The sequence below is a fragment of the Triticum urartu genome, chromosome 1A, assembly GCF_056163025.1.
Source record: "Triticum urartu cultivar PI428250 chromosome 1A, HENAU_Tu73, whole genome shotgun sequence".
Lineage (NCBI taxonomy): Eukaryota > Viridiplantae > Streptophyta > Magnoliopsida > Poales > Poaceae > Triticum > Triticum urartu.
The window spans coordinates 182,790,953-182,863,041 of record NC_141873.1 but is presented as its reverse complement, the minus strand read 5'-3'; positions in this window follow the sequence as shown (position 1 = coordinate 182,863,041).

Below are 72,089 nucleotides of genomic sequence, written 5' to 3'. Positions count from 1 at the left end.
TTTCATCAGCACGACGGCGTGGTGACGGTGATGGTGATGTGATCTCCGCAGGTCTTCGCCTAAGCACTACGATGCTATGACCAGAGGAGTAAACTATGGAGGGGGGCGCCGCACACGGCTAAGAGAACTATTGTTGTGCTTTGGGGTGCCCCTGCCCCTGTATATAAAGGAGGGGAGGAGGCGGTCGGCCTAGAGGGGCGCGCCATAGGGGAGTCCTACTAGGACTCCTAGTCCTGGTAGGATTCCCTCTTCCTTTTCCAGAGTGGAAAAAGGGGGAAAGGGAGAGGGAGTAGGAGAGGGAAAGGGGGGTGTTGTCCCCTCCCCTAGTCCAGTTCGGACTCCCATGGGGGCGGGGGGCGCGACCACCCCTTGTGGGCTGCCCCCTCTCTCCCGTGGCCCATGAGGCCCATGACTTCCCCCGGGGGGTTCTAGTAACCCCTCGGTACTCCGGAAAACCTCAACCACTCGAAACCATTCCGGTGTCAGAATACCATCTTCCAATATATGATCTTTACCCCTCGACCATTTCGAGACTCCTCATCATGTCCGTGATCTCATCCGGGACTCTGACCTATCTTCGTCACCAAAACACATAACTCATAATACAAATCGTCATCAAACGTTAAGCGTGCGGACCCTGCGGGTTCGAGAACTATGTAGACATGACCGAGATACATCTCTGATCAATAACCAACAGCGGAACCTGGATGCTCATATTGGTTCCTACATATTCTACGAAGATCTTTATCGGTCAAACCGCAATAACAACATACGTTATTCACCTTGTCATCGGTATGTTACTTGCCCGAGATTCGATCGCCGGTATCATCATACCTAGTTCAATCTCGTTACCGGCAAGTCTCTTTACTCGTTGCGTAATGCATCATCCCATAACTAACTCATTAGTCACATTGCTTGCAAGGCTTATAGTGATGTGCATTACCGAGAGGGCCCAGAGATACCTCTCCGATACTCGGAGTGACAAATCCTAATCTTGATCTATGCCAACCAAACAAACACCTTCTGAGACACCTATAGAGCATCTTTATAATCACCCAGTTATGTTGTGATGTTTGATAGCACACAAGGTGTTCCTCCGGTATTCGGGAGTTGCATAATCTCATAGTCAGAGGAATATGTATAAGTCATGAAGAAAGCAATAGCAATAAAACTTAACGATCATTATGCTAAGCTAACAGATGGGTCTTGTCCATCACATCATTCTCTAATGATGTGACCCCGTTCATCAAATGACAACACATGTCTATGGTCAGGAAACTATAACCATCTTTGATTAATGAGCTAGTAAAGTAGAGGCATACTAGGGACACTCTGTTTTGTCTATGTATTCACACATGTACTAAGTTTTCGGTTAATACAATTCTAGCATGAATAATAATCATTTATCATGATATAAGGAAATATAAATAACAACTTTTATTGCCTCTAGGGCATATTTCCTTCATTTTGGGCCGAACTAATTTTTTTCTGTCATGCTTATGACACTTCTATGATGATAATTATGACAAAACCCGGTATCATCATAGATGTGGTGGACTCCTACGTCTATGACAAAAAATCATGATAGAAAACTGGTTTTTCGTCTTGGGCGGGCCGGAGACGCACCTACATGACATTCTTTGGGCCGTCCATGATGGAAAAAAATGTGGTAGAAGCGAGGGTGAGGAAAATTTTGGGAAGTTCCCGATTACGGTTGGTGGTCGGGGCCGAACGATGCACTGAGGTTTTACACGTTTCTCTCGTACACGTATGCGTGTGTGTGCAAGGCGTTGGGCTCTAACTGAACCCAAGCGAGGTGTTCGCTTACTGAACCCGAGCGATTGCACTAGCTACGTTACTGAACCCGGGTGATTGCACTAGCTATGTTACTGAACCCGAGCGATCGATCTTCTTAACTGAACCCGAGCGACTCCTTCTCTACTGCTGCTAACTGAAGCCGATCGAACCTACTGCCTCTTGATTAGATAGTGAACATGGGGGGGGGGTGGTTGAACGAGTCGAGACGTACGTGGTTGGGGTTGGATGAATAGTTCCCGGCGGGGGTTGGATGAACAGGACCCCGTGATAGTAGTAGTAGGCCATTGTCGCTGGATGAACAAGATCCCGAGAGGAGGCCGCCACAGCCGAGCCAGTGGAGGGGTGGATGAACAGTAGCTAGTGGAGGGATGGATGAATGGTAGCTGGTGGACGCAGGAGGAAGACGCGGTGGATGAACAGTGTAGGTGGAGGCTGAAGGAAGTCGACGGTGGGTGAATAGTAGCCCGTGGAGTCCCCTTTTACGGTATGCCACTACACCCCTCCGATGAACAGGACCCCCATTTCGACCGTAGCGCTCCAACACAAGTATGTTTCCTCCGTCTTCGATGAACACGACCCCCATTTTGATCGTAGCGCTCCAACACAAGTCTGTTTCCTCCGTTTTGCGGTACGCCACACCCCTCCCGATGAACAGGACCGCCTTTTCGACCGTAGCGCTCCAACATAAGTCCGTTTCCTCCGTTTTGCGGTACGCCACACCCCTCCCGATGAACAGGACCGCCTTTTCGACCGTAGCGCTCCAACATAAGTCCGTTTCCTCCGTTTTGTGGTACGCCACACCCCTCCCGATGAATAGGACCGCCTTTTCGACCGTAGCGCTCCAACATAAGTCCGTTTCCTCCGTTTTGCGGTACGCCAGACCCTGTTTCGGCTGTTCTGACCCAGTCTGTTCAGACCCAAGCCGGTTGGCTCCCATTGAATAGGAGGCATTCTGACCCAGTCTGTTGCCTCCCGATGAACAGGACGATGTTTCTCAATTCTGACCCAACCGGTTGGCTGCCCGATGAATAGGACGCCGTTGCTGCCGTCCATTGCCTCTCCATGTACAGGAGCCCTAGTCGTACGTATGCGTGAGTAGGCATTCGAGACCCCACCCGTATGTACGTACGTGGCCATATTTTTTGGCATTTGGCTGTACGTACGTGTACACAGTTTAGAAGGGATTGCCTGAATTGCTACATCGGGGGCTCTACTACTACACATGCTGGTGCTTGCTCGGCCATGGTTCATTGTTGCAGAGAGACCGATCGACCAGTATGTATGTACACGTTCGCAACAAGACAGAAAATGCTACATACACTTCGACCGGGTGGGTCCCAACTGTCAGGGAGGATAAGGGCACACTTCCTTGTGTGCGAAGATATAGCTGGTGGGTCCCAAATGTTAGGGTGTAGAATCATTTTTTGCCCTTAATATGGACGCACTTCCTTGCGTGTGAATATATAGCTGGTGGGTCCCAGCTGTCAGCGGGAAGAATAATTTTTTTGCCCATAATATGGACGCACTTCCTTGCGTGCGAAGATATAGCTGGTGGGTCCCAGCTGTCAGCGGGAAGAATCATTTTTTTGCCCGTAATATGGACACACTTCCTTGCATGCAAAGATGTAGCTGGTGGGTCCATATGTCAGCTTCACTGCATAGAGTCCTCTTCTGATGGCTGTCGTTCGTTGACCATGTTGACCACGCCGCGCGGACAGCACCCAGGCGATGGACAACGACGAGGCCTAGGAAGGGAACGACGTGGAGCCAGGGAAGACGAGGCAGATGGATGCCCACGCGGAGGGGAGTACGAGGGTTCACTGGTTCAGCTGTGGTGTGAGGCTGTCATCGCCAGAGAATAACAGGAGGTGTTGGTGAGAAGAGGAATGGCCTGGACGACAATGGGAGTAGGGTGGTCCGGTGAGTCCCGCGGCAGCACAGTCGGCCATGGGAGGCGTTAGCAGGCGGTGTTGGGGAATGTAGTAATTCAAAAAATTTCCTACGATCATGCAAGATCTAACTAGGAGATGCATAGCAAAGAGAGGGGAGAGTGCGTCCACGTACCCTCATAGATCGAAAGTAGAAGCGTTTAGTAACGTGGTTGATGTAGTCGAATGTCTTCACGATCCAGCCGATCCAAGTACCGAATGTACGACACCTCCATGTTCAACACACGTTCAGCATGATTACGTCCCTCGAACTCTTGATCCAGTTGTGGACGAGGGAGAGTTCCGTCATCATGACGGCGTGGAGACGGTGATGATGAAGTTACCGATGCAGGGCTTCGCCTAAGCACTACGATGATATGACCGAGGTGTTAAAATATGGAGGGGGCACCGCACACAGCTAAGAGAATACTTGTTGTGTTATTGGGGTGCCCCCTGGCCACGTATATAAAGGAGGGAGAGAAGAGGCCGGCGGCCAGGAGGGGTGCGCCAAAGGGGTGGAGTCCTACTTGGACTCCCAGTCCAAGTAGGATTCGCCCCCCTTTTCCCTTTCTTCCACCAGAGGGAAAGGAAGGAGGGGGCCGTGCCCCCACCCCTTGTCCAATTCGGTTTGGGCAGGGGGGAGGCGCGCGCCACCTCGTGGCCCGTCTTCCCTCTCTCCACTAAAGCCCACTAAGGCCCATTAACTTTCCTGGGGGTTCCGGTAACCCCTCGGTACTCCAGAAAAAAAAATACCTGAATCACTTGGAACCATTCCGATGTCCGAATATAACCTTCCAATATATGAATCTTTACCTCTTGACTATTTCAAGACTCCTCGTCATGTCCATGATCTCATCCGGGACTCCGAACAAACTTCGGTCATCAAATCACATAACTCATAATACAAATCATCATCGAACGTTAAGCATGCGGACCCTATGGCACGACAAAAAAATACACTTCCGTGATGATACGTGTTTGACATAGTAGGTCACGTTTTCTGTCATGCATGTACATCCATGACAAATTTATGACAGAATCAAGATAGTCATACCTGTGCTATCATAGAAGTGTTCCATGACATTACCAAAATTATCATCACGGAAGTGTCCACTTCCATGACGATAAATCGCGCGTCATGGAAGTGCTTTCGTCAAGGGTGACTGACACGTGGCATCCACCGTAACGGGTCACCGTTAAGCTATCGGGTCCGGTTTTGGATCCGATAACCCTCTAACAGCCCAGACCAATGAGGATTTTCCATGTGTAAAATTCTCATTGGCCGGAGGAAACACATGTTAGCTCACCGTTGGGACAGATGTCATCCATTCATTGGACAGGAGGCGCCTATGATACGTTGATACGTGGCACGGCCCAACAGAGGCCCATTCGGTGAAAAGGCAGGCCAATTTTACTTGGTCAAAAGGTCACGGGCCGGCCCATGGAAAGCCCGTTAACGGCCTGTTCCTATATAGCCCATTTACGGCCCGCTAACTCACGGCCCGTTACGGCCTATTGTAATTAAGCCCAGTAGCTTCATATGGGCCATCCAATATGATTCCAGCCTGTTATAACTTCCGGCCCATGTATGGCCCATGATGTCTTTCGGCCCATACGAGGTCATTTGTAACTCTTGGCCCATTAACGACCCGTGGTGAATCTTGCCCGCGATGAACAGTGTACCCCTTTATACCCATTAATGTCCCATTATTCCATTGGGCCATTTCCAGCCCGTGTTATCTTTCGGCCTTCTCAGGGCCCATTTATTCTTGGGCTCATTGAGGGAGTCCTTGATTAAGGGGTCCTCAGGCGTCCGACCTGTTGGACATGGGCCGGACTGATGGGCCGTGAAGATACAAGACAAAAGACTCTCTCCCATGTCCGGATGGGACACTCCTTGGCGTGGTTGGCAAGCCTGGCGTTCAGATATGATGATTCCTTTCTCTGTAATCGACTTTGGACAACCCTAGCCCCCGTGTCTATATAAACTGGAGGGTTTAGTCCGTAGAGGCAATCATAATCTTACAGGCTAAGCTTCTAGGGTTTTGAGCCATTACGATCTCGTGGTAGATCAACTCTTGTAACCCTCATACTTATCAATATCAATCAAGCAGGACGTTGGGTATTACCTCCATCAAGAGGGCCCGAACCTGGGTAAAACTTCGTGTCCCCTGTCTCCTGTTACCATCAACCTTAGACGCATAGTTCGGGACCCCCTACCCGAGATCCACTGGTTTTGACATTGACATTGGTGCTTTCATTGAGAGTTCCACTATGTCGTCACCAGAAGGTTCGATGGCTCCATCGATCATCTACAACGATGCTGCCCTATGGGAGGTTTTTCTCCCCGACCAGATCTTCATATTTGGCGGCTTCGCACTACGGGCCAACCCGCTTGGCCATCTAGAGCCACTACTAGGGAAAAGCTTATAGGCTGACACTTACTAGTAGAGAGGGTTTATAACCCTCGCTACTGCTACTTACTAGTAGCGCAGGTTTTTTACCCCTCGCTACTACTAAGTTGATAGTAGTAGCGCGGGTTTGTAACCCTCGCTACTACTAAGTGGTCTCTGTCGTGCGCCCCCGGAACATGCCATAGTAGTAGCGAGGGGTATAAACCCGCGCTACTACTAAGTTGATAGTAGTAGCGCGGGTTTATAACCCTCGCTACTACTAAGTGGTCTCTACCGTGCCCACCCAGGACATGCCATAGTAGTAGCGAGGGGTATAAACCCGCGCTACTACTATCAACCCACCAAGACATATGTACACATAGCGTGTCGAGGCCCAAATCCAAACCCACACTCTTCTGATTCCCCTTCTCCTCCCACTCGCCATTCCCTTCCTCACCCACCGCCACTGCCGGCCTCGCACCTCGGTGGCACTCACAAATCCGGCGGCCTCCTCTCCCCCTCCCCCTCCATCCTCCATCCTCGACGGCACTGCAGACCCCTCCCCTCCCCCTCCATGCTCCTTCTTCTCCGCTGGTGGAAGGAGACGGAAACTAGCAGAGCGTCATCCATGGCGGCGGCCAGATCCGCCATGGACGCAGCCACTTGCACCTCCTCGCCGGTTCAAGGGTCCCATGACAAGCAGCAGCAGGTCACCGAGCTTCATCTAGGGTTTCGGGCATCGGCTCCAACTCCGGCGGCCACCGGTGAGTTCCTCCTCCTACTTCTCTCTATCTCTCTATTCCTCTTTCTAATAATTTTCTCTTCTCTTGTAGCAGCAGTAGACGAGAGGTGCGGGCACAAGTTGGGTGGGGAAACACCATCACCACGAACAACTTCATCCCCTCCAGGACCAGTAGCAGCCATGGATGGAGAGGACGATGCCCAGCAAAAGCAGCCGCCATGGATGGAATTTTTTTAATTCTCAATTAGTTAGTAGTAGCGCGGGGCCTTGACACACGCTACAACTAAGTAGTAGTAGCGCGGGTGGCAACCGCGCTACTACTACTAGAAGTAGAAGTAGCGCGGGTACCACCCGCGCTACTGCTAAAAGTTAGCTGTAGCGCCCTAGCAGTAGCGCAGGCCCCCGCGCTACTGCTAGGCAATTACCCGCGCTACTACTAGGGTTTTCCCTAGTAGTGAGCAGATTGACAGGTACGCCCTAGGTCACCAGATTAGTTTTGGAAACTTGGATTATATCACGGATATCCGAGGAGACTTGATCTTCCAAGGATTCGCGCCCTCAATCCCCGCTCTGGCCTTAGATCCGGAGCGTATCGCCAGGTCCGAAGACGGGCTTCCTAAGCTTGCCGGACTATCTGTGGCCACTGAGCCCATTGTGGGAGAGCCAGGGGAAGTTGTGTCGCTGGCAGCCATCATGGAGCCAGGCCCTTCTCCAGACACGGGCTCCGAATCCTCGGAGTCAGCATCGTGTGAGTTCGGCCCAGGAGTCTCCCTCTCGCCACACTCCACATGCTCTCTTCTCTCGGGCCAAACCTCGCCTTTAAGCGAGGCCCTGGACTTAATGCGATCCCTTGTCATTACAGTGAAGCAACATCCGAACTATGCCCAGCCCGGACTAGGGGCTGAGAGCAGGGAATTTTACGTCCCACCCACCACCCACTTTATAGCCAGTCTCGAGGACTTAACAGACATGCTTGAGTACGACTCGGAAGACATCGATGGTATGGACGACGATGCCGGAGAAGAGGAGGCCCAAAACCCGCCATTTACCGGATGCTGGATGGCCACCTCTTCATATGACATGTACATGGTGGATACACCCAAGGAGGGTGACAGTGATAATGAGAAAAATCCAGTAGAGGATAAACCTCCCTAGATACAACCAAAGCGCCGATGGCGCCGCTCTAAATCACGCTGTAGCAAAGACAACAATACCGGCATGAGAGACAACAACACTCCGGATGATGTCGAAGACCAAGAAAACCCAGTCGAGCAAAACTCTGAACAAGACGATCGGGAGGATGGGCAAGTTAGCCCTGATGAACATGCTGCAAACGAAGACTCAGAGGACACTAATTACCTTCCACCCTCCGAGGATGAGGTGAGCCTTAGCGATGAAGACTTTATCGTGCCTGAGGAACCTCTCGAGCAAGAGCGCTTTAAGCAACGGCTAATAGCCAGTGCAAGGAGCCTGCAAAAGAAATAGCAGCAGCTTCAAGCTGATCAAGATCTACTCAACGACAGATGGACTAATGTCCTGGTAGCCGAGGAATACGACCTCGTGCGCCCAACCAAAAGTTACCCGAAGCGCAAATTGCTACCTCAATTAGATGATGAGGCATGGGAGCCCATACCATCAGCGCATAATGCGGCTGATCGACCACCACATGGCCGGGACAAAGCGACAACTCAAGCCGAACACCAGCCCGTCCTACCTCACCATAAAGGCAGAGACACAACAGCTCAGGGATACACATATGACCTGCGGCAGGACCTGAAGAATAAAGCAGGTCCGGCCAGATCGATCTACAGATTGCGGGGGCGTGCCCCGACGCGCGACAATGGCCATCAAGCCGAACATGACAAACACAATCACGTCCGGGCTGAAAACCACAGATGGACTCCATCCGAACTACGTCGCGATCTGGCCCGATATAGAGGCGCCACACACCCCCTCTGCTTCACTAATGATGTAATGAAACATGAATTCCCAGAAGGGTTCAAACCCGTGAATATCAAATCATCTGATGGAACAATAGATCCCGCGGTATGGATTGAAGACTTTATTCTCCACATTCATATGGCCCGCAGTGATGATCTTCACGCCATCAAGTACCTCCCATTAAAACTAAAGGGACCAGCGCGGCACTGGCTAAACAGCCTCCCAGAGAACTCCATTGGCAGCTGTGAAGACTTGGAAGATGCCTTCTGTGATAAATTCCAAGGTACATATGTCCGGCCTCCGGATGCCGATGACCTAAGTCACATTATCCAGTAGCCCAGGGAATCAGCCAGGAAGCTCTGGACCAGGTTCTTAATTAAAAAGAACCAAATTGTCGATTGCCCGGACGCCGAAGCCCTAGCGGCCTTTAGACATAGTGTCTGAGACGAGTGGCTCGCCCGCCACCTCGGCCAAGAAAAACCAAAATCCATGGCAGCCCTTACCTCTCTGAGAAGACAGCTGGCTCACTCGTAGAAGCAACAACACTAGTGATCTGGGCACTTCTGAAGTTCGAGATGGCAACGGCAAGCCGCGACGCAATAAACACAAGCGTCGGAATAATAATGAAGGAACACAAGACATGGCAGTCAACGCCGGATTCAGCGGCTCCAAGCCCGATCAACGGAAAAAGCCATTCAAGGCAAACAGAGACGGACCATCCAATTTAGACAAGATACTGGATCGGCACTACCAAATTCATGGCTCCCCCGATAAACCAGCCTATCATACCAATAGAAGCTGTTGGGTCTTTAAACAAGCCGGCAAGCTTAATACCGGACATCAGGGGAAGGGGCCGCCCAGTGACAGCGACGACAGAGAGACTTGCCAATCGAACACCGCAGGTCAGAAGCAATTTCCCCCCAAAGTAAAAACAGTAAACATGGTATACGTGACGCACATCCCTATAGGGTAGCGCAAGCACGCACTACGGGACACCAACGCCATGGAGCCGGTCGCCCCAAAATTTAACCAATGGACGGCCTGCCCGATCAGTTTTGATCGCAAAGACCACCCAGCCAGTATCCGTCATGAAGGTTCGGCAGCTCTGATCCTCGACCCAATTATCGATGGGTTTCACCTCACGAAAGTTCTTATGGATGGAGGTAGTAGCCTTAATCTACTCTACCAAGACACTGTCCGCAAAATGGGCATTGATCCCTCAAGAATCAAGCCCACAACAACTACCTTCAAGGGAGCAGTACCCGACATAGAAGCTCACTACATGGGCTCAATTACATTGGAAGTCGTTTTCGGCTCGCCAAACAACTTTCGAAGCGAAGGCTTGACCTTCGATATTGTCCCGTTCCGTAGTAGTTACCACACACTGCTCAAGCGTACCGCTTTTGCTCATTTTAATGCGGCCCCACACTACGTCTATCTAAAGGTTAAGATGCCCGGTCCATGCGGCGTCACCACGATAAACAGAAATACGGAACGCTCCCTCCATACAGAGGAGCATACTATGGCTACTTCAGCCAAAGTGCAAAGCGGCCTCATCAAGCCGTGTATCTCATTAGCCATCAAGCTGCCGGTCTCTATTAAACAGGACCGATCAATCTCAGAGCTGGATTAGCAGTTCGACCTCCGTCGTTCGCCTCATATAGCCACGAAGTTTGTACCGCGCATACATAATTATGCACTTAAAATACCCTAGTCATCGGCGGAGACACAATACGGATAGGCCTACAATGCGGTCCACACCCCATAGCCTTTTCCCCCTTTTCTAACTATTTTTATCTTTTACATAGCTAACTTAAAGCCTGGTCATCGTACCGACTCTTTCTGAGTTTGGCTTCATAGGGATAACCAAAGGCTACTCCTGCCAAGGAGTCCTTTCACCAAGACAAGGCAATGCAGACATGCGACAGGAGGTCCAAATGATTTTTTGTAGACCGCACTCTTTATTTCAAACCAGTAAAGTGCTTTTTTCCTCAGCCTTTGACCCCTGGCATGTTAAATAGCCCAGGTAGTGGTGCTATAATCTGCAAGATTGCGGTTGACGTGTCAATCAGATTCCAGTGAACATAGTCTATATTCAGTATTTGCTTTTTCTAAAGAACTGAATTTTGCTTCTTCGGTTGTTTCACGTACGTGCCTCAGCACAAATCGCTGGGGGCTCGATATGGCAACATATGAGTTGCCGACAAGTTTGAACAACTTTATAGCACACTTCGGTGTCACGAGTTTGGCCTTATATGCATGAGCTCCGAATCATGTCTTTGGTCAATAGTTGGGTTGCCCGACTCCTGTGCTTGCTACCTTACGTTCCGTCCTGTCGGCTAAGGTAGTAAAGGGAGAACTACTGCGATTGTGTTTCTGGTTCATCTGGTCAAGCGCCTTAGTAGAGAAAGCCGAAAACTGACTGTCATGATGCGGCGAGATCTGGTTAACCACTCGATGACTTATCAGAATCTTTCGCGATTCCTTCCGTATTACACGAAGGACCATTTTTCTGGTCACCTATGTAGCGCACCGTACTCGGATAAACGCGTACATACCAGGGGCTATATCGTAGACCCACCTTCAAACTCCTATGACCAAGTGAAAGTGTTAAAGCCCTATAGTCCGATTACCTAGTTTGCCGCATTGACACCTCCTTCATGGACCAAGACGTTGGGTCAAGAGTGATCAAGCGCTTTTTCAAACACCCCCGTATTATATGCGAGGGGGCCGAAGCCGACGACTGGTAAACTTTCAGATTATACAAAAAACGGCCGCACAGGAGGAACCAAAACTTTCTGGCAAAAAGCATAGCCTATAATATATCATAATATTGTTTTTACAATTTCAGTACAATCACTCGAATATCATATCCTTCGAGCACTGACCCTCTATCAAACGGGCGCCCTCAAGGACATCCTCAAAATAATGCTCCGATGTGTGATAGTCCTTGCCCCCGGGTGGACTATTTGCTGCAATATTGGTGGCCTTCATCTTCGCCCAGTACGTCTTGATGCGGTCAAGGGCCATCTGTGCGCCTTCAATGCACGTTGACCGCTTAACGACGTCGATACGCGGCACCACATCAACAAGTCGCTGTACCAAACCAAAATAACTATTCAGAACTGCCTCAGTCGGCCACAAGCGGACCATGACGTCCTTCATGGTAGATCCAGATATTTTGTGGAGCTCGGCCCACTGGGCCATCTATTCATTCAACAACAACGGACGCTTTGGCATGCTGAATTGCGACCAGAAAAGCTTCTCCGGTGCATGCCCTTCTTGCGCTTGGTAAAACTACGCCGCATCGGAGACACTCTTTGGCAAGTCCAAGAATATGTCTGGAGAACTCCACATTTGATTAAGCGGGGCATACTTCCGATCACCGAATTTAGTCTGTAATAAGAAGGGCTTACCGGCCGCAATCTCCCGAGCTTGCCGGATCTCCTCCCGAGCCGCTCTGGACTCGGACCGTGCTTCTCTCGCCTTTTGTAAGGCCTTGTCGAGATCATCCATTTTTTACTTTGTTATCCTTTTCGAGGAATTCACATTGGACAGTGGCATCCTTTAGCTCGCACGCCATGGTAGATATTCTCTCCTTGCACTGGCGCCGAGCATCCTGTTCGGCTTTTAACTCAGCAGCTGCCTTCTGGGCAACCGCATTACTCATCCTGGCTTGCTCCTTGGCCCGGACGAGCTCAGCCCAGAGGGTCTCAACCGTGGCAGCACCATCTGCAGTTATGCATATCTCAGCTTCATGCTCATATTATTATACATACATATACTGACTGAAAGGATCGAGAAGAGGTGTCTAGAGGGGGGGGGGTGATTAGACACTAAGTGCTAAAAGTTGCACTTTTTATATTTCTTTAAGTTGAAGTGGAGTTTTGGCACAAGTTTAACAATCACAATACATATCAAGCAAGCATGCAAAGAGTATGTGAGCAGCGGAAAGTAAAGCATGCAACTTGTAAGAATGTAAAGAGATGAGATTGGAGTGTGCAAACGCAATTTGGAGACACGGAGATTTTTGAGACGTGGTTCTGACAGGTGGTGCTATCGTACATCCACGTTGATGGAGACTTGAACCCACGAAGGGTAACGGTTGCGCGAGTCCATAGAGGGCTCCACCCACGAAGGGTCCACGAAGAAGCAACCTTGTCTATCCCACCATGGTCGTCGCCCATGAAGGACTTGCCTCACTAGCGGTAGATCTTCACGAAGTAGGCGATCTCCTTGCCCTTACAAACTCCTTGGTTCAACTCCACAATCTTGTCAGAGGCTCCCAAGTGACACCTAGCCAATCTAGGAGACACCACTCTCCAAGAAGTAACAAATGGTGTGTTGATGATGAACTCCTTGCTCTTGTGCTTCAAATGATAGTCTCCCCAACACTCAAGTCTCTCTCACAGGATATGGATTTGGTGGAAAGAAGATTTGAGTGGAAAGCAACTTGGGGAAGGCTAGAGATCAAGATTCATATGGTAAGAATGGAATATCTTGGCCTCAACACATGTGTAGGTAGTCCTCTCTCAGAAAAAGAAAGTTGGAAGTGTAGGTTTGTTCTGATGGCTCTCTCCACGAATGAAGAGGTGGTGGAGGGGTATATATAGCCTCCACACAAATTCTAACCGTTACACAACTTGCCAATCTTGGTGGGCCCGAATGGATAAACTCGGTCGGACCAATTCAGCAAAGCTAGTGACCGTTAGGAGTTTTGGTGGGACCGACTGGATCAACTCGGTGGGACCGATGTGCTAGGGTTAGGGTAAATCCAAAACTCGGTTTGACCGATTACTCAAACTTGGTGGGACCGATTTGGGTAATAAGCGAAACAGAGAGTTGGCCAAGCAAACTCGGTGGGGCCGATTGCATATCTCGGTGGGACCGAAAATATTGCAATGGGTAACAGAGAGTTTGCAAGCCCATCTCGGTGAGACCGAGATCCCATCGATGAGACCGAACTGATTAGGATTTCTGGCAGTGGCTATGTCAACTGAACTCGGTGGCTCCGGATAAAAAGAATCGGTGGGGCCGAGTTTGACTATTTGGTGTGGGACATATTTGGAAGTGAGAAAGTGGTTGAGGGCTTTGGAGCATATCACTAAGCAATTTGAGCAAGCAAGCCATTAAGCAACACCTCATCCCTTCTTAATAGTATTGGCTTTTCCTACAGACTCAATGTGATCTTGGATCACTAAAATAGAAAATGTAGAGTCTTGAGCTTGGAGCTTGAGCCAATCCTTTGTCCTTAGCATTTTGAAGGGGTTCCACATCCTCTAGTCCATGCCACTTCATTGTTCAACTTACCCGAAACATACTAGGTAAAAGTGTTAGTCCAACAGGAGATATGTTGACATTTATTACCAAAACCACCTAGGGAGCACTTGTGCTTTCAATGACTGCCCCAAAACATACATTGTGCCTCGTCGAGCCGCCTATTAATAAGCGTGATCTCGTCATCCGCCACATCAAGTTTCTGCTTCAGACCTACAACCTCTGTAGCATGGGCAGCCGCCACAGATGCAATAGCCTATGTTCCAATTAATTACATTATTTCCTAAGCATATCTTTTTGTTCCTCTGATCGCCCCCCTTTGGATGACAACCAGAGTCTCAGGGGATACTACTTATACACAGGTGCATTTGGCACGTAGAAGTGCAATTGAAGATATTACACTGCATACCTCGAAGCCTCTTAGCAGGCCCGTGAAGGCTTCACTCAATCCGCTTCTCGCGGACAGAATCCTCTCAACTACCGTACCCATTAAGGTACGATGTTGCTCTGAAATGGACGCATGTTGCAACATGTCCATCAATGTATCCGGCGCCTCCCGATTCCGGGAAGCCGATGCGGGAGTACGGACTTCCTTCGAAGGAATATGTTTACTCGACCCTAGAGTCGTCTCCGGCTGTAAACCGGATAGTCCGGGGCCTTTATTATTGGTCCCCGAAGGGGCCGCACACCTCGGACCCTGGACTATCGAAGTATCACCTTCGAGTGTGGTCTTCATTGTCCCTGGCACCACTTGTTAATCGGGAGAGATCCTCCGGGACGACACCTCGAAGTCCTCTGCCCTATTGGGTGAGAAGGCCTGTGGAGGCGTCTCGCTTTCCACCATCTCCGGAAGAAGATCCCTCGAGGAGGAGGACCATTGAGGAAGATTGCGTGCCGGACTACAAACATGTATTTAAAAAATGTTATCCTTGTAAGCAGAAAGGAACGAGATATGTTCATGACACCCTTGTTCACTTATGATTCGGCTAAGGGCTTGTCCTTACAGAGGAACTACGCGACGATGTTGTCTTCCAAACCCGAACCGCATGAAAGGGACATCTTCCCTCGCTTGGAAGCCTTTACCTCCAAATCTTCGGAGGTGGTCCTTTTCCTCCCATCAGGGGAAGAGTTGTCAGCCTCTCCTTCTCTTTTGTCTTCGGAAGAGGGAGTTCCAATCTCCCCGGACATGGTGTCCGGTGTACCTTTAGAATGGAGGCCACATTTGGCCTTCTTGCTCTCCTCCTCGTCCTCCTTCGCCGGCACTTGGTATGGCGCCGGAGTCAGCATCCTTGTTAACACATGATCGGCTGAGTCTTCAGGAAGAGGGGCCGAACACCTAATTCGTTCCGCCTTCCTTACCCAGCCCTGTTCGAAGATGGTTTTCTCAGTACTGCGGGATATTTAACTAAGCTATTCGGGAGTCGAGTGCTTACCGAGGTATCCGGATGGTTGCAATCGAGGCCGATGTCTTTGGTGGTATCCGGCCACTACTTTTGTGTCCCGAAGAATAACTTCCACATTCCTCTGTGCGTCGTGCCGAAGAAGTACTGAAGGTTCCATGGTCCTTCCGGATTGAACTCCCACATGCGGAGGGGCCCTCGCTGGCACGATAAGACTCGATGGACTAGAATTACCTGGATTACATTGATGAGGCTGGTGTCCTTTTCGAGGAGGCTCCGGATGTGGCTTTGTAGCATCTGCACTTCGTCAATTGATCCCCAGTCCAGCCCCTTATTAATCCATGATGAGAGCTATAATGGAGGGCCAGATCGGAACGTAGATGTAGCTGCCCACTTGGTACCACAGGGTTTAGTGATGTAAAAACACTCCCGCTGCCATAGGTTGGAAGCTTCCGTGAAAGAGCCTTTGGGCCAAAAAGCATTGGTGAGCTTGTTCATCGTGGCACCACCACACTCTATTTGCTTCCCCTCGATTACCTTCGGCTTCACATTAAAAGTCTTGAGCCATAAAACGAAGTGTGGGTGAATGCGGAGAAAGGCCTCGCACATGACAATAAACGCCGAGATATGAAGGAAGGAGTCCGGAGCTAGATCGTGAAAATCTAGCCCGTAATAGAACATGAGTCCGCGAACGAAGGGATGGAGAGCGAACCCTAGCCCATGGAGGAAGTGGGAGATGAATACGACCCTCTTGCCGGATCTGGGAGTAGGAATAACCTGTCCTTTAGCAGGGATACTATGGGGGATTTCCGCGGTCAGGTATCTTGCTGCCCGGAGCTTCGCGATAACCTCCTCTGTGACAAAGGAGGCCACCCACTGGCCTTGAGGGCTGGGTCCGGACATGACTGGGAGGCTCAGAGCAATTAAGTTGAACCTGGGTGCTGGAACTCGAGGTTGAAAGGTTGAGGAAGAGGTAGGCGCGGAAGAGAAAGACAGGTCTGTTCCCCTTTATAAAGGCGATGGATATCAAACGCCTCCTCATAGGCCTTAAAGCCTGCCTATTCCCAAGGGATCATGCCAACAGAACATTTGGGTTATCCACTCCCATATTTATGAGAATACCGTAATAAGGGGACACGATCTCTGCTTCGACAAGACGTGCCAATAAAACCGCATCTTAAAACATGGAGCGGGAGGCTAAAAAACGGTTCGAAATAATGACCGGGATGTGATGTGATGTCACGCTACAAAAGTTTTCAGTGGAGTGGACTCATAAAATACTATACCACTGGTGCGCCTCGGTCCTAATCAAACGGTTTTTACCCCTTTCCGCGACGGCCTTTGGAACCGTCACCAAGTGAGTGTGTGCGTTAGGGGGTCCTTCCCACACGACCTAGAAACCGTCGGGGATATGGAACAGTGATCCAGAGGCCTTCCAAAATGTAATCGTGTGCGATGCAACACACACTAAATTCTTTCGCACGTGTGGTATCAGTGATTAAGCATTTCTAATGACGCAATGAAACCATACGGTTTGTCATAACGAACCGTTTGGGAAACAACATGTAAGGCACACGGGCCAACATATGAACTGTGTGTGATTTGTGCCCTATCGCACACGAGTTTTCTGCGTAACCCATCTACCATGCTAGACTCCATCGCACACGTTTTCCAACAATTGCCGTCTGCGATAATGTTCTATCACAAACGGTTCAGGATCCCCTTCACACACATACAAGTGCTACAGACCGTTTGTTATTTGTTAGGTATCACCAACAGTTGCCGCAAGAGTGACGTGTGCTTTTAGTTTGGGATCCCACACGTTTCCTAAAAAAATACGACCGGGATTGTACTTTGCATTGGGAACGGTTTACTCCCAGTTCTCGTGTGCGATAATGCAATATCACAAACGGTTTCGGAGAATCTACGCACACGTAGTAGCATGCTACCTCTTGAGCACTGCGTTGGATTTCCTTGAAGAAGAAAGGATGATGCAACAAAGTAGCATAAGTATTTCCCTCAGTTTTTGAGAACCAAGGTATCAATCCAGTAGGAGGCTCCATGCGAGTCCCTCGTACCTGCACAAAACAAATAACTCCTCGCAACCAACGCGATAAGGGGTTGTCAATCCCTTCACGATCACTTACGAGAGTGAGATCTGATAGATACGATAGGATAATATTTTTGGTATTTTTGTGATAAAGATGCAAAGTAAAATAAAAGCAAAGTAAAAAGCAAAGGAAATAACTAAGTATTGGAAGATTAATATGATGAAGATAGACCCAGGGGCCATAGGTTTCACTAGTGGTTTCTCTCAAGAGCATAAGTATTTTATGGTGGGTGAACGAATTACTGTTGAGTAATTGTGTAATGCCCCGTATGTAACTTGCCATATTTGTATTCCAACTCTTGCCATTTTCGGCACTAAGTTATGATATTCCTCGTGGTTGGGTTTTGTCTTTGTTTTGCTTTTGTCCTTGTCATGCATCTCATATCATGTCATCATGTGCATCACTTTTGCATATGTGTTCGTCTCATGCATCCGAGCCTTTTCCCCGTTGTCTGTTTTGGTTTTCGGCACTCCTATGCCCTCCGGCGTCTCCTTTTACCTCTTTTCATGAGCGGGTGTTAAACTTTCCCGGATTGGACCGAGACTTGCCAAGCGGCCTTGGTATACTACCGGTAGACCGCCTGTCAAGTTTCGTGCCATTTGGACTTCGTTTGATACTCCAACGGTTAACCGAGGAACCGTAAAGGCCTCGTGTGTGTTGCAGCTCAACACCCCTCCAAAGTGGCCCAAAACCCACCTAAACCCCCTCCATCCTCTCGGTCATTCGATCACGATCGCGTGGCCGAAAACCGCACCTCATTTGGACTCTCCTAGCTCCCTCAACCTATAAATATGTGCACTCCTCCAAAAATTCGGGCGAAACCCTAGTCTCCCCCTTCCTCCGCGTGCCGCACACGTCCGCCCGGCACCGGACACGTCCGCCGCCATCCCCTCATCCAATCACTGCACGCCATGTCACCAGGCCACACCCCACTTCACCGCCGCCGCCGAAGCCCGCAGGGCCCGCGGGAGGCCCTCGCGGCCCGGATCGGGCGCCGCCACCCCGCGAGGGACCCCGCCGCCCAGCCCGCCGGACCCCGCCGCCTTGCTCGTCTCCTCTGCCGCCCAGTTCACCGGACTCCTCCGCCCAGCTCACCAACCGCCGCCCCGTTGTCCCCGGCCTCGCCCCGCGCCCGCCGGCGACCTCTTCCGCCTCCCCGCGCCGGGATCTGGCCGGATCCGGCGAGATCCGGTCCGGATCTGCCATCTCCGGCGAGTCTCGCCTCTTTCCCCGCCATCTCCGGCGAGTCCCGTGCCGGCGAACCACGGTTTCCGTGCCCGTTGACTTTTACCTCGAGGTTGATTTTTTCCACTAAGTCCCCAGTTTTCAATATTTTCTAGGCATCTTCATCATGTCGTATCTCTGCATCCGTAGCTCCGTTTTGGGCGTGTGATATATCGAATTGTTCGTCTTGATGTGCTCTTTATTTCATTCCATTGCACCATGCTTGTTTGAGTCCATCTTGATGCCCTAAATGCTGTTGCAAGAGTGCTATGTAATGTTAGTTTCTGTTTCTTAACAGATTATGGACATTTGTCATTTGTGCCATGTTTAATGTGTGCCTCCTATGAACTTGAGCCCTACATGTGTTTTGGGCTATGCCATGCCATCTTTATAGGGTGTATGCCATGTATTTTTGTGATCAATGTGGTGACTAGCACAAGCATGCAAAGTAGCTCTCGTGATGTTGCTGATTTCAGGGACTTAGAATTCTTCTAAGTCATTTCCCTGATGATATTTTTATGCCATGTATTCATGTTGCTACAGAGTGATCCATGCCTCTTTTGAGCATGTTCAGTAAGGATGATTTTGAGATATTGTTATGCTCTATCTATCCGTGTCTTTTTTTGCAATTATGGAGTACCCTAGCATGACTCAATCTTGCTCTACTTTTGCTATAAAATGTTCCCGATAGATTGTTTACGTGTTATTCAATTTTGCCGAGGTTGTTGTAGTTGATCCTTGCATGCTATGAGATTGTTCTTGCCATGGTTAGCTACTTTAACATGTCTTCTTGCTGGGTGTATGCTTATTTTGTCATGCAATGTCTTGTGGTGAGTGCATCGAGCTCGCAAACATGCCTACGTAACTCTGTTTTTGCCATGTCCAGTTTTCTACTAAGTCTGAATCTGTTAACGAAACTTGCTATGTTGACATGGTTGCCATTGTATCTTCTGATCCTTTTTGCCTTATGGTCAGTAAGGGCCTTTTGTTATATGCTTTGAGTAGTTTCATGCCATGCCTTGCTTTGCCATGATATGTTCCTGTAGCACGTTGTTATCTTGCTCTAAACATTGTTTCCTGATGTTAAATCCTGACATGTTATTTTCACTAAGTCTGAGAACCTGATATCTTTTGCACTTTTGCCATGCTTGTTTGAACCTTCTATTGAGTGATTTAGCCGTAGCTCAGTGTTCATCTTTTGTCAAGCATCTTGAGTGGATTAATGCCATGTGCTTTGTTGCTATGTTAGAGTGCAGTAGCTTAGTTTCTTGATGCATTTAGATGGCATCGTGCTGTTAATCGCAGCTTTGTGCCATTATTGTTTTGCTTGCCATTTGCAAACCGTGCATCCGATTCCGGTGATCTTCATATCGATTTTGACCGAAATCAACTCATCTTTCCAGCGGCGCACTTGGTTTGCCAAGTTGAGGCCTGGTTCAATCTTTCCTTTCTGAAGCACGCATATGCATTGCATATCACATCCCGCATATCATGCTATGTTTTGCATCATGTTGCTTGCGCATTGCAACGTGGTTGATTGTGGTTCCCTTTGCTTGTGTTCTTGCTTTGGGTAGAGCCGGGAGACGAGTACGTGATCGAAGAACCCGTTGAGTACGCTTACGAGGATCAAGCTTACGTCAACTCGGAGAACTTTGTAGGCAAGATGACCATACCCTCGAAATCACTTCTATCTTTGCTTGCTAGATGCTCGCTCTATTGCTATGCCTATGCTACGATACCTACACATGCTTTATCATGCCTCCCGTATTGCCATGTCAAACCTCTAACCCACCTTGTCCTAGCAAACCGTTGTTTGGCTATGTTACCGCTTTGCTCAGCCCCTCTTATAGCGTTGTTAGTTGCAGGTGAAGATTGGAGTTTGTTCCTTGTTGGAACCTGATTATTGTTGGGATATCATTATTATATCTTGTTTACTTTAATGCACCTATATACTTGGTAAAGGGTGGAAGGCTCGGCCTTATGCCTGGTGTTTTGTTCCACTCTTGCCGCCCTAGTTTCCGTCATACCGGTGTTATGTTCCTTGATTTTGTGTTCCTTACGCGGTTGGGTTATAATGGGAACCCCTTGACAGTTCGCGTTGAATAAAACTCCTCCAGCAAGGCCCAACCTTGGTTTTACCATTTGCCACCTAGACTTTTTCCCTTGGGTTTCATGGACTCAAGGGTCATCTTTATTTTAAACCCCTGTGCCAGTGCTTCTCTAAGTGTTGGTCCAACCTAGAGCACCGTGCGGGGCCGTCCCTTGGCAACTTGGGTTACGTTGGCTCTCGTACGCTTAGCTTATCCGGTGTGCTCTGAGAACGAGATATGTGCAGTTCCTATCGGGATTTGTCGGCACAACGGGTGGTCTTGCTGGTCTTGTTTTACCATTGTCGAAATGTCTTGTAACCGGGATTCCGAGTCTGATCGGGTCGTCCTGGGAAAAGGAATATCCTTCGTTGACCGTGAGAGCTTGTGATGGGCTAAGTTGGGACACCCCTGCAGGGTTTTGAACTTTCGAAAGCCGTGCCCGCGGTTATGGGCAGATGGGAATTTGTTAATGTCCGGTTGTAGAAAACTTGAAACATAACTTAATTAAAATGGATCAACAACGTGTGTAGCCGTGATGGTCCCTTTTCGGTGGAGTCGGGAAGAGAACACGGTCTCGGGTTATGCTTGAACGTAAGTAGTTCCAGGATCACTTCTTGATCATAGTTTCTCGAACGTGCTTTGCCTTCTCTTCTCGCTCTCATTTGCGTAAGTTAGCCACCATATATGCTAGTGCTTGCTGCAGCTCCACCTCATACCTTTGACCTACCCATAAGCTTAAATAGTCTTGCTGGTGAGGGTGTGAGATTGTTGAGTCCCCATGAGTCACAGATTACTTCCAAAACCCGATGCAGGTGCCGATGATACCATTCCAGGAGATGCGACTAAGCTCAAGTGGGAGTTTGATGAGGACTCAGGATGTTACTACGTTTCTTTTCCAGACGATCAGTAGTGGAGCCTAGTTGGGGCGATCTGGGATCTTATGCATTTGGGGTTGTCTTTATTTTGGTTCCATAGTCGGACCTTGTTTGTATCTGGATGATTGTAATGCTATATTTATGTTTTGTGTGAAGTGGCGATTGTAAGCCAACTCTGTACCTCTTCCTTATTCAGTATATGGGATGTGTAAAGATTACCCCTCTTGCGACATTGCCTACAATGCGGTTATGCCTCTAAGTCGTGCTCCGACACGTGGGAGATATAGCCGCATCGTGGGTGTTACAAGTTGGTAATCAGAGCCTTCCCCGACTTAGGAGCCCCCTGCTTAATCGAATCGTTGGCGTTGTTGAGTCTAGAAAAAATGTTTTGAGTCTTTTAGGATTATATATATCGGAGAGTAGGATTCTCTTTACTCCTCAGTCCCTTCGTCGCTCTGGTGAGGCATCCTGACGTAGAGTTTTGACTCTTCTCTTCTCAAATTTCACTAAATTTTTTTAGGATCACGCGGGTATCTTGGAATCGTTCCGATGGTTTTGTGACAAGAACATTGTTCTTGGTGCCTCCTGACATTTAGGGGTTGTGGCAGTGTCCCGGGGAGTTGAGCTCCGAGGTGTCGTCGTCACAATTTTATCGTTGCAGTTCTGGAATACCAGAGTTTCGCCGACATCGAAAATCTCTTTTATGCAGTTGTTGGTGAGATAACCTCGACGCCACCCAGTACTGGGGCAGGAGTTCGGGAGTATTGCCATAACTCGTATAACGGATGCTTTTTGAAGGTTGAGGTAAATGATTTCCGAAGGTTTCTTGGTTATGTGTTGAAGGATGGATACAGCTGGATGTAGGATTTGCTAGTTTTGGGTGAGATATTATGCTTCCCCTGTATCCCCAACACCTGATTGCATAACCGGAAAGTTTTGAGTGTTTCATAGGTGGGAATTCATGTAGCTCTAGTATTTCTTCCGCAGATATTTGGTTTGTAATTGGGTAATCCTTACCAAGTATTTGTTCATGTTCGTACCTTGTTGTTTTATTCATCTACCTCTATCTAAGTGGCTTCTCAATTTATGGAAGTGTGATCATTTAATTTGGAATTCATTCGTCATTCTTTTTCGAATGTTAAGGCTATTTGTTGCAATTTTGATCCATTGATTGTAACGCCCTCGACGCGGCTATATATCCTATGTGTCGAAGCACGACTTAGAGGCATAACCGCATTGAAAGCAATGTCGCAAGTAAGGCAATCTTCACAACATCCCATGTAAATAGATAATAAAAGGGAAGGTACATAGTTGGCTTACACTCGCCACATCAAACAAAGTACATAAATAGCATTACATCATCCAATCACTCATGGTCCGACTACGGTACCAAAATAAAAGATCAACCCAACATGCGACACGGTCCCGATCGCCCCAACTGGCACCACTATTGATCGTCAGGGAAAGACACATAGTAACGGCGTGAGTCTTTGTCGAACTCCTACTTGAGCTCAAGCGCATCATCTGGAATGGAGTCATCGGTCCCTGCATCTGGTTTGGAAGTAATCTGTGTGCCACGGGGACTCAGCAATCTCGCACCCTCGCGATCAAGACTATTTAAGCTTATAGGTAAGGCAAAGGTAATATGTGGAGCTGCAGCAAGTGACTAGCATATATGGTGGCTAACCTGTTCGCAAAAGAGAGCGAGAAGAGGAGGCAAAGCACGAACGAAGAACTATAGAACAACCTACGGCAATCATTACTCCAACACCGTGTTCACTTCCCGGACTTCGCCGAGAAGAGACCATCACGGTAACACACTCAGTTGAATCATTTTAATTAAGTTAAAGGTTCAAGTTATCTACAACCGGACATTAACAAATTCCCATCTGCCCATAACCGCGGGACGGCTTTCGAAAGTTCAAATCCCTGCAGGGGAGTCCCAACTTAGCCCATCACAAGCTCTCACGGTCAATGAAGGATAAACTTTCTCCCGAGACATTCCGATCAGACTCGGTATCCCGGTTCTACAAGACAACCTCGACCAAGACAAAACAAGTCCAGCAACACCGCCCGAATGTGCCGACAATTCCCGATAGGAGCTGCACATATCTCGTTCTCAAGGCACACTCAGATGAACACTACGTACAACTAAAACCAAACCTCAAGTTGCCCCGAGGTGGCGCTGCAAGTGGCTCTGTTTTGGACCAACACTTAGAGGAGCACTGGCCCGGGGGGGTTTAAAAGATGACCCTCGGGCTCCGGAAACCCAAGGGAAAAAGAGGCTAGGTGGCAAATGGTAAAACCAAGGTTGGGCATTGCTGGAGGAGTTTTATTCAAGGCGAACTATTAAGGGGTTCCCATTATCACCCAATCGCGTAAGGAACGCAAAATCCGGGAACATAACACCGATATGACGGAAACTAGGGCGGCAAGAGTGGAAAAAAACACTAGGCAAAAGGCCGAGCCTTCCACCCTTTACCAAGTATATAGATGCATTAAGATAACAAGATAATATAATGATATCCCAACAAGAAAATAATGTTCCAACAAGGAACGATCTCCAATCTTCACCTGCAACTAGCAACGCTATAAGAGGGGCTGAGCAAAGCGCTAACATAGCCAATCAACGGTTTGCTAGGACATGGTGGGTTAGAGGTTTGACATGGCAATTTGGGAGGCATGATAAGCAAGTGGTAGGCATCGTAGCATAGGCATAGCAAAAGAGCGAGCATCTAGCAAAGCAAAGATAGAAGTGATTTCGAGGGTATGATCATCTTGCCTGCAAAGTTGTCAGAGTTGACTGGATCCTTGAAAGCAAACTCAACGGGCTCCTCGTTAGCGAACTCGTCTCCCGGCTCTACCCAAACAAGACAAACAAGCAAAAGGAACACAATCAACCACGTGCAACTGCTCGAACAACATGATGCAAACATGGTATGCTATGGGATGCGATATGTGATGCATATGCAAGATTTGACAAGGAATGATTGAACCTGGCCTCAACATGGAAATCCAAGTGTTCCACTGGAAAGGTGAGGTGATTTCGGTTGAAATCGATATAAAGATCGCCGGAATCGGATGCACGGTTTGGAAATGGCAAGTAAAACAAATATGGCACCGGTCTGCGATAGACAGCAAGTAGCCATCTAGATGCATCGAGAACAATATGCTACAACACTCAAACATGACAACAAAATACATGGCAGGGATCCACTCTTGAAGCTTAACAAAATATGAACACTGAGCTATGGCCAATTCATCCATTAACAGGTTCAAACAAGCATGGCAAAAGTGCAATTGGTAAACAGGTTTCAGACTTGGTGAAATTAACACAAGCCTGGAATTTCAGATCAGGTAGCACACGTTGGAGCATGAAAACTATATGCTACATGAACTTAACATGGCAAATCAAGGCATGGCATGGAGCTACTCAAAGAGCTTAACAAAAGTCCCTTAGTGACCTTGAGCCAAAAAGGATCAGAAAATACAATTGCAAGAATGTGAACATGGCAAAAACATAATCAGCTCTCAGACTTAGAGAAAAACTGGAGCATGCAAATATGATAACAAGTAGTCATGTTTACGAGGTCGATGCACTCACTACAGAGCAAGGCATGACAATCTAAGCATACACCCATCAATAATACACATTATATAAGCTAGACATGGCAAGAACAACAAGATAGCATGCATGGATCGACAACAACATCCTCGGCAAAATCGCCAACAAGTAGACAATCTGCCCAGATTCACGAAATAGCAAAAGTAGAGCTCGATTGACTCAAGCTAGGGTGCTCCATAAATGCAAACAAAGACATGGATGGGTAGAGCACTACAATATTAACAAATCATCCTTACTGATCATCCTCAAAAGAGGCACGGATCACTAGGAAACAACATGAACATATGGCATATTGATAAGAACAAATCAAGGACTTGGTGAAACTCTAAGTCCCTGAAATCAGCATTAACGAACGCACCACTTTGCAAGCTTCTGCTAGTCACCAGACATATCACAAATATACATGGATAGCACCTCTGTAAAGATGGCAAAGCACATAACAAAACACATGTAGAGCTCTGGAGCATATCATGCACACAACAATCATGGCAAAAATGACAAATAGCTATTTGGTGCAGCAGATCTGACAATTAACTCAAATAGCTCTCTTCCAACAGCATTTCGGGCGTCAATATGTGCTCAAATTAAAATGACGCAGTGAGATGAAATGATGTACTCTCTGAGGCGAACATTTTGATATGCTACACGCGCAAAACGGAGCTACGGATGCGGAGTTATAGCATGATGAAATATGCTAGAAAAAGTAACAGAAAAAAGGACTTAGAGAAAAAGGAGAGGTCAACCCTAGGGTTGTTTTGAATCCAGATCTGAGATCCAATGCGTGGATCGAGGTTCGCCGGCCGGAGCTTCAAGGTCGCCGGAGGAAGAGTCGGCCGGAGCGGGGAGGAAGGAACTCGCCGGAGCGCCGGCGAGGGAGGGAGAGGCGGCGCGCGGGCGTCGCTCGCGGTTGGGCGGCGGGGGTCGCCGGGGCCGCCGGGCGGCGAGTTCACCGGCGTGGAGGAGCTCGGTGGCGGCCGGCGGCGGCGGGCGAAGCCGGGCGGCGGGGCGCGCGGCCGGGCAAGGGAGACAGGCGGCGGCGGGCGCGCGGGCCGAGGAGGGCCCTGCGCGGGCCTGGCGGGCCGGCGGCGGAGGGGGCGGCGATGTGGGCGCGCTAGCCCATGTGGCACGCAGCGATTGGTCCGGGCGAGCAGCGGACAATGTCCAGCGGCCAGCAGATGTGTCCGGCCGCGCGGAGAGGAGAGGGACTAGGGTTTCGGGAGAGGAGAACCGAGAATTTCGGAGGGGGGGTGCTATTTATAGGCATAGAGGGAGCTAGGAGTGTCCAAATGAGGTGAGGTTTTCAGCCACGCGATCGTGATCGAACGCTCTAGATGATGGAGAGGGTTTTGGTGGGTTTTGGGCCAAATTGGAAGGGTGTTGGGCTGCAACACACACGAGGCCTTCTCGGTCCCTCGGTTAACCGTTGGAGTATCAAACGAAGTCCAAATGGTACGAAACTTGACAGGCGGTCTACCGGTAGTAAACCAAGGCCGCTTGGCAAGTCTCGGTCCAATCCGGAAATTTTTAATCCCCACACACAAAAAGAAGGTAGAAATGGCCACCGGAGGAGATAGGAGCGCTGGAATGCAAAACGGACAACGGGGAAAAAGCTCGAATGCATGAGACGAACACGTATGCAAATGCAATGCACATGATGACATGATATGAGATGCATGACAATGACAACAACACACGGAGACAAAACCCGAACCCAAGAAAATAAAATAACTTAACGCTGGAAACAACAAGAGTTGGAGTACATATTAGGTAAATTACATCCGGGGTGTTACAACACTCCACCACTACGAAAGGATCTCGTCCCGAGATCTAGGACTGGAAGAACGCCGGATACTCAGAACGGAGGTGATCCTCGCGTTCCCAGGTGGCTTCACGGTCGGAATGGTGTGACCACTTGACTTTGAGGAATTTGATTGACTTATTACGAGTCTTGCGTTCAATCTCTTCGAGAATAGCAACTGGGTGCTCACGATAAGAGAGATCTTCTTGGAGATCAATGTCTTCGAAGTTGAAGGTGCGGTCAGGAGTCTTGAAGCACTTGCGGAGCTGAGAGACATGGAACACGTCATGCACATTTGCAAAGTTTGAAGGAAGCTCGAGTTGATAGGCGAGATTGCCTCTCTTGCTGACGATCTTGAAAGGTCCCACGTATCTAGGGGCAAGCTTCCCTTTGATACCGAAGCGACGAGTACCTTTCATTGGAGAGACGCGGAGGTAAACATGATCTCCGATCTCGAAAGCCAAATCACGGTGCTTACTATCATAGTAGCTCTTCTGGCGCGATTGCGCTGCTTTGAGGTTATCACGAATGACTTTACACATCTCCTCTGCCTCTATGATTAGGTCATTTCCCAAAATTTGACGCTCACCAGTTTCCGACGAGTTGAGTGGAGTACGGCACTTCCTGCCATACAGAATTTCGAATGGGGCCTTGCCCGAACTTGCTTGAAAACTGTTGTTGTAGGATAATTCGGCGTATGGAAGGCAATCTTCCCACTTCATGCCGAAAGAGATCACACAAGCCCTGAGCACATCTTCAAGAATCTGATTGACACGCTCGACTTGACCACTAGTTTGAGGATGGAAAGCTGTGCTGAAGCGGATGTTGGTGCCCATGGCCTTCTGAAAAGAATCCCAAAACTTGGAGGTAAAGATGCTGCCACGGTCTGAAGAGATCACCTGTGGAATACCGTGCAGCGAGACAATACGAGAGGTATAGAGCTCCGCTAATTGAGCTGCAGTGATAGACTCTTTGATAGGCAGAAAGTGAGCCACTTTAGTGAGTTTGTCGGTGACAACGAATATAGCATCATTGCCACGCTTGGACTTTGGAAACCCAGTCATGAAGTCCATCTCAATGTGGTCAAACTTCCATTCTGGAATGCAAGAGGTTGGAGGAGACCAGCTGGCCTTTGGTGTTCTGCCTTCACTTTTCTGCAGACATCACACTCATTCACGAACTGAGCAATCTCGCGCTTCATTCGAGTCCACCAATAAGCCTTCTTGAGGTCCTGATACATCTTCGTACTCCAAGGGTGGATGGAGAGGAGTGAATTGTGAGCCTCGTTCATGATCACTTTACGAAGGTCACCTTTGGGCACAATAATACGATCCTCGAAGAAGAGAGTATCCCTGTCATCAAGGCGGTAGCACTTGTACTTGGGTTGGCTCTTGGCAATCCCAATCATCACCTTCTTCACCATAGCATCAAGAAGTTGAGCCTCGCGAATCTGGTCTTCCAAGGTAGGAGAGACTTGAAGGTTGGAGAGGAAACCTTGAGGAACAACTTGCAGATTGAGTTTGCGGAAAGCTTCACAAAGCTCGGGTTGATAAGGCTTGAGAATCAGACTGTTGCAGTACGCCTTCCTGCTCAACGCGTCAGCAATCACATTGGCCTTTCCTGGAGTATACTCGATACTCGGATTATACTCTTGAATCATTTCGACCCAACGAGTCTGCCTGAGGTTGAGATTAGGCTGAGTGAAGATGTACTTGAGACTCTTGTGGTCAGTGAAGATGTCCACTTTTCTTCCCAATAAGAGATGTCTCCAAGTCAAAAGAGCATGCACAACTGCCGCCAACTCGAGGTCATGAGTGGGGTATTTCTTCTCGTTGGGCTTCAACTGGCGAGAGGTATAAGCCACAACTTTCTTCTCTTGCATCAACACTGCACCAAGACCTTGGAGAGAGGCATCGCAGAAGACCTCGAACGGTTTGGATTCATCAGGAGGAGTCAGAACTGGGGCAGTGACCAATTTCTCTTTCAAAGTGTTGAAAGCGATGTCACATTCCGGAGACCAAACGTACTTGACGTGCTTCTGGAGAAGGTTTGAAAGGGGCTTCGCAATCTTTGAAAAGTTCTCAACGAACCTTCGACAGTAGCTTGCGAGACCGAGGAAGCTACGGAGTTGCTTCACGTTCTGAGGTGGTTCCCAATTCACAATTGCAGACACCTTCTCAGGATTCACCGCAATGCCCTTGGCAGAGATGATATGCCCAAGATAAAGAACCTCATCGAGCCAAAACTCGCACTTTGAGAACTTGGCGTAGAACTGATGTTCCCTGAGCTTATCGAGCACCAAACGCAAGTGCTTGGAATGATCTTCTTTGTTCTTCGAAAAGACCAGAATGTCGTCGAGATAGACCAAAACGAAGTCATTTGTGTAGGCGTTGAAGATGAAGTTCATCATGCGAGAGAAAGTCGGAGGAGCGTTGACGAGGCCAAAAGACATGACAGTGTATTCGTATGAACCATAGCTTGTTCTGAAAGCCGTCTTGGGAATATCTTGCTCACGGATTCGAATCTGGTGATAACCCATACGGAGATCAAGCTTGGAGAATACTTGGGCACCTTTGAGTTGTTCGAACAGCTCGTTGATGTTGGGAAGTGGGTATTTGTTCTTGATAGTCTTCTTGTTCAATGGATGGTAGTCAACACAGAGTCGGTCCGTTCCATCCTTCTTCTTCACAAAAAGTACTCCACAACCCCACGGAGAGGAACTAGGTTGGATGAGACCCATTCGCTCTTGAATATCAAGTTGCTTCTTCAGCTCCTTCAACTCTTTAGGTCCGAGCTTGTAAGGACGCTTGCAAACCGGTTCCGTTCCAGGCTCAAGATCGATGACGAATTCAACTGGCCTGTGCGGAGGCATTCCTGGAAGCTCTTCTGGAAAGACGTCTTTATATTCGCAAATGACTGGAATTTGCGAGATGGCATCCAGTTCACCCTTCTCATTGAGAGAAATCAGACGGATGGTATCATCACGAGCGGCAAAGACAATCACATCCTCAGACGAATGAGTCAATTGAATCTGCCTGGCAGCACAATCAAGACGCGCCTTGTGCTTAGAAAGCCAATCCATTCTGAGAATAAGATCAATATCCGAGTTGCCAAGAACCACCGGAGAAGAAAGAAACTTGTAGTCGCCCAACGTGATAGAGACATCCGGGACGCAATTGTTAGAAGTCATTTGCTTGCCCGGAGACACAATCTTCAATGGGAAAGGAATCCTTTCGATCACAAAATCATGCTTGGCAACAAATGGTGTTGAAATAAAAGAAAGCGATGCACCAGTGTCAAAAAGAACTTTTGCAGGAACATCGTTAACAGGAAGGTTACCCATGATGACATCTGTCGAGTCCTCTACCTGAGCTGGATTCAGCAAGTTGACCTTGGCGTGCTTGGGGTTATGCTTGACCACAGCTGTACTTGCCGATCTCACAAGAGGAGGAGGAGGGAGACACCTCTGATTGAAGCATTTGTTGGCATAGTGACCCTTTTGTTGGCACTTGTTGCACGTGACCTCTGAAAGCGGACGGTGATACGGAGCACTCGATCTTGGAGCTTGAGATGAAGTCTTGTTCTGAAAGCCAGGGTTGGGTGGGTGGGAAGATCCACTGCCACCTTTGCTCTTCTGCTGATACGGCTGACGGAACGGAGGAGGAGGAAGCCAATACTTCTGTTGCTTACCCACTTGAGTAGAGGAAGAAGGAGTAGCATCTCTGACTCGCTTCTTGGAAGCATCACACTTCAGTTGAGCAGCCTCTTGCTTCAATGCCATGTTGTAGAACTCATCGTACCTCAAGGGCTCAAAGAGAACAAGAGCTAGCTGGATTTCTTCTCTGAGACCACCCCTGAACTGGTATATCATGCTCTTCTCGTCAGGGACGTCCTGCTTAGCGAAGCGGGCGAGCTTCTGAAACAACTTGTTGTAGTCATAGACAGACATAGAGCCTTGCTTCAGGTTGCGGAATTCCTCACGCTTGCTTTCAACCACGCTCTGAGGTATAGGATGAGCTTTGAAGTCTTGACGGAATTCATCCCAGGTAATCACAGGGCCTCCTCTGGAATCTTTGTACTGCTGGAACCATTCTGCAGCTTGGTCTTTGAGTTGGAAGGAAGCGAACTTGACAAAGTCCTCAGGCCTGACGTTACTGCACTCGAAATGCTTGCACAAGTCCACAAGCCAATCGTCAGCATCAGTTGCCTCAACACAATTGCCGAAGGTCTTTGGCTGGTTAGCAAGGAACTGATTGAGTGTAGCAAAGTGATTCTGATTGTTGCCCTGGTTGCCTTCGTTCGCTTGGTTCGCTTGGTTGCGCTCTTGAAGAATTTGCATGATCAACTGCGTGTTTGCATTGGTAGCGGCCATCACAACTTGCCATGCCTCCAGAGGAGGTGGTGGTGGAGGCGGATCAAGATTCGGAGTCATGCGCGTTGGAGGAGCCATCCTGAAGAGGTTGACATCCATTAGCACATTGATAGATAAGATAGAAGCTGAATTCAACGGGATGAAATTGCAACATATAGTCTTCACATCCGAACAAAATGAACGAATGCATTCCAATTGAAATGGTCACATATCCATAAATTGAGAAGCCACTTAGAATTTAGGTAGAGGAATAAAATCAACAAGGTACGGAGCAAGAATGAATACTCGGTAAGGATCGCCCAATCTCAAACCAAATATCCGTGGAAGAAGAACTAGAGCTACAAGAATTCCCACCTATGAAACTCCCGAACCTTTCCGGTTATGCAATTAGGTTTTGAGCATACAGGGGAAGCATAATATCTCACCCAAATCTAGCAAATCCTACATCCAGCTGTATCCATCCTTCAACACATAACCGAGAAAACTTCGGAAATCGTCTACCTCAACCTTCGAAAAGCATCCGTTATACAAGTTATGGCAATACTCCCGAACTGCCGCCCCAGTACTGGGTGGCGTGAGGTTATCTCACCAACAACTGCATAAAAGAGATTTTCGATGTCGGCGAACTAAACTCAGGTATTTGAGAACTGCAACGATAAAATTGTGACGACAACACCTCGGAGCTCAACTCCCCGGGACACTGCCACAACCCCTAAATGACAGGAGGCACCAAGAACAATGTTCTTGTCACAAAACCATCGGAACGATTCCAAGATACCCGCGTGATCCTAAATTTTTTTAGTGAAATTTGAGAAGAGAAGAGTCAAAACTCTACGTCAGGATGCCTTACCAGAGCGATGAAGGGACTGGGGAGTAAAAAGAATTCCTAAACTCTCCGATATATAATTCCTAAATGACTCAAAACATTTTTCTAGACTCAACTCGGCAGCTAATTCGATCAAGCAGTGGGGGCTCCTAAGGTCGGGGAAGGCTCTGATTACCAACTTTTAACGCCCTCGATGCGGCTATATCTCCTACGTGTCGAAGCACGACTTAGAGGCATAACCGCATTGAAAGCAATGTTGCAAGTAAGGCAATCTTCACAACATCCCATGTAAATAGATAATAAAAGGGAAGGTACATAGTTGGCTTACACTCGCCACGTCAAACAAAGTACATAAATAGCATTACATCATACAATCACTCATGGTCCGACTACGGTACCAAAATAAAAGATCAACCCAACATGCGACACGGTCCCAATCGCCCCAACTGGGCACCACTACTGATCATCAGGGAAAGACACATAGTAACGGCATGAGTCTTCGTCGAACTCCCACTTGAGCTCAAGCGCATCATCTGGAGCGGAGTCATCGGGCCCTGCATCTGGTTTGGAAGTATCTGTGAGCCACGGGGACTCAGCAATCTCGCACCCTCGTGATCAAGACTATTTAAGCTTATAGGTAAGGCAAAGGTAATATGTGGAGCTGCAGCAAGTGACTAGCATATATGGTGGCTAACCTGTTCGCAAAAGAGAGTGAGAAGAGGAGGCAAAGCACGAATGAAGAACTATAGAACAACCTACGACAATCATTACTCCAACACCGTGTTCACTTCCCGGACTCCGCCGAGAAGAGACCATCACGGTAACACACTCAGTTGAATCATTTTAATTAAGTTAAAGGTTCAAGTTATGTACAACCGGACATTAACAAATTCCCATCTGCCCATAACCGCGGGCACGGCTTTCGAAAGTTCAAATCCCTGCTAGGGAGTCCCAACTTAGCCCATCACAAGCTCTCACGGTCAACAAAGGATAAACCTTCTCCTGAGACATTCTGATCACACTCGGTATCCCGGTTCTACAAGACAACCTCGACCAAGACAAAACAAGTCTAGCAACACCGCCCGAATGTGTCGACAATTCCCGATAGGAGCTGCACATATCTCGTTCTCAGGGTACACTCAGATGAACACTACGTACAACTAAAACCAAACCTCGAGTTGCCCCGAGGTGGCACTGCAAGTGGCTCTGTTTTGGACCAACACTCAGAGGAGCACTGGCTGGAGGAGTTTTATTCAAGGCGAACTTTCAAGGGGTTTCCATTATCACCCAACCACGTAAGGAATGCAAAATCCGGGAACATAACACCGATATGACGGAGACTAGGGCGGCAAGAGTGGAACAAAACAATAGGCAAAAGGCCGAGCCTTCCACCCTTTACCAAGTATATAGATGCATTAAGATAACAAGATAATATAATGATATCCCAACAAGAAAAAAATGTTCCAACAAGGAACGATCTCCAATCTTCACCTGCAACTAGCAACGCTATAAGAGGGGCTGAGCAAAGCGGTAACATAGCCAATCAACGGTTTGCTAGGACATGGTGGGTTAGAGGTTTGACATGGCAATTTGGGAGGCATGATAAGCAAGTGGTAGGCATTGTAGCAGAGGCATAGCAAAAGAGCGAGCATCTAGCAAAGCAAAGATAGAAGTGATTTCGAGGGTATGATCATCTTGCCTGCAAAGTTGTCAGAGTTGACTGGATCCTCGAAAGCAAACTCAACGGGCTCCTCGTTAGCGAACTCGTCTCCCGACTCTACCCAAACAAGACAAACAAGCAAAAGGAACACAATCAACCACGTGCAACTGCTCGAACAACATGATGCAAACATGGTATGCTATGCGGGATGCGATATGTGATGCATATGCAAGATTTGACAAGGAATGATTGAACCTGGCCTCAACTTGGAAATCCAAGTGTCCCACTGGAAAGGTGAGGTGCTTTCGGTTGAAATTGATATAAAGATCGCCGGAATCGGATGCACGGTTTGGAAATGGCAAGCAAAACAAATATGGCACCCGTCTGCGATAAACAGCAAGTAGCCATCTAGATGCATCGAGAAAAATATGCTACAACACTCAAACATGACAACAAAATACATGGCAGGGATCCACTCATGAAGCGTAACAAAATATGAACACTGAGCTACGGCCAATTCATCCACTAACAGGTTCAAACAAGCATGGCAAAAGTGCAATTGGTAAACAGGTTTCAGACTTGGTGAAATTAACACAAGCCTGGAATTTCAGATCAGGTAGCACACGTTGGAGCATGAAAACTATATGCTACATGAACTTAACATGGCAAATCAAGGCATGGCATGGAGCTACTCAAAGAGCTTAACAAAAGTCCCTTAGTGACCTTGAGCCAAAAGGGATCAGAAAATACAATTGCAAGAATGTGAACATGGCAAAAACATAATCAGCTCTCAGACTTAGAGAAAAACTGGAGCATGCAAATATGATAACAAGTAGGCATGTTTACGAGGTCGATGCACTCACTACAGAGCAAGGCATGACAATCTAAGCATATACCCATCAAGAATACACATTATATAAGCTAGACATGGAAAGAACAACAACATATCATGCACAGATCGACAACAACATCCTCGGCAAAATCGCCAACAAGTAGACAATCTGCTTAGGTTCACGAAATAGCAAAAGTAGAGCTCGATTGACTCAAGCTAGGGTGCTCCATAAATGCAAACAAAGACATGGATGGGTAGAGCACTACAAGATTAACAAATCATCCTTACTGATCATCCTCAAAAGAGGCACGGATCACTAGGAAACAACATGAACATATGGCATATTGATAAGAACAGACCAAGGACTTGGTGAAACTCTAAGTCCCTGAAATCAGCATTAACGAATGCACCACTTTGCAAGCTTGTGCTAGTCACCACACATATACAAAAATACATGGATAGCACCTCTGTAAATATGGCAAAGCACATAAAAAAACACATGTAGAGCTCCGGAGCATATCATGCACACAACAATCATGGCAAAAATGAAAAATAGCTATTTGGTGCAGCAAATCTGACAATTAACTCAAATAGCTCTCTTCCAACAGCATTTCGGGCATCAAGATGAGCTCAAATGGAAATGATGCAATGAGATGAAATGATGCACTCTCTGAGGCGAACATTTTGATATGCTAGACGCACAAAACGGAGCTACGGATGCGGAGTTATAGCATGATGAAATATGCTAGAAAAAGTAACAGAAAAAAGACTTACAGAAAAAGGAGAGGTCAACCCTAGGGTTTTTTTGAATCCAGATCGGAGATCTAGCGCGCGGATCGAGGTTCGCCGGCCGGAGCTTCGAGGTCGCCGGAGGAAGAGTCGGCCGGAGCGGGGAGGAGGAAGGAGCTCGCCGGAGCGCCGGCGAGGGTGGGAGAGGCGGCACGCGAGCGGCGCTCGCGGTTGGGCGGCGGGGGTCGCCAGGGCCGCCGGGCGGCGAGTTCGCCGGCGTGGAGGAGCTCGGTGGCGGCCGGCAATGGCGTCTGGCGGCGGCAGGCGAAGCCGGGCGGCGTGGCGCGCGGCCAGGCGCGGCAGATAGGCGGCGGTGGGCGCGCGGGCCGAGGAGGGCCCCGCGTGGGCCTGGCGGCGGAGGGGGCGGCTATGTGGGCGCGCTAGCCCACGTGGCACACAGCAATTGGTCCGGGCGAGCGGCGGACAATGTCCGGCTTCCGGCGGACGTGTCCGGCCGCGTGGAGAGGAGAGGGACTAGGGTTTCAGGAGAGGAGAACCGAGAATTTTGAAGGGGGGGGTGCTATTTATAGGCATAGAGGGAGCTAGGAGTGTCCAAATGAGGTGCGGTTTTCGGCCACGCGATTGTGATCGAACGCTCTATATGATGGAGAGGGTTTTGGTCGGTTTTGGGCCAAATTGGAAGGGTGTTGGGCTGCAACACACACGAGGCCTTCTCGGTCCCTCGGTTAACCGTTGGAGTATCAAACGAAGTCCAAATGGTACGAAACTTGACAGGCGGTCTACCGGTAGTAAACCAAGGCCGCTTGGCAAGTCTCGGTACAATCCGGAAATGTTTAATCCGCACGCACGAAAAGAAGGTAGAAATGGCCACCAGAGGAGATAGGAGCGCCGGAATGCAAAACGGACAACGGGGAAAAGCTCGGATGCATGAGACGAACACGTATGCAAATGCAATGCACATGATGACATGATATGAGATGCATGACAACGACAACAACACACAGAGACAAAAACCCGAACCCGAGAAAATAAAATAACTTAACGCCGGAAACGGCAAGAGTTGGAGTACATATTAGGTAAATTACATCCGGGGTGTTACATTGATTCATCTTGAATATATGTCTTTCAAGATGCTAACGGATGTCACCCTCTTCAGGATGGCTCCTCCAACGCATCAGAATCCGGAACCTCCGCCACCACCTCCACCTCCGGAGGCATGGCAAGCTGTGATGGCCGCTACCAACGCCAACACGCAGCTGATTATGCAACTCTTGCAAGAGCGCAACCAAGGAAATCAAGGCAATGGCAACAATCAAAATCAGTTTGCTACACTCAACCAGTTCCTCACAAACCAGCCAAAGACCTTCAGTAACTGTGTCGAGGCCACAGACGCTGATGATTGGCTCGTGGATATCTGCAAACATTTCGAGTGCTGCAACGTCAGGCCTGAGGACTTTGTCAAGTTTGCTTTGTTCCAACTCAAAGACCAAGCTGCAGAGTGGTAACAGCAATACAACGATTCCAGAGGAGGCCGTGTGATTACCTAGGATGATTTCCGCCAAGACTTCAAAGCTCACCACATTCCTCAGAGTGTTGTTGAGAGTAAGCATGAGGAGTTCCGCAATCTGAAGCAAGGCAACTTGTCTGTTTACCAATACAACATCATGTTCTAGAAGCTCGCTCGCTTCGCCAAGCAAGACGTCCCTGACGAGAAGAGCATGATTTATTAGTTCAGAGGTGGCCTCAAAGAAGATCTGCAACTAGCTCTTGTGCTTTTTGAGCCGAAAAAGTACGATGAGTTCTACAATATGGCACTAAAGCAAGAGGCTGCTCAGCTCAAGTGCAATGCTTCCAAGAAGAGATTCAGGGATGAAACTTCTTCTTTTTCAACTCAAGTGGCAGCTAAGCAGCAAAAGTATTGGTTGCCTCCTCCTCCTCCGTTCCGTCAGCCTTATTAGCAGAAGACCAAATGTGGCAATGGATCTTACCACCCACCCAACCCAGGCTTTCAGAACAAGGCTTCGTCTCATGCTCCAAGGTCAAGTGCTCCGTATCATCGGCCGCTTTCAGAGGTTACGTGCAACAAGTGTCAGCAGAAGGGTCACTATGCAAACAAATGCTTCAACCAGAGGCATCTTCCTCCTCCTCCTCCTCCTCCTCCTGTGAGATCTGTCAGCAATGCAGTGGTCAAGCATAATCCCAAGTTTGCAAAGGTCAACATGGTGAACGCAGCTCAGGTAGAGGACTCTTCAGAAGTGATCATGGTTAACTTTCCAGTTAACTCTATGCCTGCAAAAGTCCTTTTCGATACTGGTGCTGTAACGCCCTCGATGCGGCTATATCTCCCACATGTCGAAGCACGACTTAGAGGCATAACCGCATTGACAGCAATGTCGCAAGTGAGGTAATCTTCACACAACCCATGTAATACATAAGGGAAAGAAATACATAGTTGGCTTACAATCGCCACTTCACACAATTACATGAATAAAGCATTACATCAACCAGATACAATCAAGGTCCGACTACGGAACCAAAATAAAAGAAGACTACCCCAAATTCTACATAGATCCCCGACCGACCCCAACTGGGCTCCACTACTGATCAACTAGAACAAAACAACACAAAGGGCAAGATCTTCATCGAGCTCCTCCTGAGCTTGGTTGCGTCATCGGCACGGACTCATCGACACCTGCAAGCTGGTTTTGGAAGTATCTGTGAGCCACGGGGACTCAGCAATCTCGCACCCTCGTGATCAAGACTATTTAAGCTTATGGGTAAGGTAAAGGTATGAGGTGGAGCTGCAGCAAGCGACTAGCATATGTGGTGGCTAACATACGCAAATGAGAACGAGAAGAGAAGGCAAAGCACGGTCGATAAAAGTATGATCAAGAAGTGATCCTAGAACAACCTACATCAAGCATAACTCCAACACTGTGTTCACTTCCCGGACTCCGCCGAAAAGAGACCATCACGGTTACACACGCGGTTGATGCATTTTACTTAAGGTCAACTTTAGGTTTTCTACAACCGGACGTTAACAAATTCCCATCTTCCCATAACCATGGGCACGGCTTTCGAAAGTTCAAATCCATGCAGGGGAGTCCCAACTTAGCTCATGACAAGCTCTCACGGTCAACGAAGGATATACCTTCTCCCGAGACATTCCGATCAGACTCGGTATCCCGGTTCTACAAGACAACTCCGACAATGGTAAAACAAGTCCAGCAACACCACCCATTGTGCCGACAAATCCCGATAGGAGCTGCACATATCTCGTTCTCAGGGCACACCGGATAAGCTAAGCGTATGGGAGCCAATGTAACCCAAGTTGCCAAGGGACGGCCCCGCACGGTGCTCTAGGTTGGACCAACGCTCAGAGGAGCACTGGCCCAGGGGTTTAAAATAAATATGACCCTTGAGTCCGCGAAACCGAAGGGAAAAAGGCTAGGTGGCAAATGGTAAAACCAAGGTTGGGCATTCCTGGAGGAGTTTTATTCAAGGCGGACTGTCAAGGGGTTCCCATTATCACCCAACCGCGTAAGGAACGCAAAATCCAGGAACATAACACCGATATGACGGAAACTAGGGCGGCAAGAGTGGAACAAAACACTAGGCGAGAGGCCGAGCCTTCCACCCTTTACCAAGTATATAGATGCATTAAGATAACAAGATAATATAATGATATCCCAACAAGAAAATAATGTTCCAACAAGGAACGGTCTCCAAACTTCACCTGCAACTAGCAACGCTATAAGAGGGGCTGAGCAAAGCGGTAACTTAGCCAATCAAGGGTTTGCTAGGACATGGTGGGTTAGAGGTTTGACATGGAAATTTGGGAGGCATGATAAGCAAGTGGTAGGCATCGTAGCATAGGCATAGCAAAAGAGCGAGCATCTAGCAAAGCAAAGATAGAAGTGATTTCGAGGGTATGATCATCTTGCCTGCAAAGTTGTTAGAGTTGACTGGATCCTCGAAAGCAAACTGAACGGGCTCTTCGTTAGCGAACTCATCTCCCGGCTCTACCCAAACAAGACAAACAAGCAAAAAGGACACAATCAACCACGTGCAAAGCTCAAACAACATGATGCAAACGTGGGATGCTATGCGGGATGCGATATGTGATGCATATGCAAGATTTGACAAGGAATGAATGAACCTGGCCCCAACTTGGAAATACAAGTGTTCCACTGGAAAGGTGAGGTGATTTCCCTTGAAAACTATATAAAGAACGCCGGAATCGGAGACACGGTTTGAAAATGGCAAGCGATTCAAATATGACAACGTTTTGCGATATACAGCAAGTAGCCATCTAAATGCAACAAGAAAAACATGCTAAAGCACCCAAACATGGCAAAAAAATACATGGCAGGGATCCATTCATAAAGCTTAACAAAAGATGAACACTGAGCTACGGCCAATTCATCCATTAACAGGTTCAAACAAGCATGGCAAAAGTGCAATTGGTAAACAGATCTCAGACTTAGTGAAATTAACACTTGTCTGGAATTTCAGATCAGGTAGCACACATTGGAGCATGAAAAATAGATGCTACAGGAACTTAACATGGCAAAGTAAAGCATGTCATGGAGCTACTCAAAGATCTTAACAAAAGTCCCTTAGTGACCTTGAGCCAAAAGGGATCAGAAAATACAATTGCAAGCATGTGAACATGGCAAAAACATAATCAGATCACAGACTTAGTGAAAAACTGGAACATGCAAATCAGATATCAAGTAGGCATGTTTACGAGCTCGATGCACTCACTACAGAGCAGGTCATGACAATCTAAGCATGCACCCATCAAGAATACACATTATAAAAGCTAAACATGGCAAGAACAACAACATAGCATGCACGGATCAACTACAACATCCTCGGCAAAATCGCTAACAAGTAGACAATCTGCCCAGATTCACGAAATAGCAAAAGTAGAGCTCGATTGACTCAAGCTAGAGTGCTCCATAATTGCAAACAAAGACATGGATGGATAGAGCACTACAAGATTAATAAATCATCCTTACTGATGATCCTCAAAAGAGGCATGGATCACTAGGAAACAACATGAACATATGGCATATTGATAAAAACAGATCAAGGACTTAGTGGAATTGCTAAGTCCCTGAAATCAGCATTAACAAATGCACCACTTTGCAACTTGTGCTAGTCACCACACACATCACAAAAATACATGGATATCACCTCTGGAAAGATGACAAAGCATATAACAAAACACATGTAGAGCTCATGGGCATATCATGCACACAATAATCATGGCAAAAATGAAAAATAGCTATTTGGAGCAGCAGATCTGACAATTAACTCAAATAGCACTCTTCCAACAGCATTTCAGGCATCAAGATGAACTCAAATGAAAACTATGCAATGAGATGAAATGATGTACTCTCTGGGGCGAACATTTTGATATGCTACATGCCCAAAACGGAGCTACGGATGCGGAGATATAGCAGGTCAAAGTATGCAAAATAGTTAGGGTTAGGGGCGAGAAAGTCAACCGAGGAGACGTTTTCAGATCTAGATCCGGCGTTGCACGCTTTACGAGGATCGCCAGAGTCAGACTTGATGACCTCGCCGGAGTTGGAAGGGCCGGTCGGAGGAGCTGCGGGCGTGGAGGAGGAGGTGCGGCCCGGGGTGGCCGCGGGCGTCGCCGGCGCTGGCCGCGACGGCGAGGGGCGGCGTCGGCGGCGAGTTGCGGCGCGGCCGGCGGGCGGTGAGGCGGTCGCCGGAGATCTTGGCGGTGGTGCTTGCGGCGAGGCGCGGTGGCTCGGGCGGCCGGCGCCGAAGGAGGAGAGCCCGTGCCTCTTCGGGCCCGGACGGCGTCGGGATGGGGCCCGCCTTGGGCCCGGGCGGGCCGGCGGTGCTGGCACGGCGAAGTGGGGCTCGGGCCACGTGGCGGCGCGGGAGTGGACCAGGCGGGCGGCGGACGTGTCGGCGGCCGGCGGACGTGTCCGGCCGTGTGGAGGAACTGGATCTAGGGTTTCGGGGAGAGGAAAACGAGAATTTCGGAGGGGGTGTATTTATAGGCATAGAGGGAGCTATGTGTGTCCAAATGAGGTGCGGTTTTCGGCCACGCGATCGTGATCGAACGCTCTAGATGATGGAGAGGGTTTTGGTGGGTTTTGGGCCAAATTTAAAGGGTGTTGGGCTGCAACACACACGAGGCCTTTTCGGTCCTTTGGTTAACCGTTGGAGTATCAAACGAAGTCCAAATGGTACGAAGCTTGACAGGCGGTCTACCGGTAGTAAACCAAGGACGCTTGGCAAGTCTCGGTCCAATACGGAAATGTTTAACCCCCACACACGAAAAAAAGGTAGAAATGACCACCGGAGGAGATAGGAGCGCCGCAATGCAAAATGGACAACGGGAAAAATGCTCGGATGCATGAGACGAACATGTATGCAAAAGAAATGCACATGATGACATGATATGCAATGCATGACACGCAAGCAATGACAAGGAAACAACAGCGAATAACTGGAAGACACCCGGCACATCGGTCTCGGGGCGTTACAACACTCCACCACTACGATAGGATCTCGTCCCGAGATCTAGAATGGCACCGGAGGGACAAACGGAAGAGAAAGAGAAGAGGTAAAACTAAGTTGCTCCTTTGACAAATGAGTGAGACCAAAGAAACTTGCGAGGTTGAACAGATTTGAGAAAAGAATACAGCGAGGGTGAACCAAGTCGAAAACACTCCGGTTGAGAATTGAGGCAAAACTTGACTGGATGGGAAGAACTCGAAAAGCGGGCACGACACTCCGGTTAAAAGGATAAGGACGAAAAGAACACGATCCTGACAAAGCAAGAAGATGGGTTGGAGAGAGCAAAATCACAACGCCTCCGGAACGAAGGGAAACAAGGTCTTGAGGGAGCATGCTTACCACAAAAGCTAGAACGGAGTTGTTGGAAAACCAACAACGAAAGGAATAAGCTTGATATGGTCTTATGGAATCCATCTCAAATTATGAGGTGACAACCTGCCACTCACGGGAAAAAAATTGGATTGATAAGAACAAGGAGACGAGAAAACTATTTCACCGGGAGGATAAAAGAAGAACTTGGATCACTTATAAGCACCATAAATAGCAACAATCCTTAGGGAAAACTTTAGGTGAAAAATAACCCAAGATAGCTCCAACGAAGAGGTTGATGGATTTAAAATATCCCATTCTTAACAAGCTGTGAATCATGAAACATGAACTCAACTTATCAAGAATGACATAATACCATCTCAAGAAGATAAGAGAGAACAAAAGCACTCCAGATTGCAAGAAGAAGAAAGCTTGAGCTTCTCTGAAAAGAAACTTGATGAACACTTCGAGAAGGAATTAAATCCTTGATGAACCATCATGTAGAGCCTCCATGAAGAACTCCGGTAACAAAAGGATAACGAAAAAGAAAGAGAAGATGAAAACACAAGGTGAAACCTTGCAATGATTAGATGGACCTTCGCGACGATATATTTGAGAGGGCTTGGAACTCCGGAAAATAAAAGATGAAACAACAGAAACCGAGAATTTGATGAGCCTCCGGAATAAGGAAAGAATTGAATTTACTCGATGACAAGAATAAGAATTGCATTATGCTTATCCTTCACCAATTAAATTGATGACAAACAATGGATTTGGCACACTACTTATTCTCATGGAAAGGATGAAGATAGATATGGCGCAAACTTAAGAAAGTCTTCGACGAACCACCCGTAGAATTAGGAAACAACAAATGCATTGATATGATAAGAAAGAAGAAAATCTTGAACGAACCACTGTACGCATTGACAAAGAACGAAGTAAAGGGATAAATCACCGGAAAGGAATTAGAGAACGAATGAAAATACTAGAGGGAAGTTAGATCCACAAGAACAAACGATCATGAGCTGATTAGAGGATGTACTTGTATGATGCATCGTTATGATTGGAGAATGATAACTGGAAGCTGACATGAATAATCCAGAATTGATGGACTCCGGATAACAAACTGAGAAGAATCTTGAATTACTCCGGATGGGTGAAAAGAATTCTCACAATCACACAATTATGAGAGGATGGCCTCGAATTAGAACCACGAATCTCTGAGAGGACGGATAAGATATAGAGGTAAAACTCTTCTTCGGTCTTCAAATGTTGAGAATGACGATGAGAAACACCACCATGAATTGTTCAGGCACTCCGGAATGAATAATGGAAAGGTTGAGCCAATGATGAAAAGAATTTGACAGATCTTGGAGAAAGGCATTTGACTGATGATAATTCATTCTTACGTCAAACTTTGAAAAGAATTTAGGATAGCTCCGGGAAAATAAGAAGAGTCAGGTAAGATCCTGGGAAAAGACCTGTGGGTTAGGGCCCACTCAAAAGAAACACCGTTGAAATGATTAAAAAAAGAGGTTGCACCGGTTGAATTAGGTGACTTGAATGAGATAACATCCTCGAAAGAGCTTGAACGAAAGCAGAATGTAAGCACGAATCTTCGGGATATCTTGAGCACTCCGGAACAGTTGAATAGCGAGAAATGACTGAATATGAGGTGCACCGGTAAGAGAAGGTATTTGAAACAAGGAAATGATATGATCAACAAGGCTTGAATTGGTTCCACCGGAGAAGAAAAAGAACGAATAATGATAACTTGAAGCTCCATTAGAATCTTCATGAGAATCACCGGGTAAGAACATGAAGGCAAAAGAATGGAGAGACTTCTCATGAATCAAAGGATGCTTGATTAAGGAATCTGAGTCCTTAAAGAAACAAGGGTGGGAGGGTGGGAAAACAAAGACAACTTGGAGCGGATGAAGCAAACACCGTTGAGAAAGCTAAGTGAGAAAGCTGAGTTTGAATCTTGCGGATGTTGAAAATGGACGGATCCGCTTGAAGAGAAGCACACCGGTTGAAAAGGTTTGACATGACAATCTCGATTATCATGAAGGATTGGTATTCACATTGGAGTATGAGAACACTGGTTCGGAAAGGTATGGAATCAACACTTGACTTTGAAGAAACTCGAATACCACAACTCAAAACAAAACAAAGGATTGGCTTGCAAAATAGTAGGAGCAAACATATGATAGAGATTTCGTCCGAAGTTTTCGTGGTGGGGCCTACACGGGCTCGATTGTACAGCACCATCATGTACAAGGCAGTGCACATGACATACGAAGCGTCCCCGAGTCGGCATAGCCAAGGACTCTTAAGACACAATGAGACCACTGTAAAACCAACCGTGGATAGGCGGACCACTAGACGTCGAACCCCAATTTCATATCATACATCTATCGGAAAGATATCCTAAGAGCTACTTGAATTCCCACTTATAAACTCCCGAACCTTTCCGGTTATGCAATCAGGTGTTGGGGATACAGGGGAAGCATAATATCACACCCAAATCTAGCAAATCCTACATCCAGCTATATCCATCCTTCAACACATAACCGAGAAAAACTTCGGAAATCGACTACCTCAACCTTCGAAAAGCATCTGTTATACAAGTCATGGCAATACTCCCGAACTCCCGCCCCAGTACTGGGTGGCGTCGAGGTTATCTCACCAACAACAGCATAAAAGTGATTTTCGATGTCGGCGAACTAAACTCAGGTATTCCAGAACTGCAACGATAAAATTGTGACGACAACACCTCGGAACTCAACTCCCCGGGACACTGCCACAACCTCTAAATGACAGGAGGCACCAAGAACATTGTTCTCGTCACAAATTGATCGGAACAATTCCAAGATACCCGCGTGATCCTAATTTTTTTAGTGAAATTTGAGAAGAAAAGAGTCAAAACTCTACGTAAGGATGCCTCACCAGAGCGATGAAGGGACTGGGGAGTAAAAAGAATTCCTAAACTCTCCGATATATAATTCCTAAATGACTCAAAACATTTTTCTAGACTCAACAACGGCTTCTAAAAACGATCAAGCAGTGGGGGCTCCTAAGGTCGGGGAAGGCTCTGATACCAACTTGTAACGCCCTCGATGCGGCTATATCTCCCACGTGTCAAAGCATGACTTAGAGGCATAACCGCATTGAAAGCAATGTCGCAAGTGAGGTAATCTTCACACAACCCATGTAATACATAAGGGAAAGAGATACATAGTTGGCTTACAATCGCCACTTCACACAATTACATGAATAAAGCATTACATCAACTAGATACAATCAAGGTCCGACTACGGAACCAAAATAAAAGAAGACTACCCCAAATGCTACACAGATCCCCGATCGACCCCAACTGGGCTCCACTACTGATCAACTAGAATGAAACAACACAAAGGGCAAGATCTTCATCGAGCTCCTCCTGAGCTTGGTTGCGTCATCGGCACGGACTCATTGGCACCCGCAAGCTGGTTTTGGAAGTATCTGTGAGCCACGGGGACTCAGCAATCTCGCACCCTCGCGATCAAGACTATTTAAGCTTATGGGTAAGGTAAAGGTATGAGGTGGAGCTGCAGCAAGCGACTAGCATATATGGTGGCTAACATACGCAAATGAGAGCGAGAAGAGAAGGCAAAGCACGGTCGATAAAAGTATGATCAAGAAGTGATCCTAGAACAACCTACGTCAAGCATAACTCGAACACCGTGTTCACTTCCCGGACTCCACCGGAAAGAGACCATCACGGTTACACACGCGGTTGATGCATTTTACTTAAGGTCAACTTCAGGTTTTCTACAACCGGACATTAACAAATTCCCATCTGCCCATAACCACGGGCACGACTTTCGAAAGTTCAAATCCCTGCAGGGGAGTCCCAACTTAGCCCATGACAAGCTCTCATGGTCAACGAAGGATATACCTTCTCCCGAGACATTCCGATCAGACTCGGTATCCCGGTTCTACAAGACAACTCCGACAATGGTAAAACAAGTCCAGCAACACCACCCGCTGTGCCGACAAATCCCGATAGGAGCTGCACATATCTCGTTCTCAGGGAACACTGGATAAGCTAAGCATACGGGAGCCAATGTAACCCAAGTTGCCAAGGGACGGCCCCGCACGATGCTCTAGGTTGGACCAACGCTCAGAGGAGCACTGGCCCGGGGGTTTAAAATAAATATGACCCTTGAGTCCGCGAAACCCAAGGGAAAAAGGCTAGGTGGCAAATGGTAAAACCAAGGTTGGGCATTGCTGGAGGAGTTTTATTCAAGGCGGACTGTCAAGGGGTTCCCATTATCACCCAACCACATAAGGAACGCAAAATCCGGGAACATAACACCGATATGACGGAAACTAGGGCGGCATTAGTGGAACAAAACACTAGGCGAGAGGCCGAGACTTCCACCCTTTACCAAGTATATAGATGCATTAAGATAACAAGATAATATAATGATTCCCAACAAGAAAATAATGTTCCAACAAGGAACGGTCTCCAATCTTCACCTGCAACTAGCAACGCTATAAGAGGGGCTGAGCAAAGCGGTAACTTAGCCAATCAACGGTTTGCTAGGACATGGTGGGTTAGAGGTTTGACATGGCAATTTGGGAGGCATGATAAGCAAGTGGTAGGCATCGTAGCATAGGCATAGCAAAAGAGCGAGCATCTAGCAAAGCAAAGATAGATGTGATTTCGAGGGTATGATCATCTTGCCTGCAAAGTTGTCAGAGTTGACTGGATCCTCGAAAGCAAACTCAACGGGCTCCTCGTTAGTGAACTCGTCTCCTGGCTCTACCCAAACAAGACAAACAAGCAAAAAGGACACAATCAACCACGTGCAAAGCTCAAACAACATGATGCAAACGTGGGATGCTATGCGGGATGCGATATGTGATGCATATGCAAGATTTGACAAGGAATGAATGAACCTGGCCTCAACATGGAAATCCAAGTTTGGTACTGGAAAGGTGAGGTGATTTCGCTTGAAAACGATATAAAGAACGCCGGAATCGGAGACACGGTTTGAAAATGGCAAGCGATTCAAATATGACAACGATCTGTGATATACAGTGAGTAGCCATCTAAATAGAACAAGACAAACACGCTGCAGCACCCAAACATTGCAACAAAATACATGGCAGGGATCCATTCATAAAGCTTAACAAAAGATGAACACTGAGCTACGGCCAATTCATCCATTAACAGGTTCAAACAAGCATGGCAAAAGTGCAATTGGTAAACAGATCTCAGACTTAGTGAAATTAACACTTGTCTGGAATTTCAGATCAGGTAGCACAGTTTGGAGCATGAAAAATAGATGCTACAGGAACTTAACATGGAAAAGTAAAGCATGGAATGGAGCTACTCAAAGAGCTTAACAAAAGTCCCTTAGTGACCTTGAGCCAAAAGGGATCAGAAAATACAATTGCAAGCATGTGAACATGGCAAAAACATAATTAGATCACAGACTTAGTGAAAAACTGGAACATGCAAATCAGATATCAAGTAGGCATGTTTACGAGCTCGATGCACTCACTACAGAGCAGGTCATGACAATCTAAGCATGCACCCATCAAGAATACACATTATTCAAGCTAGACATGGCAAGAACAACAACATAGCATGCATGGATCAACTACAACATCCTCGGCAAAATCGCTAACAAGTAGACAATCTGCCCAGATTCACGAAATAGCAAAAGTAGAGCTCGATTGACTCAAGCTAGAGTGCTCCATAATTGCAAACAAAGACATGGATGGATAGAGCACTACAAGATTAACAAATCATCCTTACTGATCATCCTCAAAAGAGGCACGGATCACTAGGAAACAACATGAACATATGACATATTGATAAAAACAGATCAAGGACTTAGTGGAATTGCTAAGTCCCTGAAATCAGCATTAGCAAATGCACCACTTTGCAAGCTTGTGCTAGTCACCATCCCTGCCATGTATTTTGTTGCCATGTTTGAGTACTGTAACATATTTATCTTGATGAATTTAGGTGGGGTACTTGCTGTTTATCGCAGACCGGTGCCATATTTGTTTTGCTTGCCATTTCCAAACTGTGCATCCGATTCCGGTGGTCTTTATATCGATTTCAACCGAAATCATCTCACCTTTCCAGTGGCACTCTTGGATTTCCAAGTTGAGGCCAGGTTCAATCATTCCTTTGCAAATCATGCATATGCATCGCATACCGCATCCCGCATATCATACCATGTTCATGTGTTGGTTGTTTACTATGTTGTGTGCTTTCTTTTCCGGTGTTTGCTTCTTCGGGTTGGATCCGGTAACGTCGCGTTTGTGAGGAACCGTTCGTCTACGTTCGTTTGTCTTCTTCATGGACTCGTTCTTCTTCCTTGCGGGATTTCAGGCAAGATGACCATACCCTTAAAATCACTTCTATCTTTGCTTGCTAGTTGCTCGCTCTTTTGCTATGCCTATGCTGCGGTACCTACCACTTGCTTATCATGCCTCCCATATTGTTAAACCAAGCCTCTAACCCACCTTGTCCTAGCAAACCGTTGTTTGGCTATGTTACCGCTTTGCTCAGCCCCTCTTATAGCGTTGTTAGTTGCAGGTGAAGATTGAAGTTTGTTCCTTGTTGGAACATGGAGATGTTGTTCCTTGTTGGGACATGTTTACTTGTTGGGATATCACAATATCTCTTATTTAATTAATGCATCTATATACTTGGTAAAGGGTGGAAGGCTCCGCCTTATGCCTGGTGTTTTGTTCCACTCTTGCTGCCCTAGTTTCCATCATATCGGTGTTATGTTCCCGGATTTTGCGTTCCTTACGCGGTTGGGTTATAATGGGAACCCCTTGACAGTTCGCCTTGAATAAAACTCCTCCAACAAGGCCCAACCTTGGTTTTACCATTTGCCACCTAGCCTTTTTCCCTTGGGAGTCGCGCATCCCGAGGGTCATCTTTATTTTAAACCCCTGGGCCAGTGCTTGTCTAAGTGTTGGTCCAACCCAGAGCACCATGCGGGGCCGTCCCTTGGCAACTTGGGTTACGTTGTCTCCCGTACGCTTAGCTTATCCGGTGTGCCCTGAGAACGAGATATGTGCAGCTCCTATCGGGATTTGTCGGCACAGCGGGTGGTCTTGCTGGACTTGTTTTACCATTGTCGAGGATGTCTTGTAACCGGGATTCCGAGTCTGATCGGGTCTTCCCGCTAGAAGGAATATCCTTCGTTGACCGTGAGAGCTTGTGATGGGCTAAGTTGGGACACCCCTGCAGGGATTTGAACTTTCGAAAGCCGTGCCCGCGGTTATGGGCAGATGGGAATTTGCTAACGTCCGGTTGTAGAAAACCTGGAGTTGACCTTAATTAAAATACATCAACCGCGTGTGTTACCGTGATGGTCTCTTTCCGGCGGAGTCCGGGAAGTGAACACGGTGTTGGAGTTATGCTTGACGTAGGTTGTTCTAGGATCACTTCTTGATCATAGTTGTTCGACTGTGCTTTTGCCTTCTCTTCTCACTCTCATTTGCGTATGTTAGCCACCATATATGCTAGTCGCTTGCTGCAGCTCCACCTCATACCTTTACCTTACCTATAAGCTTAAATAGTCTTGATCGCGAGGGTGTGAGATTGCTGAGTCCCCGTGACTCACAGATACTTCCTAAACCAGCTTGCAGGTGCCGATGAGTCCGTGCCGATGACACAACCAAGCTCAGGAGGAGCTCGATGAAGATCTTTCCCTTTGTGTTGTTTCGTTCTAGTTGATCAGTAGTGCAGCCCAGTCGGGACGATCGGGGATCTGTGTAGCATTTGGGGTAGTCTTCTTTTATTTTGGTTCCGTAGTCGGACCTTGTGTGTATTTGGATGATGTAATGCTTTATTCATGTAATTGTGTGAAGTGGCGATTGTAAGCCAACTATGTATCTCTTTCCCTTATATTTTACATGGGTTGTGTGAAGATTACCTCACTTGCGACATTGCTTTCAATGCGGTTATGCCTCTAAGTCGTGCTTCGACACGTGGGAGATATAGCCGCATCGAGGGCATTACAAGTTGGTATCAGAGCCTTCCCCGACCTTAGGAGCCCCACTGCTTGATCGAATTAGCTGACGACTTGAGTCTAGAAAAAATGTTTTGAGTCATTTAGGAATTATATATTGGAGAGTTTAGGAATTCTTTTTACTCCCAAGTCCCTTCATCGCTCTGGTAAGGCATCCTGACGTAGAGTTTTGACTCTTCTCTTCTCAAATTTCACTAAATTTTTTTTAGGATCACGCGGGTATCTTGGAATCGTTCTGATGGCTTTGTGACGAGAACATTGTTCTTGGTGCCTCCTGACATTTAGGGGTTGTGGCAGTGTCCCGGGGAGTTGAGCTCCGAGGTGTTGTCGTCACAATTTTATCGTTGCAGTTCTGGAATACCTGAGTTTAGTTTCACCGACATCGAAAATCTCTTTTATGCAGTTGTTCGTGAGATAACCTCGATGCCACCCAGTACTGGGGCGGGAGTTCGGGAGTATTGCCATAACTTGTATAACGGATGCTTTTCGAAGGTTGAGGTAGACGATTTTCGAAGGTTTCTTGGTTATGTGTTGAAACATGGATACAGCTGGATGTAGGATTTGCTAGTTTTGGGTGAGATATTATGCTTCCCCTGTATCCCCAACACCCGATTGCATAACCGGAAAATTTCGGGAGTTTATAAGTGGAAATTCAATTAGCTCTTAGGATATCTTTCCGACAAATGTATGATATGCAATTGGGGTTCGACGTCTAGTGGTCCGCCTATCCACGGTTGGTTTTACAGTGGTCTCGTTGTGTCTTAAAGAGTCCTTGGCTATGCCGACTCGGGGACGCTTCGTATGTCATGTGCACTTTCTTGTACATGATGGTGCTGTACGATCGAGCCCGTGTAGGCCCCACCACGAAAATTTCGGACGAAATCTCTATCATATGTTTCCTCCGGCTATTTTGCAAGCCAATCCTTTGTTTTGTTTTGAGTTTTGGTATTCGAGTTGCTTCAAAGTCAAGTGTTGATTCCATACCTTTCCGAACCGGTGTTCTCATACTCCAATGTGAATACCAATTGTACATGATGATCGAGATTGTCATGTCAAACCTTTTCAACCGGTGTGCTTCTCTTCAAGCGGATCCGTCCATTTTCAACATCCGCAAGATTCAAACTCAGCTTTGTCACTCAGCTTTCTCAACGGTGTTTGCTTCATCCGCTCCAAGTTGTCTTTGTTTTCCCACCCTCCCACCCTTGTTTCTTCAAGGACTCAGATTCCTTAATCAAGCATCCTTTGATTCATGAGAAGTCTCTCCATTCTTTTGCCTTCATGTTCTTACCCGGTGATTCTCATGAAGATTCTAACGGAGCCTCAAGTTATCATTATTCGTTATTTTTCTTCTCCGGTGGAACCAATTCAAGCCTTGTTGATCATATTATTTCCTCGTTTCAAATACCTTCTCTTGCCGGTGCACCTCATATTCAGTCATTTCTCGCTATTCAACTGTTCCGGAGTGCTCAAGATATCCCGAAGATTCGTTCTTACACTCTGCTTTCGTTCAAGCTCTTTCGAGGATGTTATCTCATTCAAGTCACTTAATTCAACCGGTGCAACCTCTTTTTTTAATCATTTCAATGGTGTTTCTTTTTAGTGGCCCCTAACCCACAGGTCTTTTCTCAGGATCTTACCTGACTCTTCTAACCTTTCTGGAGTTATTCTGTAATTCTTTTCCAAGGTTGATGTAAGAATGATTCATCATCAGTCATATGTATTTCTCCAAGATCTTTCAAATTCTTTTCATAGTTGGCTCAACCTCTTCGCTTTTGTTTCTTCCAGAGTGCCTCAATAATTCATGGTGGTGTCTCTCATCGTCTTTCATAACAGTTGAAGATCGAAGAAGAATTTTCCTCCATATCTTGCTCCATCCTCTTCAAGATTCGTTATTCTAGCTTGTTGCCATCCTCTCATAGTTGTTTTTGGATTGTGCGAATTCTTTTCAACTATCCGGAGCTAATTCAAGAGTCTTCTCAATTTGTTATCCAGAGTCTATCAATTCAGGTCTTTTCATTCTCAGCTTTCAGTTGTCATTCTCCAATCTTACCGGTGCATCAAGTGATCTCTAATCAGTTCGTGATCCCTTCGTTCTCATGTATCTAAATTCTCTCAAGCATCTTCATTCATTTGTTAATTCTTCCCGGTGTGCTCTTTATCTTCTCTTTGTTCATGCTTAATTCTTACGGTGGTTTGCTCAAGATTTCTCTTCCTTATCAATTCATTCGTGGTTTCAATCCTACCGGTGGTTCGTCGAAGACCTTCTCAAATTTATGCAATATCTATCTTAATCCTCTCTACAAGGATAAGTGGTGTGCCAAATCCATTGTTTTGTCATCAATTTAACTGGTGAAGGATAAAGCATAATGTAATTCTTATTCTTGTTTCATTCAAGTGATCTAATTTCCTGCTTTCCGGCGTGGTTCATCATATCACATTCTCGGTTTGAGATGCTTTATCTTTCTTTCCCGGAGTTCCAAGATCTCGCAATTATATCATCACGGAGATACACCTAAAGCATTACAAGGTTTCACCTTGTGTTTTCAACTTCTCTTTTCTTCTCGTTATCCTTTTGTTACCGGAGTTCTTGACGGGGGTTCTACATGATGGTTCATGTATGATTTAATTCATTCTCGAAGTGTTAATCGAGATTCTTTTCTAAGAAGCTCAAGCTTTCTTCATCTTGCTATCCAGAGTGCAATTCTTTCTTCCGTATTATTGGAGGTGGTATTATGTCATTCTGGATAATTTGAGTTCATGTTTTCATGATTCACATGTTGTCAAGAATGAGGTATTTTAAATCCATCAATCTTGTCATTGGAGTTATCTTGGGTTATATTTCACCTAAAGTCTTCCCTAAGGATTGTTGCTATAATGGTGCTCATATATGATCCAAGTTCTTCATCTACCCTTCCGGGTGAAATAAGCTTCTCGTCTCCTTGTTCATGCCAATCCAATTCTTCTTCCCATGAGTGGCAGGTTGTCACCTCATAATTCTGAGATGTATTCCATAAGACCATATCAAGATTATTCTTTTCATTGTTGGTTTTCCAACAACTCCGTTCTAACATTTGTTGTAAGCGTGCTCCCTCGAGTTCTTGTTTCCCTTCATTCATCCCATTCCATTCTTACTTTTGTTCCGGAAGCATTGTGGCTGCTCTCTTCAAACCTTGTTCTTGTCCTTGTCATGCTTATCCTTGTAACCGGAGTGTTGTGCCCTCTGCTCAAGTTCTTTTCATCTTATCAAGTTTCATATCAAGTTTCTAACGGAGTGCTGTCCGAATTTGTTTTTCCTTGTTCCTCTTTTCTAATGGAGGGCTTTCAACTTCGTTCATCGCCGTTGCCTTCTTTCTTTCAATTTGTTCAACCTTGCAAGGTTCTGTGGTTTCACTCGTTTGTCAAAGAAGCAACTTAGTTTTACCTCTTCTCTTTCTCTTCCGTTTTCCTTCCGGTGCCATTCTAGATCTTGGGACGAGATCCTCTCATAGTGGTGGAGTGTTGTAACGCCCCAAGACCGATGTGCCAGGTGTCGTCCAGTTATTCGCTGTTGTTGCCTTGCCTTTGCTTGCGTGTCATGCATTGCATATCATGTCATCATGCGCATTTCATTTGCATATTTGTTTGTCTCATGCATCCGAGCATTTTCCACGTTGTCCGTTTTGCAATCCGGCGCTCCTATGTCACCCGGTGTCCCTTTCTACCTCTTTTCATGTGCGGGTGTTAAACGTTTCCGGATTGGACCGAGACTTGTCATGCGGCCTTGGTTTACTACCGGTAGACCGCCTGTCAAGTTTCGGTGCAATCCGGAAACGTTTAACACCCGCACATGAAAAGAGGTAGAAAGGGACACCGGGTGACATAGGAGCGCCGGATTGCAAAATGGACAACTGGGAAAATGCTCGGATGCATGAGACGAACAAATATGCAAATGAAATGCGCATGATGACATGATATGCAATGCATGACACGCAAGCAAAGACAAGGCAACAAAAGCGAATAACTGGACGACACCTGGCACATCGGTCTCGGGGCGTTACAACAACTTGTAACGCCCTCGATGTGGCTATATCTCCCACGTGTCGAAGCATGACTTAGAGGCATAACCGCATGGAAAGCAATGTTGCAAGTGAGGTAATCTTCACACAACCCATGTAATACATAAGGGAAAGAGATACATAGTTGGCTTACAATCGCCACTTCACACAATTACATGAATTAAAGCATTACATCATCCAAATACAATCAAGGTCCGACTACGGAACCAAAATAACAGAAGAACCCCAAATGTGACAAGGTCCCCGATCGACCCCAACTGGGCTCCACTACTAATCAACTAGAATGAAACAACACAAAGGGCAAGATCTTCATCGGGCTCCTCCTGAGCTTGGTTGCGTCATCGGCACGGACTCATCGGCACCTGCAAGCTGGTTTTGGAAGTATCTGTGAGTCACGGGGACTCAGCAATCTCGCACCCTCACAATCAAGACTATTTAAGCTTATAGGAAGGGTAAAAAGGTATGAGGTGGAGCTGCAGCAAGCAACTAGCATATATGGTGGCTAACATACGCAAATGAGAGCGAGAAGAGAAGGCAAAGCACGGTCGATAAAAGTATGATCAAGAAGTGATCCTGGAACAACCTACGTCAAACATAACTCCAACATCGTGTTCACTTCCCGGACTCCGCCGAGAAGAGACCATCACGGTAACACACGCGGTTGATGCATTTTAATTAAGGTCAACTTCAGGTTTTCTACAACCGGATGTTAACAAATTCCCATCTGCCCATAACCGCGGGCACGGCTTTCGAAAGTTCAAATCCCTGCAGGGGTGTCCCAACTTAGCCCATCACAAGCTCTCACGGTAAACGAAGGATATTCCTTCTAGCGGGAAGACCCGATCAGACTCGGAATCCCGGTTACAAGACATCCTTGACAATGGTAAAACAAGTCCGGCAAGACCACCCGCTATGCCGACAAATCCCGATAGGAGCTGCACATATCTCGTTCTCAGGGCACTCCGGATAAGCTAAGCGTACGGGAGCCAACGTAACCCAAGTTGCCAAGGGCCGGCCCCGCACAGTGCTTTGGGTTGGACCAACACTTAGACAAGCACTGGCCCGGGGGTTTAAAATAAAGATGACCCTCGGGATGCGCGACTCCCAAGGGAAAAATGCTAGGTGGCAAATGGTAAAACCAAGGTTGGGCCTTGCTGGAGGAGTTTTATTCAAAGCGAACTATCAAGGGGTTCCCATTATAATCCAACCACGTAAGGAACACAAAATCCAGGAACATAACACCAATATGACGGAAACTAGGGCGGCAAGAGTGGAACAAAACACCAGGCATAAGGCCGAGCCTTCCACCCTATACCAAGTATATAGATGCATTAATTAAATAAGAGATATTGTGATATCCCAACAAGTAAACATGTTCCAACAAGGAACAACATCTCCATGTTCCAACAAGGAACAAACTTCATCTTCACCTGCAACTAACAACGCTATAAGAGGGGCTGAGTAAAGCGGTAACATAGCCAAACAACGGTTTGCTAGGACAAGGTGGGTTAGAGGCTTGGCTTAACAATATGGGAGGCATGATAAGCAAGTGGTAGGTATCGGAACGTAGGCATAGCAAAAGAGCGAGCAACTAGCAAGCAACGATAGAAGTGATTTCAAGGGTATGATCATCTTGCCTGAGATCCCGCAAGGAAGAAGAACGAGTCCATGAAGAAGACAAACGGACGTAGACGAATGGGTCCTCACAAACGCGACGTTACCGGAACCAACCCAAAGAAGCAAACACTGGAAAGAAGCACACAACATAGTAAACAACCAATACATGAACATGATATGATATGCGAGACGCGGTATGCAATGCATATGCATGATTTGACAAGGAATGATTAAACCTGGCCTCAACTTGGAAATCCAAGTGTGCCACTGGAAAGGTGAGGTGATTTCGGTTTAAATCGATGATCACCGGAATCAGATGCATGGTTTGGAAATGGCAAGCAAAACAAATATGACACCGGTCTGCGATAAACTGCAAGTAGCCATCTAAACTGCAAGTAGCCATCTAATATGCTACAACACTCAAACATGGCAACAAAATACATGGAATCCACTCATGATGCTTGACAAAAGATGAACACTGAGCTACGGCCAATTCATCCATTAAGAGGTTCAAACAAGCATGGCAAAAGTGCAAATGATAAACAGGTTTCAGACTTGGTGAAATTAACACAAGCCTGGAATTTCAGATCAGGTAGCACACTTTGGAGCAATAAAACTATATGCTATATAAAGTTAACATGGAAAAGCAAGGCATGGCATGGAGCTACTCAAATAGCTTAACAAAAGTCCCTTAGTGACCTTGAGCCAAAAGGGACCAGAAAATACAATTGCAAGCATGTGAACATGGCAAAAACATAATCAGATCTCAGACTTAGAGAAAAACTGGAGCATGCATATCAGATATCAAGTAGGCATGTTTACGAGCTCGATGCACTCACTACAGAGAAAGGCATGACAAACTAAGCATACACCCATCAATAATACACATTATACAAGCTATACATGGCAAGAACAAAAACATAGCATGCACGAATAAACTACAATATCCTCGGCAGAATCGCTAACAAGTAGACAATCTGCCCAGATTCACGAAATAGCAAAAGTAGAGCTCGATTGACTCAAGCTTGGTTGCTCCATAAATGCAAACAAGGACTTCGATGGACAGAGCACTACAAGGTTAACAAATCATCCTTACTGATCATCCTCAAAAGAGGAACGGATCACTAGGAAACAACATGAACATATGGCATATTGATAAAAAACAGATCACAGACTTGGTGGAATTGCAAAGTCCCTGAAATCAGCATTAACGAATGCACTACTTTGCAAGCTTGTTCTAGTCATCACACACATCACAAAAATACATGGATAGCTCCTCTGGAAAGATGGCAAAGCATATAACAAAACACATGTAAAGCTCATGGGCATATCATGCACACAATAATCATGGCAAAAATGACAAATAACTATTTGGTGCAGCAGATCTGACAATTAACTCAAATAGCTCTCTTCCAACAGCATTTCGGGCATCAAGATAGGCTCAAATGAAAATGATGCAATGATATGAAATGATGTACTCTCTGAGACAAACATTTTGATATGCTACACGCCAAAAACGGAGCTACGAATGATGAATTATGACACGATGAACATGGGCATTTGAAACATGAAATCTCGGGGACTTAGTAGAATTTATACCTCCCGAAACGGATCTAGGGTTTTGGGCACGCCGTACGAGGTTTGCCGGAAAGTCACCGGAGGAGAGGGAGACGGCGCCGGAGTTGAGGAAAAGTTCGCCGGAGTTGTCGGGGTTTCCGGATCCGGTCGCTCCTCGACCGGATCTGGCCGGGGAAGAAGCGGAGCGAGGTGCCGTGGCGGAGACGACGCTGGCGTCCTCCTGCAGTGGCGGCGCGACACGGGAGCTCCGGCGAGCTCCTGCGGCAGGTTGGCGGTTCGAAGAGGGCCTACGAGCACGCGGGGCTCGTCCTCTCGAGGACACCGTGGTCGAGCGGCGGCCTGCGACGGTTCGGGAAGCGCGCTCCGGCGAGGACGGCGCCGGTCGGCGGCGGAGCGGCGAAGCGCGGTGGCGGGGAGGCGCAGGGCGGCGGCCGGCGGTGAGACACAAGGCGGCGGCGCAAGGAAGGCTCGGGTGGCAGAGCGCGGGGGCCGGTCCGGGCTCTCGCGGGCTCAGGCGGGCCCCGGATGGGCCTGCAGGGCCGCAGCGGCGAAGTGGGCCCGGCGGGGACAAGTGGCGGCCTGGGAGTGGCTGGGCGCGGCGGCCGGCTGACGTGGCGGCTCGCTATTGGCCGAGGCGACGTGGTGGCGGCACGGCGGACATGTCCGGCGCGGTGAGGACGCGTCCGGCGGCGCGAGGGGAGGAATTTTTAGGGTTCATCCGCGAATTTCGGGAGGGGAGCACATATTTATAGGTAGAGGGAGCTAGGAGAGTCCAAATGAGGTGCGGTTTTTGGCCACGCGATCGTGATCGAACGACCGAGATGAAGGAGGAGGTTTAAGTGGGGTTTGGGCCACTTTGGAAGGGTGTTGGGCTGCAACACACACGAGGCCTTCTCGGTCCCTCGGTTAACCGTTGGAGTATCAAACGAAGTCCAAATGGTACGAAATTTGACAGGCGGTCTACCGGTAGTAAACCAAGGCCGCATGACAAGTCTCGGTCCAATCCGGAAATGTTTAATACCCACACACGAAAAGAAAGTAGAAATGACCACCGGAGGAGATAGGAGCGCAAAACGGACAACAGGGAAAATGCTCGGATGCTTGAGACGAACATGTATGCAAATGAAATGCACATGATGACATGATATGCAATGCATGACACGCAAGCAATGACAATTCAACAACAGCGAATAACTGGAGAACACCTGGCACATCAGTCTCGGGGCGTTACAACACTCCACCACTATGAGAGGATCTCGTCCCGAGATCTAGAATGGCACCGGAGGGAAAACGGAAGAGAAGAGAAGAGGTAAAACTAAGTTGCTTCTTTGGCAAACGAGTGAAACCACGAACCTTGACAAGGTTAAGCCATTTTGAGAACATAATACAACAGAGATAAATGAAGTTTAAAGCACTCCGTTAGCAAAGAGGAACAAGGAAGAACAACTTCGGTCAGCACTCCGATTGAAAATGGAAGGAACTGAACATGATCTTGACAATCAAGATGATGGGTTGAAGAGAGCAACATCAAAAAGCCTCCGGAACAGAAGTAAGAATGGAATGGGATGAACGAAGGGAAACAAGATCTCAAGGGAGCACGCTTACAACAAATGCTAGAACGGAGTTGTTGGAAAACCCAACAACGAAAAGAATACGCTTGATATGGTCTTATGGAATACATCTCAAATTATGAGGTGACAACCTGCCACTCACGGGAAAAAGAATTTGATTGGTAAGAACAAGGAGATGAGAAACTTATTTCACCGGGAGGATAAATGAAGAACTTGGGTCCTATATAAGCACCATAGATAGCAACAACCTTAAGGAAGGCTTTAGGTGAAATATAACCCAAGTTTACTCCAATGACGAGATTGATGGATTTAAAGTACCTCATTCTTAATAATATGTGAATCATGAAACATGAACTCAAATCATCAAAATGACATAATACCACCACTGATAATATGGTAGAAAGAATTTGCACTCCGGATTGCAAGAATAAGAATACTTGAGCTCCTTAGAAAAGAATGTTGATGAGCACTTTGAGAAAGAATTAAATCCTTGATCAACCATCATGTAGAATCTTCATGAAGAACTCCGGTAAAAAAAGAATAAAAAGAAAGAGAAATTGAAAACATAAGGTGAATCCTTGCAATGATTTAGATGGATCTCCGTGATAATTAGAGCTTGGAACTTCGGGAAAGAAAAGATAAAGCATCTCGAACTGAGAATATGATATGATGAACCACTCCGGAAAAAGACCAAAACTCACTAAAGTGGCCCACTTTCTGCCTATCAAAGAGTCTATCACAGTAGCTCAATTGGCGGAGCTGTATACCTCTCAGATTGTCTCGCTGCACGGTATTCCACAGGTGATCTCTTCAGACCGTGGCAGCATCTTTACCTCCAAGTTTTGGGATTCTTTTCAGAAGGCCATGGGCACCAACATCCACTTCAGCACAGCTTTCCATCCTCAAACTAGCGGTCAAGTCGAGCGTGTCAACCAGATTCTTGAAGATATGCTCAGGGCTTGTGTGATCTCCTTCGGCATGAAGTGGGAGGATTGTCTTCCATATGCCGAATTCTCCTACAACAACAGTTTTCAAGCAAGTTCGGATAAGGCCCCATTCGAAATTCTGTATGGCAGGAAGTGCCGTACCCCTCTCAACTGGTCTGAAACCGGTGAACGTCAACTTCTGGGAAATGACTTAATCACAGAGGCAGAGGAAATGTGCAAAGTCATTCGAGATAACCTCAAAGCAGCGCAATCGCGCCAGAAGAGCTACTATGATAGTAAGCACCATGATTTGGCCTTCGAGATCGGAGATCATGTTTACCTCCGTGTCTCTCCAATGAAAGGTACTCGTCGCTTCGATATCAAAGGGAAGCTTTCCCCTAGATACGTGGGACCTTTCAAGATCGTCAGCAAGAGAGGCGATCTCGCCTATCAACTCGAGCTTCCTTCAAACTTTGCAAATGTGCATGACGTGTTCCATGTCTCTCAGCTCCGCAAGTGCTTCAAGACTCCTGACCGCACCGTCAACTTTGAAGACATTGATCTCCAAGAAGATCTCTCCTATCATGAGCACCCCGTTGCTATTCTTGAAGAGACTGAACGCAAGACTCGCAATAAGTCAATCAAATTCCTCAAAGTCAAGTGGTCACACCATTCCGACCGTGCCACCTGGGAACGCGAGGATCACCTCCGTTCTGAGTACCCGGCGTTCTTCCAGTCCTAGATCTCGGGACGAGATCCTTTCGTAGTGGTGGAGTGTTGTAACACCCCGGATATGATTTACCTAATATGTAATCCAACTCTTGCCGTTTCCGGCGTTAAGTTATTTTATTTTCTCGGGTTCGGGTTTTTGTCTCCGTGTGTTGTTGGCGTTGTCATGCATCTCATATCATGCCATCAAGTGCATTGCATTTGCATACGTGTTCGTCTCATGCATCCGAGCATTTTTCCCGTTGTCCGTTTTGCATTCCGGCACTCCTATCTCCTCTGGTGGTCATTTCTACCTTTCTTTCGTGTGTGGGGGTTAAACATTTCCGTATTGGACCGAGACTTGCCAAGCGGCCTAGGTTTACTACCGGTAGACCGCCTGTCAAGTTTCGTACCATTTGGACTTCGTTTGATGCTCCAACGGTTAACCGAGGGACCGAAAAGGCCTCGTGTGTGTTGCAGCCCAACACCCTTCCAATTTGGCCCAAAACCCACCAAAAGCCTCTCCATCATCTAGAGCGTTCGATTGCGATCGCGTGGCCGAAAACCACACCTCATTTGGACTCTCCTAGCTCCCTCTATGCCTATAAATACACCCCCTTCCGAAATTCGCGGTTCCCCTCTCCCGAAACCCTAAAAATCGCCTCCTCCGTGCGGCCGGACACGTCCGCCGCCCGCCCGGTCCACTCCCGCGCCGCCACGTGTCCACCGTGCCCCACATCTCCGCCGGGCCCGCGGAGCCCATCTCCGGCCCGCTCCGGGCCACGGCGGGCCAGATCCGCCCGAGAGCCCCGCGCCCTTCTTCCCCGGCGCCGTTCGCCGGCCGCGCCTCACGGCAGCCCCGCCGCCATCGCCGCCGACTCGCCGCGTGCCGCTGCCCGGAGCTTCGGCGACGCCCGGCCCTGCCGCGCCGCCCCATCCTCAAGGCCACCCCCAGATCCGGCGCCCCCAAGCCCTCTCCGGCCTCCTCCCCAACTCCGGCGCATCTCCGGCGAGTTTTGCTACAGTGACTCCGGCGAGGTGCTTCGGAATCCGTGCTAGATCCAGATCTGAGTTACCCCTCGGTTGACTTTTTCTCAGATAACCCTAGATATTTTCCATGTTCATCGCATCGTAACTTTGCATCCGCAGATCCGTTTTGGGCATATAGCATATCAAAATGTTCGTCTCAAAGAGTACATCATTTCATCTCATTGCATCATTTTCATTTGAGTTCATCTTGATGCCCGAAATTCTGTTGGAAGAGTGCTATTTGAGTTAATTGTCAGATCTGCTGCTCCAAATAGCTATTTGTCATTTTTGCCATGATTTATGTGTGCATCATATGCCCCTGAGCTCTACATGAGTTTTGTTATATGATTTGCCATCTTTCCAGGGGTGCCATCCATGTATTTTTGTGATGTGTGTGGTGACTAGCACAAGCTTGCAAAGTGGTGCATTCGTTAATGCTGATTTCAGGGACTTAGTAATTCCACTAAGTCCTTGATCTGTTTTTATCAATATGCCATATGTTCATGTTGTTTCCTAGTGATCCGTGCCTCTTTTGACGATGACCAGTAAGGATGTTTTGTTAATCTTGTAGTGCTCTATCCAACCATGTCTTTGTTTGCAAATATGGAGCACCCTAGCTTGAGTCAATTGAGCTCTACTTTTGTCATTTCGTGAATCTGGGCAGATTGTCTACTTGTTAGCGATTTTGCCGAGGATGTTGTAGTTGATCCGTGCATGATATGTTATTGTTCTTGCCATGTCTAGCTTGAATAATGTGTATTCTTGATGGATGTATGCTTAGATTGTCATGCCTTGCTCTGTAGTGAGTGCATCGAGCTCGTAAACATGCCTACTTGATACCTGATTTGCCATGCTCCGATTTTTCACTAAGTCTGTGATCTAATTATGTTTTTGCCATGTTCACATGCTTGCAATTGTATTTTCTGATCCCTTTTGGCTCAAGGTCACTAAGGGACTTTTGTTACGCTCTTTGAGTAGCTCCATGCCATGCTTTACTTTGCCATGTTCAGGTCCTGTAGCATATAGTTTTCATGCTCCAAAGTGTGCTACCTGATCTGAAATTCCAGACAAGTGTTAATTTCACTAAGTCTGAAATCTGTTTACCAATTTGCACTTTTGCCATGCTTGTTTGAAGCTGTTAATGGATGCATTGGCCGTAGCTCAGTGTTCAACTTTTGTTTAGCATCATGAATGGATCCCTGCCATGTATTTTGTTGCCATATTTGGGTGCTGTAGCATGTTTGTCTTGTTGCACTTAGATGGCTACTTGCTGTATATCGCAGACCGTTGTCATATTTGAATTGCTTGCCATTTCCAAACCGTGCATCTGATTCCGGAGTTCTTTATATCGATTTCAACCAAAATCACCTCACCTTTCCAGTGGCACACTTGGATTTCCAAGTTGAGGCCAGGTTCATTCATCTCTTGTCAAATCTTGCATATGCATCACATTTCGCATCCCGCATAGTATAGCATGCTTGCATCATGTTGTTTGAGCTTTGCACGTGGTTGATTGTGTTCTTGTTGCTTGTTTGTCTTGTTTGGGTAGAGCCGGGAGACGAGTTCGCTAACGAGGATCCCGTTGAGTTTGCTTTCGAGGATCCAGTCAACTCTGACAACTTTGCAGGCAAGATGATCATACCCTCGAAATCACTTCTATCCTTGCTTTGCTAGATGCTCGCTCTTTTGCTATGCCTATGCTACGATGCCTACCACTTGCTTATCATGCCTCCCAAATTGCCATGTCAAACCTCTAACCCACCATGTCCTAGCAAACCGTTGATTGGCTATGTTACCGCGTTGGTCAGCCCCTCTTATAGCGTTGCTAGTTGCAGGTGAAGATTGGAGACCGTTCCTTGTTGGAACATTATTTTCTTGTTGGGATATCATTATATTATATTGTTATCTTAATTCATTTATATAATTGGTAAAGGGTGGAAGGCTCGGCCTTTTAGCCTAGTGTTTTGTTCCACTCTTGCTGCCCTAGTTTCCGTCATATCGGTGTTATGTTCCCGGATTTTGCGTTCCTTACGTGGTTGGGTGATAATGGGAACCCCTTGACAGTTCGCCTTGAATAAAGCTCTTCCAGCAATGCCCAACCTTGGTTTTACCATTTGCCACCTAGCCTCTTTTTCCCTTGTGTTTCCGGAGCCCAAGGGTCATCTTATTTAAACCTCCCCGGGCCAGTGCTCCTTTGAGTGTTGGTCCACCTCGTCAGCCGCCGGTGGCCACCAGGGGCAACTCTGGGCTGGCCTACCGGAAGTTTAGACAATCTGAGTGTGCCCTGAGAACGAGATATGTGTAGCTCCTATCGGGATTTGTCAGCACATTCGGGCAGTGTTGCTGGATTTGTTTTAACTTGTCGAAGTGTCTTGTAGAACCGGGATACCGAGTCTGATCGGAATGTCTCGGGAGAAGGTATATCCTTCGTTGACCGTGAGAGCTTGTCATGGGCTAAGTTGGGACTCCCCTGCAGGGATTTGAACTTTCGAAAGCCGTTCCCGCGGTTATGGGCAGATGGGAATTTGTTAATATCCGGTTGTAGATAACTTGAATCTTAACTTAATTAAAATGAATCAACCGAGTGTGTTACTGTGATGGTCTCTTCTCGGCGGAGTCCGGGAAGTGAACACGATGTTGGAGTAATGTTTGCCGCAGGTTGTTCTCTAGTTATTCGATCGCGCTTTGCCTTCCCTTCTCACTCTCATTTGCGAATAGGTTAGCCACCATATTTGCTAGTCGCTTGCTGTAGCTCCACATATTTACCTTGCCTTACCTATAAGCTTAAATAGTCTTGATCGCGAGGTGCGAGATTGCTGAGTCCCTGTGGCTCACAGATTACTTCCAAACCAGATGCAAGGCCTGATGACTCTGTTCCAGATGACGTGCTTGAGCTCAAGTGGGTGTTCGACGAGGACTCTCGCCATTACTATGTGTCTTTCCCTGATGATCAGTAGTGGTGCCCGGTTGGGGCGATCGGGACCGTGTCGCATGTTGGGTTGATATTTTATTTTGGCACCGTAGTCGGGCCATGAGTGATTGGATGATGTAATGCTATTTATGTATTTTGTTTGACGTGGCGAGTGTAAGCCAACTATGTTACCTTTCCCCTTATTATGTATAACATGGGATGTTGTGAAGATTACCTTACTTGCGACATTGCTTTCAATGCGGTTATGCCTCTAAGTCGTGCTTCGACACGTAGGAGATATAGCCGCATCGAGGGCGTTACAAGTTGGTATGCTCATGTGCATCGCATTGTAACTTTGCATCCGTAGATCTGTTTTGGTCGTGTAGCATATCAAAATGTTCGCCTCAGAGAGTACATCATTTCATTTCATTGCATCATTTTCATTTGAGTTCATCTTGATGCCCGAAATGCTGTTGGAAGAGTGCTATTTGAGTTAATTGTCAGATCCGCTTCACCAAATAGCTATTTGTCATTTTTGCCATGATTATTGTGTGCATGATATGCTCATGAGCTCTACATGTGTTTTGTTATATGCTTTGCCATCTTTCCAGAGGTGCTATCCATGTATTTTTGTGATGTGTGTGGTGACTAGCATAAGCTTGCAAAGTGGTGCATTCGTTAATGCTGATTTCAGGGACTTAGTAATTCCACTAAGTCCTTGATCTGTTTTTATCAATATGCCATATGTTCATGTTGTTTCCTAGTGATCCGTGCCTCTTTTGAGGATGACCAGTAAGGATGTTTTGTTAATCTTGTAGTGCTCTATCCATCCATGTCTTTGTTTGCAATTATGGAGCACCCTAGCTTGAGTAAATTGAGCTCTACTTTTGTCATTTCGTGAATCAGGGCAGATTGTCTACTTGTTAGCGATTTTGCCGAGGATGTTGTAGTTGATCCGTGCATGCTATGTTGTTGTTCTTGCCATGTCTAGCTTTTATAATGTGTATTCTTGATGGGTGCATGCTTAGATTGTCATGACCTGCTCTGTAGTGAGTGCATCGAGCTCGTAAACATGCCTACTTGATATCTAATTTGCATGTTCCAGTTTTTCACTAAGTCTGTGATCTGATTATGTTTTTGCCAGGTTCATCGCATCGTAACTTTGCATCCGCAGATCCGTTTTGGGCATGTATGTTGGATTTCGGGTTCCGGCAGACCCTTGAGGTTTGAACACTGGGTTCGCACGGAGATTTCGCCTCCTACCTACCTGCACCCCTCCGCCTCGCTAAGGTCTAAGCTATGGAAAGAATAACACGAGGGACACAAGGTTTATACTGGTTCGGGCCACCGTTGTGGTGTAATACCCTACTCCAGTGTGTGGTGTGGTGGATTGCCTCTTGGGCTGGTGATGATGAACAATACAAGGAAGTACAGCCTCGCGAGGGTGTGTTCTTGGCTCGGGGGATGAACTGCTGGGAGGAGTTCAGTCACCCTTCTATCTCTCTCTAGAACTGATGATGCCTCTCTCAAAACCTCTCACCTCTTAACTCTTCCCTCCGATCCGATCCCCTTTTCCTTTGGGCGGCTGGTCCTATTTATAGAGGCCCTGGTCCTCTTCCCAAATATCGAGCAGGAAGGGAGCCAACAATGGCGGGCTAATTTGAAAGGGGACAGCTAGTATCGGCTATCCTGACAAAAGTAGTCTTCGCCTGCACAAAGCTCTGGTGGTGACGCCGTCTTGGACTCCACGATGACCTCCATCTTGCAGTCCTCCCGGTCTTGGTCTTGTTGCACCGAAACAGCAACCTTTGCCTGATGCCTCGGTACTCCGCGGCTACGCTTGCCCCCTTTGCACCAAAGAGGAAAGGAGGACACTGCACGGGCTGGCACCCGCCTGGCGCCCTTGGTCGTCATGGCTTGTGTCACGGGCACCTCGTGAGGTACCCCGCCTTGGTGTCTCCACCTCCTCGTGAGCCAGCCTGATGAGGCCGTGCTTGAGGAAGCTCGGCGTCGTCCGCCCCGCGAGGCTTGGCCCCTCGCGAGGGTCTTGGGTTTGTGTTGGTGAAGATGGGCCGCGCTGGGCCCCCCTTTGAGCCACGCCGCAGGCCGCAGGCAGGCAAGTCTGGGGACCCCCGTTCCCAGAACGCCGACAGTAGCCCCCGGGCCCAAGGCGCGCCCGGACTTGGCCGTGCAGGGAGGCGGAAGGGCAAGAGCAAAGCGCCGCGTGCCCTAACAGCCTGCGGCCTTGGGCGCCGCGTGGCGGTTGATTGGACGTGGGCGCCTCCACTTCCCCATGGCGCCTCGGCAACTGCACGGACTGGACAAGTCCCTGCTTTTAAAGTGGGTCATGATTACCTGCAATCGTGGAGGTCGGCGGTTGGCCTTCGCCGGCCATAAGTATGGAACAGCGCGCGCCCTTCCAGTCCATCCCTCCTTGCTTCTCCTTCTTCCCGGTCCTTGCTTCGTCTTGCTGCGATGGCTCCGATCCGCCGGTTCTCGACGGCAGAGAAGGGAAAGGCTCCCCGAGAGGAACCAGACCCGCTCCCGCCGAAGAAACGGCTCGTCCTCCATGGCCCGGACGAGGGGGCCCATCAGGTGGTGTCGAGGCCTTGGTGCGAGCGGGCGCCGCCGGGGTTCCCGCTTCCCTTGTACGCCCACATAGAGGGCCCTGAGGAAGCTGATGCTGATCGCCACGGGCGGCGCCGTTGTCGGCGCCGACGAGTCACGAAGGTGTGGGTCGTCCCCCCTGGGGTCCACACCGAGGGCTCCTCCCGAGAGTTCGTGCTCCACGTCGCCATGCCTCCTCTGTCTTGGATTCGCCTTCCTCCCTTCTTCGCCTCCATCATCCCGCAGGGAGAACTCCCGGAGTTTTGGCTGCAGCACGCCGGCTGCAGCACCCTCGCGACCGAGGCAGAGATCGCGGTCGTTGCCCCCGGCTAGGTCTTCATGACTCGGGGCTGGAGCGAGATCGCCCGGGTTTGCAGGACAAGAGGTGCCCTCACGATCCACTTGGAGTACGACGGTGCTTCGGTGATGTTCTTCAAGGTCTTTGATGCGAGCGGGCGCCGGCTGGAGTGCTGCCCCGGGGGAGGTGGCCAGGACCCTGCTGCGACGAGGACTGGGCCCGCCAACCGCTCCCTTGGCGGCTCCTCAGGCGGTGGAGGCGTTGGAGGTTCCAGCGACTCCGGAGACGAGCAACGACAGCTACGAGCCCCCGAGCCGGCGCCGCTCCTAGAGCAGGGCGGGCTTGTCAGGCCGCCGCCGACTCTGATCTGGATGGGGTTGGCACCGGTGCTTGACGGCCCACTGTTGATGATGGCGTCTTTTGTAGGGACGCGCGTAGTTTGTGTCCCTTTAGGACCTGTTCCCTGCGAGGAATCAAAGACGTGTCCCGTGGGGGTTTGTAAGGTGCCTGTGATCCTGTTTTGTTAATATAACCCTTGTCATAGAATTGTGCGAGTTGCTCATTCCATTTTAGCTCAGTCCTCCCTTTCGAACCTCACGAGGGCTTGGTGCTCTACGCCGACAGGTCCCAGTCCCAAGGCGGCTTCAGCCATCGCTGGTATGCCAGGTCGCGATGCCGTGGTCAAGGCCAGGAGGTGAGCGACCCGGAGTCCGGTAAGAGCCCCTGAGTCGCGATGCTCAGGAGGTCCCCCTTAGCGCTCAAGCAGCCGTCGTTCGGTGAGAAAGGAGAGCGGCGTCGCTAACATGGGATTGCATTAGGTGCGGGGATGATGCCATGGTAGCTAGCGCTTCCGGGTGGTGACTTATCTCGAGAATCAGGGGCCGCTTTCTGGTGTGTCGCCGGGTCCGTGCATCGGCAGGCATGAGGTTGCTTGGCGAGGTCCTCGCGTGTCCCTCCCCTCTCGCCTTTTCTCCCCTTTCTGCTCTACGTCCTCGGGTCCCAGCCCCCGAGCGAGTCTCAGCTGTCGCTGGTATGCCAGGTCGTGATGCCGTGGACAAGGCCAGAGGGTGAGGGCTAGAGAGCCAGTAGGAGCCCTGAGTCGCGATGCTTAGGCACCCCCCCTTTAACGTGCAAGCGGTTCGCGCGGACGAGAGTGAAGGAGACACCACAAGGGCCTCGCCTGACGCAGCTCCTTCAGGAGGTCCTGTAGGTCCATCATAGAAAAAACAAGGGGGTTGCCATGACAACTGACAGTCAGCCGTTGGTTGCTTCTGAGGGGTAATGGGGCACTGAAGGCTTTGACGAGGTGGCGCCATGCGGGGCTGCCGCGACCAGAGCTCAGCCATTCAGGTTTGTCGGCGTTGCAGGGACGGACCCATGCGCAAGCGTCGTGCCGTTTGGGAGCAGTTCCGTCAGTTGAGCGGGCAACTAGGTCAAGCACATTAGCCGCGGAGGAGTGGATTCATTTAAATAGAAGCTGGGAAGGCGGACATCACTGGGTCTGGCCCGAGCAACTTGGGGATCATGCAGCCCGAGGGGCGCCCCCAACAAGGTAAGCTAACAACATGAAATAAAAAGGGATACGCGCCGCAGGGACGGACCCACGCGGCCTGGGAATAATGCAGCCCTGGGGGGCGCTCCCAGCTGGAAATGAAACTCGAAAGATGTCACCTGATGACGTTGAGGACGAAGGAGCGTTGGTGTAGCAGACTCGGTGGGCTGCGGAAGCCGATCCTCACGAGCCCCCAGGCCCAGGGGCCTCGGGAAGCTCCAGAGGCACTGGCGGCTCCTCGCGGACCATCTCCATCCCCGCCAGGGCTGCGGAACGCCTGGCCTCTCGTGCCTCCGTGATGCCCCTCATGAGGCGCTGGTACGTGGCAGCCGCGTTCGGCAAGCCGTAAGGCATGCGAACGTAGTTGTGGCGTGGACCTCCGTAGCGCCCCACTCGCGAGGGCCAGAGGCGCTCCAGAGAGGCGACTCGGTTGAGCCCTGGTATGTCAACGCAGACGCGCAGCCCACCATCCTCGCCTGGATGGGGAGCCACTGCTGGTAGGCGGCAGCTGCCTTTCATGACTCTTGACTCCTGTAGCTCCTGAATGGCCTTGCTGACGAACTCCTGAGGGTCTGGCTCTCCTTGCCTTGCTCCTTCTTGAGGGAAACGTGCTTCGAAACACGCCTCCACGTGGTGCCCAAGCGCCTCCCTCGTGACCCTAGCTAGGTCGGTGGCCCTCCAGGGGAGAGCCCCCGAGCCCTGCCTGAGGAGGGCGCCGGGCGCGCTTTCCTATGCGATGGAAGGAGGTTCCCCCTGGGCAGGCACGGGCCCAGAGGGGCCTGCCTCCTCAGTGGTCGGGCCGGACGATGTCTTCTTCTTCTTAGGGGCGGTCCCGGGAGGCCTCCTGCTTCCATGATCTGGGTCTTCCAGTGACGTGGCCTGAAAGGCTCGTTCCAGGGAACACACCACGTCCTTCTCTTCACAGGGCACCGTGATGACTCCGCCACTTCCTGGCATCTTGAGGATGTTGTAGCTATGGTGAGTTACGGCCATGAACTTGGCCAACGCTGGGTACCCAAGGATGGCGTTGTACGGCAGGCGAATGTGAGCGACGTCGAAGTCGATGAGCTCGGTGTGGTAGTTGTCGCATGCCCCGAAGGTGACAGGGAGGCGGACCTGCCCAATCGGGACCGTGGAGCCGTCGGTGATACCGGAGAAAGGCTTGGTTGGCTGAAGCTGGCTGTAGGGCACTTGGAGATTGTTGAATGTTTCCACAGACAGGACGTTGAGCCCTGCCCCGCCATCGATGAGGGTCTTGGTGACCACCATGTTGCTGACGATTGGGGAACAAAGCATCGGGAGGACTCCGGCTATAGCCGCACACTTGAGCTGATCTGCTGAGCTGAACGTGATGGCGCACGTTGACCACCTGAGAGGGAGCGTGGCTTCGAGCCTGGGGAGGACTGCGTTCACTTCGCGGGCGAACTGCTTGAAGATGCGTTGAGAGGCTGGGGCTTGAGCCCCGCCCAGGATGTAGGCGATCGCGCGCGGCTCCTGGAAGCCCCCAGCCCCCTCGTCCTGGTGGCGGTCCTCGTTTCTCCTTGGCTGCGGCGGCAGCGGAGGGAGGCCTGCATTGCCTTACGGGCGATCCTCGCGAGGCTGATCCCTCCAGTCTCCCTCGCGAGGCGGGTCTTGCCAGCGATCCTCGCGAGGTTGATCGTGCCACCCTTGGCGCGGGCCACGGTCTTCCCAGCGTCCTGCGTTCCTTCCTCCTCCTCGACTGTAGCCCCGGTCACCGCGGTCAGGGCGACGGCCGATCCTTCCTTCTCGCACGGCTTGGAGCTCTTGACATTCGTTGGTGTTGTGGGTGTGGAGGTCGTGGTAAACACAGTGCCGGCTGCCCTTGGAAGGTTCGGGCTGATCTTTGCCCCGCTTGGTGTCTGGTTCTGCCACGAGCACGGCAGCCCCTTTGCGCTTCACATCCTTGGCCTTGGGCTTCTTCTCTTCTGGGTCTGCGGCAGGCAGCTCGAGGAGGGAGAGACGCCCTTCCTCGGCCCTGGCACACTTGGTTGCCAGGTTGAACAGCTCCAAGGAAGTGCACAGGTCTTCATGCATCGCCAGCTCCTCCTTCATCTTGACGTCGCGCACGCCGTCGGAGAAGGCTGAGATGATGGCCTCCTCAGTCACCTTGGGAATCTTGAGGCGTGCGTTGTTGAAGTGCTGGATGTACTTCTGTAGGGTCTCCCCGGGCTGTTGCTTGATGCGGCGCATGTCGCTCACGGCAGGTGGCCGGTCGCGAGTACCTTGGAAGTTGGCGATGAAGCAGGTGCGCATCTCGTCCCAGGAGGAGATCGTGCCTGGAGCCAGGTTCAGGAGCCAGGTGCGGGCCCCGTCCTTGAGCGCCATGGGGAACCAGTTCGCCATGACCTTCTCATCTCCGTTGGCAGCTTCGATGCCCAGCTCGTAGAGCTGGAGGAACTCCACAGGGTCAGCCGTGCCGTCGTAGCGAGGAGGCAGGTCCGGCTTGAACTTGCCCGGCCACGAGACGCTGCATAGCTCGGTGGTGAAGGCGCGGCAGCCTACTGTGGCCACGGGAGGCCTTGGGTGACGGAGAGCTTGGTCTTGCATGTCCCCACGCACTGCAGCTGGGAGCAGCGCGGGGTCTTGACGCGCGAGAGCAGGAGCATGGTCGCGACGTGCTGGAG